Source organism: Equus quagga, chromosome 8 (assembly GCF_021613505.1).
Source record: "Equus quagga isolate Etosha38 chromosome 8, UCLA_HA_Equagga_1.0, whole genome shotgun sequence".
Taxonomy (NCBI): Eukaryota; Metazoa; Chordata; class Mammalia; order Perissodactyla; family Equidae; genus Equus; species Equus quagga.
In genome coordinates, this window is record NC_060274.1 from 60008316 (window position 1) to 60069263 (window position 60948).

Sequence of the window (60948 nt, forward strand, 5' to 3'; positions counted from 1 at the left end):
TCTGCTGAACACATGAATACTAAAGAATTGGTTTCCTTAGTAACAATAACCATGAAGCAGCTCTCAGAACTTCCTGCCTTTCTGTCTGTCTAGCTTTCTGTTTGTTTTCTGTTGGTCACATGGAAAAAGGCACCCAAACCAGGCTTGCCCATAAAAGATGCACATAAATTTCATGACCCATAAGCATAAGGGAGGCTTGTCTCTGCTGATATCACATTCTTTTTCTCAGCCTGCTTCCCTGTTCTGTGTGGTTCAGGCTAAGCCAGAGCACCTGCAAAGGTTCATGACCATATCAGAACTCTTCTTCTTTCTTCAAGTCAAAATCTGAAACCACAAAACCATAATGCAGGACACACAACCGAAATGTGATGACCACTTTTCGCTGTGGGTGACCAAGGTGGAACTTTCCAAAAAAGAAGACATCTTTTCCTTCCACAATATTTCTAATTATAAAAAGAAAATGTTAATCGAGTAGCGAAAGCTTTGCTGATTTTCAAGGACTTCTTTTTTCAGTGCCTGTTTGTTGTGACAACTTGCCCTGCTTCCTGCCCCTCTTCCCAACTCTAGTCACAGCAAGTCCACAAAGCCTCCCTCCCGAAAAGGAGCAGAGGGTGATGTGCCTTGGGAAGCCTTGGGCTCAACATCCCATCCCTGGGTCCTGAGCCTGCTCCAGACTCTTAATGCATTCTGCCATCTTATCTCCCGAGCACATACCAGGGTATCTGACCCACTGTGACTCCATCTCCTGGCCCAGATTCATGGCTGTGGCTATAGAAGCACCCTCTGTATGGCAAAGTCCTTGCCTGCTCCTTCTTGCCTCAGCTGTCTTCCCAGGGCTGTGTCCACTCAATGTACAAACACAAACAGAGCACCTCTTGGTATTAGGCATGATGCCAGACACTGTGGGTCTGAGTATGACCTTGAAGACACAGTCTCTGCCCTCATAAGGTTCACAGACTGAAACAATAGTTTGGATGCAAGACAATAACTATAGTACATTTCAATAGGAGCTATACTCAGGGTACTAAGGACCACTTAAGAGGAATGTCTAATACAGCCTTGAAATTGGAGGCAGAACATGGAAAAGTTCCTGGAGAAGGTTAAACCTAAGCTAAGTCTTACAAATTAAAAAACAATAAAAGACAGCAGGAATAGGTAAAATACGTTGAACACTTACTATAGTCTAGGAACTTGACATGTGTTATACATTCATTATTTAATTTAATTCCTGTAACAGTTTCCTATGAAGAAGATTCTGTCATCACTCCTACCTTGTAAACTGAGGCCCACGAGTCAAAATTCCTCACACACTGTCACAGAGCTGTGAAGTGGCTGAACCCACAGTCAATTCCAGAGCTGTGGGACAGCAAAGTCCAGGATCTTAAGCACAGGCTGAGTGGAAGGGGGATCCCAAGTGCTCCAGTGTGATAGGCACAAAGTGGTTGCTTTTACCAGAACATGAGTTTGCATGAAGCGTGGAAAGAGGCAGGCAGGGCCAGCTCATGGGGGCCTTGCTGATAAGCTTGGCCATGGTCTTCAAGGTGAAGGTGAGCCACTGAAGCGTTTTAAGTAATGTTGGGAAATGGCCTGGTTTACATTTTGGAAAGAGCATTCTGGCAATAGTGAGGAGGATTGATGTGAGGGAATAGAACTGAGGGTAACGAGATCAATTAGAAGCCCCTTGTAGTCAGTAGTCCTGGTAAGAAGTGATGTTGGCCCCAATTTGGGCATCAGCAACAGGGAAGGCAAGGAAGGGACTTCCTACTGCTTTCCCCACAAACCTTCATCTGCTGGATGCCTCCTTCCTATACCTACAACTGCACTGTACAGGGGCACCTACAGCTCCGGCCCCAGGGCTCCTTTTACTCTCATATCTTCAAATCTATCTGGGGTTACCTTACCTTCCACACCCTACACTGCGTCTCATTGTGTTTTCGACTCCCAGAGCCTAGTACAGTGGCAGACACTTAGCAAAGGAGTGTTGAATGGAAGAATGAATAAACTGGAATAGTTTCCAATTTCAACCCTCTTTAATAAAACCTTTGGTCTTGACCACTGCAGTCCTGTTGCTGTCCTCATTCAAACGTGATACAGAAGCTGGATGGATGTTTTGATCAAGCGTAAGATATGAGCAATCTGGTTATCACAATGCAGACTATCCTGATTGATATGTAGTATCATTTCCTTTGTCTTGGATTTTACACTAAGTGACAGATGTCAAACAGTATGTACCTCACACCTTTTAGCTAGGAAAAAAAGTGGAAATCAAGAGGTTAATTCTGTGCAATTTCCTGTTTACTTATATATAGAGGCAGAGATGGGCATGCTCTTCACAATTTTCCCAATTAAAAATTGAACCAAAGTCTCACGGAATGATGACAGGTTGAATTGGGCACATACACAAAGAGATAGTTGAGACATTCCAATCAGTGGAGGACCTGTGGTGCAGCAGTTTGAAAGCAACACAAGTCATAGCTTCCACCATCTGGTGGTCTTAATTTGTCCCTTTCCTAGAAAAAGTGAAAACTTAAAAAGGAAATACGACCTACACATGGATGTTCATAACAGCTTTATTCAAAAGTGCCAAAACTTGGAAGCAACCAAGATGCCCTTCAGTAGGTGAATGGATAAACTGTGGTACATCCAGACAGTGGAATATTTATTCCGTGCTAAAATGAATTGAGCTGTCAAGCGATGAAAAGACATGGAGGAACCTTAAATGCGTATTACTAAGTAAAAGAAGCCAATCTGAAAAGGCTACATACTGTATGGTTCCAACTATACAACATTCTGGAAAAGGCAAAACCATGGAGACAGGAAAAAGATCAGTGGTTGCCGGGGAAGGTGCCGGGGATGAACAGGCAGAGCCCAGAGGATTTTTCGGGCAGTGAAAATATTCCGTGTGATAGTATAATCATGGATACGTGTCATCCATTATACATTTGTCCAACCCCGTGAGTGAACTGTAATGTAAACTGTGCACTTTGGGTGATTAGAATGCATCAATGTAGGTTCGTCCTTGTTAAAAAATGTACCATTCTAGTGAGTGTTGTTGACGATGAGGGAGACTATGCATGTGTCGGGGAACGGGGTATGAGGGAAATCTCTTAACTTCCCTCACAATTTTTTTTGTAAACCTAAACTGCTCTAGAAAAATAAGATTTTAATTTAAAAAAAGAAGAAAAAACCCCAGAAAATCAAAACAAACAACTGTGGAGGTAACTTAATGACGTCAGCTGCTATGGAGTGAAGTGTACACAATATTCTATGGCCCAGCATTTTGACCAATAACTCAAGGCTTTCTACTTTTCGTATATGTTTCCCAAAAAAGAATTTTGACAAACTATGTACATCTCATGCACAGTTTTTGATAGCTTTAGAAGAGCAGAACTGAGATGGACAAAGGATTCAGGGACCCACCTCGTGTGGAACCCTGTACTCTTTTGTATGGCAAAAGATGTATTCCTGCTAAAGAAATGAAAATCTGCAAATATATGCAAAAGAGGGGAGTTAATATCATTTTCACATTCTGTGTAAAAGCCTGTGGCCTCTGACTTACTGACCAAAAGCAACAAATCAGCAACCACAACCCAGAGACACAGGAAAATACAACTAGTTCTTCAAAAACCCTACAATGGGAATTACCATATTTTAGCATATGGTTCCACACTGAATTATTTCACAGTTATAATTAGGTTGCTAATGCAGTGCAGAATTGGTCGATACACTTTATCTAATCTGATGGAAATGCAACATTTAGAGGGTTTGACTCTTTTCTTCACAAGCAATTAAAAAGAACTTCTTTAACTTTAATATCACTTTTTTTTATTGTGTTGGACTTTGTGGTGTGTGTGTGTGTATGTGTGTGTGTGTAGTGTGTGGGTGAGAGAGAGAGAGTGAGAGAGATTCCTTCCCAATTATAGGCACAAACCATACACTTTTGTCTCTGGTTTGTTTCTAACATTCATCATATAAGATTCTTTTCTTTGTTGCTTGCTTGCTCATTCTTTTCTTTTTCTTTTTTGTCTTTGGTGAATTAAAACTGAATTTTCTTTTCCAGGACAATGCTCTATTCCAGTTATAGTAAATACCAATTTAATTTCCATCTTATTATTTTTCTAATTAAACATTTGTCACGCAAAAGGAGATCTGAGGTGACGTGCTTCCCATTATGTAAAGTATTCGGTTATCATAATAGCTTTGGGATGGCATCTTGGAGGTGTTATGGAAAGAAATCAAGAAAGGAATAAAATGAAATCAATTACATTTTACCTTGGACTTTTGCCTGTTTATTTTCTCTCTGATTTGTCCCAATTGCTTTTCTTGAAAATGTCCCATCAATTGTGAAGGATGTACACATAATCAGCATTTTTTAATAAGAAGAATTCTATTAAATCTCTATCTAAATTTTTTAAAGGTTAAAAATATAACCTTGCATCTCGTTTTTTCTCTGCTATTCACACTTAGCAAAACCTATAACTTCTATACTTGACGAAATGTGTTTCTGAGCTCAAATTGTTTCAGAACAAAGTAGGATTGTGCCAGGACAACCCGATATTTCTTGGAAATTCTTTCTTCCTTCTTATGACAAATCCCAAGAGGCTAGGCTTTGTCAAAGGAGAATTTATTTTCTAAACCCTTTGAACACAAAGCTCTTCCGTTTTCTGTAGCCAGATGTTTTTCTCAGATAAACATTAATAATCACATCTTACATCTATATTTGTATCTATATATATACTACATATCCATATATATATTCTATAGATATATGTGTACATGCATATTTTTATCTACTAATTTATAAAATCTTAGACTTTAACTTTCAAAGTTTTCACAGAATAAGCTGTGAAACTGGATTCTATAAATGTGGGAGCATTTCTTCCCAGTTTCTCAAAATGTAGACTGAGAACTTTCTGGTTTTGGAAGGAACGCTGGTGTATTTTCTGAAATTGCCACCTCCTGAAACACACTGTGTATGGGGGTTGTGTGTGAGTGTGTATTAGTTGAATCTCACTGTGAATAACTGCATGTTCAGTATTTTTGAAGACACCGGTGTGTTGCCCCTTCCCAGATCCTGTTTACTGGGCTGGTACAGCTCTCCCAGGGCCTCTGAGTGTTGGCTGCTGAAGGCTCACAGATGCTCCCACTTCTGGGAAAGTTGTCCTGGGCTAATAGAGGAGCCACCTCACCCACAGTTGACAGGGGGAGGCCTCAGCCGATGACTGATTGATGAGGGGTGTAAAAGCCTGGCACCCTGGGCCCTGTGGTGTGGTTCATGCTCTAGGGCCCTCCCCCATGGTCCAGGCCGTGGTGATCTTTGAGGCTGTATCCCTCCCCTTCCCTCTCCTGCTCCCACTCCTTCCCTCACAGGATTTTCCTGAAAGCACTTGCACCCAATCCCTGTCTCAGGCTCTGTTTCTAGGAAACTTCTCTCAGTTTTAGGCATTCAATTTCCTGATCAATAAAAAGTGGATAATCATTCCTGCCTAGTCTATTTGTCAGAGTCATGGTGTGAAAGGCAAATTATGTGGAAGAATTTTGTAAACAGCCAAAGCAGTAAAAATATTCTGCAGGCAACAAGACACATTATTTATTCTGATATTTGACCTTAGGTTCTATGAAAATATGGTTGATTTCCCCCAACTTGTGTTTTTTACATGTTAGGCTACTGTCAGCCATGCTCGTTTTGTCACTGCCCAGTGAGAGCTGATTTATCAGAGTTGCTGACTTGTCCACATTGGTTCCTGTACCTGGGCTCTCCAAGGCAAATGAAAGAAAAGAGATGTGAGTCCAGCAAAGGACTGTGCCAGCCTGAAGAGTCCTCACCAAAGGCCACCTAAGCAGGAACCCAAGATCTGGTCTGGCCAGATCTTCACGTGGTTTTAAGCAAAGCCAGGCACCAGAATTTTATGTGAAATCTTCAGATTCTTAAATACTAACAGCACATTTGTTTTAAAGTTTAACACCCTACTACTCAAGCAAAATGTGACTGGAAGCCTAATTGGGCTCTCAGTGTGTTGCCTCTGTCCAGATTTAGGCCCCTGAAGTAACAGACCAGGTGACCCCCATTGAGGCCTCAGCTCCCAGGACAGCGCTCAGCAGGCACATGGTAGATGAAAGACCCTGGATAAACAGGACCACCATTAACAAGGCGGCTTTCCAAGCAGTTAAATGAATGACAGCTAGTTTTAGTAAATAGTTCTCTACTTTGTAAAAACCACTTAGCATGTGATTCTTTTCCCTGAACAGTATTACAACATATGCAGATTTTTATTCACTTGCCAGCTTGCTATTGCACAACTTTTCGAGAACACTTAGTCTGTTTCTTCATCTATTAAATAGGAATAATTATGCCTGATCTGAAAATAAGCATAAGCATCTAAAAGGGCTTCACAAACAGTGACGATCAATCCAGATATAAGAAATCACTGTTCTCTAAATTCTGCCCTGCGTTCTAAATCCCATACTCAGAAATTTGAAACCAAGGAACAGAGTTTCTTATCTTTCTTCTAAGATGGTGTTTCCTTAACCTAAGTCATGATTTTTGCTATGAAAACTGCATTATTATTTTCTATTACTCTTAATTACCTAATCTTTTTCTTTAAGTCAAATGCATTTTTTCCTTACTACCAGCTATATTTTCCAACTACCAACTTTATTTTTGTCCTAAGCAATAATACCCATGAATGCACAGGTTTCATGTCCTGATATTTAACTTTTATACTCACACACACAGATACATGTATATGTAAATGTGTGTGTGCATATATGTCTATACATGTGTTTGTGTGTATATATGTAATATTCATCTATGTACCACCTGAAATCACCTAGCTTATCACCAGTTATATGTGTCTCCCATTTGGGGATAATCTCCTCCCTAGGAATAGTAGAATTTCACAGGAAGATTTTCTGTTTCTCTCATTAATTTACTCATTGAACGATTGTCGCCCACTGTCTTTCTCATGTAAACCTGGCAGAGGCAGGAGAAGATTAACATCATTGGTTCCACAAAATTTTAAACCACTCTAAAAAGCTTTGTAAGCCCATGTGGCTAATGAATTTCAGGTAGGAAACTCTCGCTTCAAGTCTCCTGGCTCCAGATTCCTGTGGACTTAGTAACACTCACAAATCACAGAGGGCAAACCCGAGAGAGCCATATTTGCGAAGTTCTTAAGCTTTCCTCTTAGAGTTGGCCCCAGGAGACTCTGGGCAGTGCTACTAGTGAGTTTTACCGCAGCAAAGTCTGGTGGCGCCTTCTCAACAGCTTTGACGCAGAAGCTGTCTGATGCGATGCTCCTATCTAATCCCCCAACATTGTAATTTCTAAGATTGGTTTAGTCATTTAATAATATTATGGCATTCAAACCAGTCTCCATTAGGATATGAGATGATGTTAACAATTACAATCTGGGCTTAGGTGGTGCCTCTCCTAGCAAGCACTAAAAATTCTGCAAATGTTATCTCGTCTTCATCTTCATGACACTCTTGTGAAGTGAGTGTTTTTTTATTGCATCACTACAGAGAGCAGCTGAGGCATGAAGAGGTTAAATGCATTGCCCAATTTGAGAGCAGGTCTGAGACCACAGATCTCAAACCTGGTTGATGTTGTCTAAAGAAAGTATCTGTAATGTGTGTATATGGGTTTCACACTAGACACAGGGAAAGTCTCTGAAAATATTAACATTTAGGTCTGTAAACTCTTAGGCTCTTTAAACTTTGCATTCAGTGTGGAATCAATGGTATGTGCCTTCTCTAATTAGCAAGCAAACGTAGAAGTCTAAGGCTGGAGCGTGACATACTAAATACCATCTGCCAGATAACTTATTTAATAAATCTTTACGTAGTAGTTGGATGCACCAGGCACTGTTCCAAGTGCTTTGTAAATATTAACTCATTGAATTCTCATAATGAGCCTATGCAGGAGGTGCTATTATGTTCCTCATTGTAGGGAAGGAAACTAAAGAAGTTAGAAAACTTGCCTAAGATCTCACAGCTGGTAAGTGGCAGAGCTGGGATTCAAATCCACACAATCTGGTTCCTGAGTTCATGCTTTTAAACCAGAACATTCTGCATCCATCAAGCTTTTAATAATTATTTGTTTGAAAATGTACTATTTCTCTCTTTCTCATGCCAGTCAAAGGTTTTTTCCCTACATCAGTGGTTATCTTCTTAACCCTATTCCAGGCAGAATCTTCCCGTATCACTAACAATTCTGCCCCCACCCCAACTGAGTTTATATTCTAGATGGATGACTAACTGGTATTCTAGCAAAGTGACTGGAAAAGTGGGGTTCAGAAGCTCAGCAAATCATCAATCCAGTCCATTCAGAGCCCAATAAGGCACCTCCCCAAAGTATATACAAAAGGAAATCCTTTCTTCATTTGTGCTTTGGAAAGGGAAGAAGAGTGAAATTCTCCCACTAGCTTGCCCCAGGATTGGGATGAATTTTTACATTAAGCAAAGATATTGTTCACCTTACATACCTTACATTTGGAAAGTGTTTTCAAAGTGTTACGTATATTCATTATCTCATTTGATCCTTACACAACAGCCCAGTGAGATAATCCGGAAAGCTATTTTTATAACCACCATTTTACACATGAGAAAACTGAGGCTCAGCGTCATCAAATAAACTTGTCCAAAGTCACCCAGTTAATGAGCCAGAGGAGCAGAATATGTTCCGTGCCATATGTTAATAAGCCCTATAAATTATCTCATCTCATCTTAAGCTTAATAGTTTCTCATGATATCATTGCTAAAATCAGACTTTTAAACAAAGAGCAATTTCTCCTCAGGGTTGCAGACAGGACACTTGAGAACATTTACTGATTTCCACGTTCAGCTCCCTTCTCCTGTTTGAGAGAACATGAAATAGACTTTCCAGGGTCATCAAAAAGAGAAGACCTCCTGTGTGGTGACTGCTACCAAACTTGGGACTTTGCATTCTTGCCCAGACGCTGCCCGCTGCCTAAGTGAATGGAACCTCCAGGTCTGAAGAAGAGCCACATCCTTTGTTTCAGAAATATGTCCCTTTTCCTCTGGTTATAGACACTGTGTACTGGAGAATTAGTTCCACTAAAGAAGGAATGAAAAGGCAATTCACTAGGATGAACAATGTATGAGCTAGGCATTGGGAAGTCAAATCTGCCAACTTTTACTTTCTTTAACAAATGTTTTCTATAGAAAATTATTTTTCTCTTTGATTGCTGGAACAATTGCAGTGAATTACCACTTCTGGTTTAAGGCTTTTTATACTTAGTCTGCCTATTTATTATTATTATTATTTATGATTGATATTTCTCCAAACAGGTCATTATTGTAAGCATTGGCTTCTATCCTCCTCTGCCTAAGATCTTTACTTCCACTTGACTGGAGTCCAATTGTCTGATGTGAGCTGCTTCATTTTCCTTCTCTGCCACCTCAGAATTTTATGGATTTTCTTCCCCAGCCTCTCTTCCATTGGAAGAGGTGGCCTCCTCTCTTCCAGGTCTAAATCAACCTCTACTTCTGCTAGAAACCCCTCCCTTACCATCTTCCTGAGAACTTCACTCCATCCATTGCAAGCATCTCCTCCGAAACTTCCATCCCACTGTGTACCTCAGCCTTTCTCTCTTTACTGGAACATTTCCCTTTATCCACCAAGAGGCTTAAGTCTTTTCAATTCCTCAAAGCCTCTTCATTCTTCATGGCACACTCTCTTTGCTGGCTTTTACCACATTAAAGTCTGGTTTTCATCCATTTGCAGTCTCTGTTTCATTTACCCATGCTTTCTCCTACCCTGAAACATAGGTATTCTTCAAAATTTGGTCCTCAGAATTTTCACTATTCTCTAGAATTTCTCACTGGGTGGTTTATTCATCACATTATTATTACTCTTGCATCTCATGGAATATTTTCTTTGTCAAGTTTCATTTGAAACAACAGATCAGTTTCACTTATAAATAAAAATGCAATGCCCTAAATAAAAATTTCAGTAAATAGGAAGCGGCAAAATGTCAGAAGACTAATACACCATGATCAAGTGCATATGGCTTACTCTAAGAATGGAAGAATAGCTCAGCATTAGGAAATTTATTAATATAATTCACAATATTCATAGATTGAAGAAGACAAAACTCATATGATTACTGCACTGATGTTGAAATTTGATAAAATGTGACGTCCTTTCTAATAACAACTCTCGATATTGGAAACAGGGATACTGTTTCTTTAACATGATAAAATAAATATCTCTCTTCTTAAATGTCAACTTTATCCTTAATTGGAAAACAGTAGAAGTATTCTCATTAGATCAAGAATAGGACAATTATGCTTAGTATCACTAGTATTATTTAATACTATTCTACAAGTACTTGCCAACACAGACAAGAGAAAGAAATGAAACACAAAATAGCAAAGGGGAAGAGATAAAATTATGGTTCTTAGAAAATCTTAGAGAATCAACCATAAATCTATAACAAATAAGTAGAAGAATTTGGTCTAGACATGTGAGACAATGTGTAACGACACAGGCATTCTCACTTTTTCTGGTGATGTACGAAATGTTATAGATACAGGATATTTGCTGCAGCTTTAATTGTAATAAATGATTAAAAGCAAACACCTATGAATAGGGGACTGGTTAAATAAATTATGGTAAATGATGCAGGAGATTATGCAGTCATTAAAAAGAATGAGGCAGCTTTACGTGTGTTGGGTATTGAAGTACCTCCAAAATACATTGGTAAGTGATAAGAGGAAGGTATAAAACCGCATGTAAACCACCTGAGTGTAAAAAGAAAAGAAATGAGAAAAATACAATACGTGTGTTTGAGCTTACATTTAAATATCTAAGGAACTGCCAAAAATGGTTGCCTCTGGGAATGGAGCTAGGTGACTAAGAAAAAGGGGTAAGAGGAAGATTTTTTTTTTCTATATGATTTTTAGTATTAATAGTAAAAAAATAAAAAAGCATTCATAAAACAAAAGTGCTTAAAGAAAAAACAAAGCAAAACCATAAAAACAACAGTAACAAAAAATCCACTGCCTCCTAAAGAAAAAGAAAAGAAATCCACACAGAAGCTCTTCAGTGGCTCTTGTGTAACAAACCACCCCAAAGGTGAATGGCTTAAAACAACAAAAATTTACTAGGTTTTACAATTCTGTGGGTTGGCTGGGCTGGGCTGGGCAGTTCTTCTACTCACAGGGATAACTGGGCTCACTCAGGAGTTGTACTCAATTGGGAGCACGACTGGCACTGGAATGCACAAGATGGCACCTCAAACTCCAAGACTTTTCTGTGGTTCCTCTCATCATTTAGTAATCCTGGAACTTCTTTACAGAATGGCAGTGGGCTTTCAAGAGCACAAAAACAGAAACTGCCTGCCTTTTGAAGGCTTAGGCCTGCAACTAGCACAGTATCACTTCCTCTTCCTTGTACTGCCAGTCAAAGCAAGTCTCAAGGCCAACCCAGATTCAAGGGGAGGGGAAATAGACTCCATCTTTTAGTGGGAGGAATGGCAAGGATTTTGTGATTTATTCCACCACAAACTCCACATTTTCTCAGTTCAAGTCGCTGCAGTTATTGCAATAGCTATTCAAAATTATTCCTTCAAGAACTAATAAGTCTGGGTCAGATCATCTTATGTACCTCCTAATAGTTACTGTTTCTCCAAAAGAACAAAATAGCTCAATATCTGGCTTTGGGTTAATAGAAAAGTAATTTTATAGACTCTTAAAATTCAAGAGCTGCTTAAAAACTATTTCAAATTCAGCTTGAATTTATATAGGTCTTTTTCATAGATACACAGATCAGGTGGCTTATCTATAAAATCTAGAGAAAGTAGGTGAAGTGAATTTTAATCAATCTTTTCTTCAAAATGAAAAGCCAATATATTTCTGTAAATAAGATGAATATTTCTGGAAGGCAAAAATAACCATAAATCAGAGGTGTCAACTAGCTCTGTTACTAACAGTAGAAAAGAGCCTGCTCGGGTGCCCCACCCAAGAACTAGGCAGTGCCCTTACTGGACACCAGGAATCCCACTTGCTTCCTGGAGGGCTGATGAAAGGGATGTGAGGTTCGAGATAAGACCTCTAGTCCACCAGAGTTAAGATAGGCTGTTGGCTATAATCTAGCCTTCGCATGGGTCCTCAAATGTGTCTTACTCCTTCTTACCTCTGAGTTTTTGCAGACACCATTCCTGTTTATCAAGATGCCCTACTTTCTCTCCTTTCCACACTTTTCCTTTTAGCTTAACTAACTCATCTTCATCCTTTAGGTGATGAGCTTATATTTCTCATCCATAGTGAAACTTTCTTTGAGCCCACCCCCTTCCCAAAATTAGGTCAGATGCTCTTGGGTCAATTCCTACTTCTACTGTATAAACAATTTTACAGAGGTTGCCTCACCTCATCTCTGGAGTCTTAACCCATATTCAGATGTGCACCCCCAACAGCCATGCCTGTACGCTAAGATCAGCTTCCCTGGCTCTGATCAATTGGTCTAGGGCCAGACACTACACTCAAGATGGACCAAAGATATTCCCTTTTGAACTGAAAGACTTGGAGGTTTGATAACTAAGTCATGTTAATGAAGTACACCGTAAGGAAGATCCGTAAACTCCCCCCAAAGAGGTACAGCTAATTTGATTCCTGCACTTGTGTATCTCCTCCTTGTATCCTGTTAGATGCCTCTATGACTTTCCCATGCATTTTCTTCTTTGATGAAACTATCCAGAGTTGTTTATAACTCCAAACCAAAAGCTTAATACAATTTATAACGACTGGAATGAACTCATGCATGCATGTATAATGAATGGTATAAGTAGTCTTTCTGTGTCCTTTTCCAGTGCTAGAATGAAAACTCTGTGAAGACAGGGAAGATGTCTGCCTTGCTTGGTGTTATATCTTGAGCACCAAACAGAGTGCTTGGCACATTATACGTGCTCAATAAATATTTATTGAACAAATGAATGAATAAAGGGAACTACAAGACTCATGCAGCTCTTTGGGAAGTGCCTGGGAAAGAATGAGACTTTCACTATGGCTGGGCGGGAGGGCTAAGGGACAATTGCGGGTTTAGATTCCACGCTGGTGAAAAATATTTTGAATGGAAACTCTTGATTGAAGGTAGTCACAGAACTCAACCTTTGAAAAACATCCTATATTATCAGATGGCAGAAAGAGTATAGTACGAAGACCCTGTTTACTTTTGATACCAAGATTAGCTGAAGGAGCTTTCTTACCATAGACAGAAAAATCTCTCTAAACTTGGGCAGTGCAGGAGAGGAGGATGGTAGCTCTGTGAAGCAGTGGATCCTGAAAGCTGTGTGGCCCATCCTAGACTGACTGGTGAGCGGGGCAGCTGTACAGCAGGAACAATGGTGGAAGTCTCTGGTGGTCGGTGTGTGAGGACAGAGCAGCCATTTGCAGCAGGGAGAGTGGCTGGGGTGGATGGAAATGAGGGGTTAGAGGAAATCCCATTTCCGGTCTACTGCAATTCCCTGGAAACAGAGCTGGCAGAGTTGAAATTTCAGTATCCATATTTGTTCTGAAGCCAATGTTCTGGGGTTGCCCCCTACTCCCCAAGCTCTTAGCATTTCCAGGCTGGTGTCACAAGGGTTACACTATCTCCACTGCATGCTAAGGCATTCTAGTAAGAAGCAGGGTTCCTACAGGACACAGGCTTTTAGCTCATCACAGAAGTGTGTCTCTTTGTAATTTTATATTTTTGTAGGTCACGAACCTGCTAGATAACTTGGTCTGATGTGTGAAAATTGAGTTCCAAAAATGAGAGGTTTGTATTTCTGTGCTTTAGCTGTCTACTTTCTAATGGCCCTGAAAGATGAAACAACTTTGTATTAGAATATGTCTTGATAACAGTCAAATTCTGGATGCAAAACCACCTCTGAACTTTGGAATGATATCCAACTAAGAGTCAAAGATGAAAGCCTGATTTCCCAGCAGTCACAATACAGTAACCATCTAGACTCATGACTCACCTTGTTCTTCTTGGGGAAGATTACAGCTCTGCCAGTTCAAGCTTGTCCAATCCTGTCAGGAAAATACTCTGCCAATGTACAGGTATCTACGTAGAGGTGAGACATTTTGTTCAATTGCTATGGGTTTCAGACCACCAAATCTGTTTTAGTAACAATTTTATCCAAAACATTTTTTAATATTTGGTGAGGACCCACAGCTTTAAAATTTTTGTTTAACAGACTTCTTAAAAAGGTTTGCAGTAGTTGGCTAAGGATGAATTACATAGCCCAACGGTTAAGCTCCCATAGTCTATAGCCAGACAGTCTTGGTTCAAATGTCCATTCTCCTGTTTGTTAGCATGTGACCAGTTCTTTATCCTCTCTAAGCCTCATTCTCCTCTGTGAAATGAAGATAATAATAGGACATCCCCCACGGAATGAATGTGAGAACTAACTAGCACATAGTAAGCACTCAGTAAATGTTACTATTATAGCTATCTTTAATCCTGTAATATAAAATAAAATTACTTTATAAACTCAGACATCTTAATGTGGCAGTTTTAAAAAATTGCTACATATTCTTCGACACTGCTCCCATTGAAGTGATGTCTATGTCTCCTCCACTTGAATCAGGTCAGGCTTGTGACTGCTTTGACCTTAGAATATGTTAGAAGTGACACTGTATGACTTCCAAAGGTAGTTCATGAAAGAACATGCAGCTTCGGCCTTGCTTGCTGGAACACTGAGCTGCTGTGTACAACGTCTGACTACCCTCAGGCTTCCATGCTAGAGAGGCCACTTGTAAGCACTCTGGCTGACAGTCCCATCAGAGTCTAGCCATCCTCACCTGGGGACCAGACATTTTAGAAGTGGAGCCTCCAGCCCCAATTATTCTAGCCCTCAACTGCCTAAGTCACCCCTTAGCTTTAGAGTCCTCCCAGACTTCGTGGCGTATAGACAAGTCTTTCCTGCTGTCCAGGTCCAAATTCCTGATTTGATGAATTGTAAGCGTAATAGAATGGCTATTATTTTACACCACTAAATTTTAAGTGGTTTGTTACAGAGCAATAGATATATGGAACATTTAGAAAATAATGGATTTGGGGGTAATAATGGGGTAAAAGGGAAAATGAACCATGTAAAAATCATCAGATCTTATCTTGATTTGTGTGCATATTTTTCAAATATATGTCAGTTTTTAAGGATGGCAAAATTTACTTTCTTCTTTCTAAGCTAAAAGTCCTCTCTCAATCTGAAGGGGCTGCACAAACAGAATGCCACATAACCTCTACAGACTGTAAGGCCCCAAGGGGAAGCACACCAGTCGTGTACACAGAGACTTTTCTTACTACTGTTCTTGAGAGAACTAAGGGGAAATGAAAGCTGAAAAGAAAAGCCCTTGGTTTAAATGGACCCCAATTGCATTCCAACCAATCAGATCAATAACACAGAGATTCCTAAAACCACTGTGCTGAGGCAGTTTTATCGAATGCACTTGCCTATTGATTAATATTCTGACTTTGAAATGTAAACACTCAAACTTCTTTGTTGTGATCAGAATTACAGTAATGTTAAAGCTGGCAAGATACCCATTAGATTATCACTCTACCTTTATAAATGAGGAAACTGAGGCTCAGGAAAGCAAGAAGATGCACCATGATAAAAGAAACGGCCTTACCTTTCGCCCAGCACCAAACAATACTACAACCTCTAGGGTTTTCTTCTACTGCAGAATAAAGGTAAGAATGGAGAATACATCCTCTAAAGGTCTACTCCTGGAGCAGATCAGATCACAAGAAAGCTACATCTTGAGTCTATTTTTTTGCCTCCTTACAGAAACACCTTCCCCCATCTAAGATGCACCATTACCTCTTGGTTTGTACTATGGATGGTTATAAGCAACAGCCATCTGACATTGCCCTATGGTGTTTGATATCCTTTATACTAAAACATCCAAATAAGTGTCTTCGAGCTAGGTTCTTGGCAGAATTTTGTATTTCCTAATGAACTTTCCTTACCTGGGTTATAAAAACTATGGAATTTATCTGGTTTCCCTTGGCATGCTGCTGTGGTAATGCATGTGATAACTGCATTTCAATTCTGGTTCCCTGACTGACAGACTGTGTGAGCAGGTCAACTTCTTCAGCCTCCATTTCTGCATCTTAACTGAGGGTCATCATCTTGCCACCTGCATCAGCATTGTTGTGAACATTAAGTCAGGTACTATGATATGATGACAACTTCCATGGGGAAAAAAAAATGTTTCCTTTTTACTTTTCTTCAAGTAGTAGGTTCTCTTCAGCCTTAGATGTCTAATAAAGTACAAACAGCCCAGTGCTTTTATTTACCCCAGCCAAAGGAATGTTGCCAGATCTGAAATGAAAATGCCTGGTTGCGTGTTCCATTTGTTCTTAATCACAAATTGAAAGATGTTATTTTAAGGAGAATTTGTACTAATACTTTAAGAAACCATCGATTGAATTCCCTGTTACTTTCAGCCAGACAATTTCAGGTTACAGCAAGAAACAAATAAACAAAAAGAAAAGAATTTGACCAGACTATGATTTTAAAAGGTTCATAACATTATTTCCCCCATACACAAAAAATGTCAAGTCCTCCAGAATGGAGAGCAGAAATGCTTACTTACAGAGGCACACATTTTACTTGTTCTCTTAAAAACTTCCTTCTGTACCAAAACGATTCAAAACTCTGCTCCTCACATCTCAGCCAATCAGAGATGCCTCTTTAAGCTCATGAAACATAAGGTTTTAATTTACAAGGGATCATCTATATTTCTTTCTCAGGGCCTCATAGAAGGACTATATTTTAAATCCAATACAAATTCCTATACGTTTTTCAAAAGTTTACCCAAATAGTATATACTATTTCCAATTGCATAATGACATCAGAGCTAATTAAAGCAGAGTCATGAGATAGCTCCTTGCATCTAGTCTTCCTGAGAAACTGAGATTTAAGTAACATATTTAGCAAAATCTTCTTTTATAGTTTAATCTTAGAATTACAAGAAAATTTTGGGTAGTAACTACCCTACCTTATTGATGATATTTCAGAAATGGTGATTTCTTTTTCCTTTCATACTTCTATTTTTTAAAAAATGTTTTTTGTGAGATTCTGTGCAAATAATCCATGATTCATATTTATATCTACTGAACAAACCCACCTACATTAAATCTTTGCGTCTCATCATGTTTAAAGTGTAAGTTCTAACAAATTATGGCTGACTCTTAAAGGATAACTTAGTTTAGGATCTTAATATGAATCAGCTGTAAGTGCCCTATAAGATAAAGGTCAAAATAATCAAACTGACAATTTCTTTTGATAAGTGGTTTTAGGGAAAGCAATATATTTTTTTAAAAGATGGACCTTTCAAAGAGAGTCTATAAGTTGAGGTTCTGTGTGTAAATGAATCGAAGAACCATCCCACCAATGTCAAGAACAGATTTGTGTAAGAATGAAGAAAAATATGAAGAGAGAAAAGACATTTAGAGTCAGAATTGCTGCAAAAGAATACAGATGTTTTGGAAGATAAGAATCAGCTTTTGCAGAAATTCCTGGGTTGGAAATTCAAGAAGAAATGAGGTGGAGATCTATGGTGAAATCTTAGGCAGAGCTATACTTGAAGTGTCTCTACAAAGACAATCTAATAGACTTGTAGGCATTGACTCCAAAGAGGGAGTGAAGAGCATAGCCTGAGCTTCCTCCATCACTATCCGCTCCCTAACCATACAAAAGTGAAACAGGGGTGAGAGTCCAACCTTATAAAGCTTAGTTTCAAAATATGTTAGGTCTAATCCAATATTTCTCAAACTGTATTATACATAGATGAGTGTCAAGAATATTTATATAATATGTGTGTGTGTGTGTGTGTGTGTATTCCATGTGTGTATGTCTGTATGTATATCTCAAATGTGGAAATACCAGGTAAGACAAAGTTTACAAACAGTTCTTTACCTCAGGACTTCTCCGAGGATTTATTAGGCTAACATTAATCTCCAATAAGGACATAGAGTGCAGCCTTTTACCAAACTTATTCGAACAAATTTATTTCACAGAACACCTTTGGGGAAGATACTATATTTCACAGAACACAATTTGGAAAATGCTGGTCGAATTCATCAGTGAGTCCCAGTGTTGATACCCCCACTATCGATATCCTAGTGTAGAAAACTATGTTAAATACTGAGGAATCATCATGATCTGCACCCAGAAACCACACTTTCTTCTATGATTTTTCGGAGTGGACATGTTCACATAGTGTTACTCAATAGAAGTCCATGGGCTCAGTCAGACACAAGGTCTCCTCTGGCAATTACCGGCCATGGGAACTTGGACAAATAACTGCTTTCAGGCTTAGATTCTTCACCTATTAAAAGAAGAGAATAAATAGTACCTTCCTTAAAGGGTTATAAAGTTTAAGTGACACATTTATGCACACATGGTGTACATTAAGAAAAACAATGCCAAACACATATAGCAGTTGGTCAAAAATATAGTCTTAACCCACAGTATAATCTCTGGTACTCGACAAAGACAATACAAGCCCTCCACCTACAAGCCGGCAAAGAACAACTCACCTAGAAGCTCAAGGTCTGCCAAGTTGCACTTGGAGCATTCACCTAATTGCTGGCGGTCCACGGGCACTCAACTGTATGTAATTGGAAATGGATCTCTAGCCCTGGGGATTACCCACATTCAGCCTGACATAAGCAGTGTGGAGAAACTTCAGGAGATTTGGAAAGGCCTGATAAAACAAGATCTTTCGTATAAGAAAACTTTACTGAGTCTGATGCTTGAAGAACGAATATTAAGGAGGAATTGGGTTATGTTTTATAATTTTGACCTAATTGAAATATTTTTACTATGAAGTTCTTATAGTTCATACTTTTTTAGTAATTTTTTTCTGTGGATCTCAAACCTTTCCACACCCTGAGAAAATAATACTTTTTAGACTAAAGTAAAAATAAGCTGCTCATATTTCTCTTCTAATATTTTATTACCCACTGCATTCATCACCTCCCCAAAAGACTTCCCTAACCTTAACTGTTATTGGTTACAACTCTGACCTGTTTCTGATTTTCATAGCTTCCTCTGTATCACATTGATTTAATAAATAAAATACTGTATTGGTTTAAAAAATAAATAGAAAATCTAGGGTTTTATTTTTTTTAAACTTTGGAAGACAACTCTCAGAAAATGATTTTTTTTTTTTTAACAAGGTCTCTTTTACACAATCCACTAGGGAAGAAAACTGATTTTTTTAAAAAAAACTAAAAAGAATGATAGCTATTCAAAAGAACATAGAAATGGTTAAAACAAGTATTAATGAAATTCAAGCCAAACAAAGCCATTTAACCTGCAGTGCATCCTTTAACTTTCTGGGCCTAGAATTCGTAACTGTAAACTGGAGAAAACTAACTAGTTTCTAGATGATTGATTTGGTTCCTTCCAGTTCCATGATCTGGTAAGAACGACTTTTTTTTTAAACTCTGACTTCACTTCTGAGACTCCTCCTTGGTAAACTTCCCTGCAGAGTAGAAGAGAAAACAAGCTCAAGAATTTCAATAGAACAACTTGTGAAGTCGGGAAGTGTCACCTACTCTGAGGAACAGAGCTGAGCACTCTGCCATATTCCATGTGCCCTACCCCAGAAAGGGAAGGGTTTGGGTAATGGTGTGCTGGATGCTTAAAGCATGTGATGCTCCTTGGCAATTAATATATTAGAATAAATTCACTTTTCACCCTGCCCAGTCATCTAGAATGACCTTGAGAGAATGCAACACAGGACAGGTACGTCTTTATGAGAGAGGAGTGGTAGAAGGAAGTCAGCTTGGTGAAGTTTCTACACATGGGCTACTATCAGCAGAGGAATGAGCATCAGGGTGGAGGGTAAGATGAACAGTTACGGCTGTGAGTGCTCCAGCAACCTCAGAGAGCATCTGTGCTTCCCAACCTCCTTTTCAATATCGAGATCTTTCATAAATTACCGCCAACACAAACACACACACACTTGCACACTCACATTCACATATGATACCTGTTGTCCATTTAGTACTTGTAGCTTTTTCTTTTACTAAATACTAGGAATCCAGAAATACTTGAAAACAAATATATATTTTATTAAGTTTATGAATTTATGGATGTAGATCCATGAGTATTTGAAAAACAATAATATATGTATCTGAGACAAACAGATATTTCATTTTAAGAGGTAGAGATATGACTGCACATTCTTTAGAGACACCAACGTGCACAGTGATGATATTTGCAGTGCCCTGTTAGTATGTAGTACAAGTAACACCCATCTTAAGTAGTGAGCTTCATGTCTAGCCTAACATTCAAACTTCCCAGTGACAGTGCACCTCAGGTTCCCTCTTTCAGAGTCATCCTGAAGCCACCTTCTGCGTTTGTGGGAAAAAGTGACCCTCAATAGCTCCCTCTTGTCGGTATAATTCAGCCCAAACTTTTTAGCTTAGACTAAAACTTTCTCCTGCCTTCCCATAATATCTCAGCCACATTCACCCCACCCCTCCAGAAATTTAAGTCCTTCAAAGCTCCTGTTTTTGCACCTTCCATCCACTTCTCCATCAGAACCCTCCCGACCCCGTCCGTGTGACGGCCGCTTCCCTTGTGCTCCTTCAGCTTTGAGATGGGGGTTAGGCTAACTGATCTACATTTCCGTGTCCCACTGAACTACACTCTCCCATAAGGCTGGGCCATGTCTTGTGCATCTTTGTATTCTACTACCTAACAGCACTTACAGCATAGTGGGTATTTGGTAAGTATTTATTTTATACAAATGAATGGAGAAACAAAAGATCAAAAATAATTGTAGAAAAGTATCGCCAGATTGGACAAATATTACAATACAGTTGAAACATTTCATTTAGAAGACCCTAGGCTAAGTATGTATTGACAGATTTTTAAATTATATTACATTATTATTATCCTCATTTTTTTCTAGCTTTATTGAGGCATAATCGACAAAACTGCAAGATATTTAAAGTGAAAAAAAGAAAAGTATCCCAGGAGAGAGCCTAATCACAGGCCAACAAATCCTAGGTAGAATTAATAATACAAGGGCACTTTATTGACAAAACTGAGTCAAGTGGTTAAACCATTACTCCAAAATATCTTACAAGGAAAATGACAACAAGAATGTGAGTCTGCTGAGATGCATTGTGTGGTTTGGAATTAGGAAGGGAATATGCAGTTTGCTTTTTGCTTTCAGACTTCATTGTTTGTTTTTTAAACTGGCATCCCCCCCTCTGTGTATGGGGTGAAGACAGCGCTGCAGCCCAGCCTGTGACACCCAACCAGACCAGAAAGAACGCTCTGAGAAGGTCCCCAGAGCCATGGGCGGCCCCGGGCTGTGGAAGGGCCCAGGCTGCCCGCAAGCGGGGTCTCGGGCAGCGAGCACGCTCCGAAGAGACGTTGCGGTGTTCTCAAGTTTTTCTCCCTAAATATTTAATGGATAGTTTCCCTTGCTTCTGTTTCTGACTTGATTAAAGAGGAGAAAAAGGAGTTTGTCTACAAGAAGGATAATAGTAGAGGACGGCGCATCTGGCTTTACTTTTTAAATTACATCAAAGTTTGTGTTTGTGCTTTGTTGTTGTTTTTCTTCATTTGACAGCGATCCCGTGAACTTCTCCTTGGGGGAAATGGCGCGTCGGAAGCCCGCCAAGCCCAGCCTGAGAGCCCTAGGATTTAGTAGAGCAACATTTTAAAGAAAACCTCGACAGACATAAACTCAGAGGAAGCCGTGCGCTCCTTAAGTCAAAGGCATCTGTTCTATCGCAGCCCTCGATTTGCTGTTTGTAACCAGCGTTAAGAGTAGGATTTTTAAACACGAAAATGGATGAAAGAAAAGAAAAGCTAAGTCCCGCGGTCTGCCTACTCCTATTCATTATCTCCAGCAGCATATGGGACCATTCTCCTACTTGCCCTCGCCCTTTCTTCCGCAAAAGCAAAAGCAACCAAGCCTGTCCCGCTTCATAGCAAACCCACTCTTTGTGCCTGAGCGGTGCCTCTGCCACCACTACTACTTCCTCCACCTCCCGCCTCCTCCTCCTCCCGCCCGCCGCCGACTTTCGTTGGGGGAAGAAGGCGGCCGGCTCCCTTTGCGCCGGGAAGCCAGTGCCGCGATTGGGCGACGGTCCCTGAGCCTCCAGTTCCGCGTCGGTTTCAAGGCTCCTCCCTCCTGGTGAAAGACAGACTGCGGGGCGCCTGGAAACCGGTCCGAGGGCGCGCGAGGGAGAGGAGAGCTAGCGAGTTGAGGGATTGACACAAATGGTCAGGCGGCGGCGGCGGAGAAGGAGGCGGAGGCGCAAGGGGGAGCCGAGGCCGCTGGGCTGCGGAGAGTTGCGCGCACCACGGGGCCGCGGCCACTAGCGCGGCGCCGGCAGCCGGGAGCCACCGAGCCGAGGGCCAGGAAGGCAGGACGCGACCCCGGAGCGCCCGAGCAGCCGGGGCTGTCCCCGCCGCCCGCGCTTCATGAATCGCAAGTTTCCGCGGCGGCGGCGGCTGCGAGACGCGGAGCGGGAGCCGGGGCAGCGGGCCGAGCGCGGCTCGGGCTCGACGGAGGGCACCGGCGCTGAGGAGATTCCCCCGGCCGCGGGAGGAGTCGCCGCCGGCCGCGCCACCGCCAGCCCCAGCCGAGATGCGCCCAGAAAGGAGCCGAGAAAGTATGGCTGAGGAGGAGGCACCTAGAAAGTCCCGGGCCGGCGGCGGCGGCGCGAGCTGGGAACTTTGTGCCGGGGCGCTCCCGGCTGGGACGGTGGCGGAGGGGAGCGGCGACGCGGGCGGCCGCCGCCGCCCCCCGGCTGCCTCCGGGCGCTTGGCGCGCCGGCTGCTGCTGCTGCTTTGGCTTCTGGAGGCTCCGCTGCTGCTGGGGGTCCGGGCGCAGGCGGCGGGCCAGGGGCCCGGGCCGGGGCAGCAGCCCCCTCCGCCGCCTCAGCAGCAGCCCAGCGGGCAGCAGTACAACGGCGAGCGGGGCATCTCCATCCCGGACCACGGCTACTGCCAGCCCATCTCCATCCCGCTGTGCACGGACATCGCGTACAACCAGACCATCATGCCCAACCTGCTGGGCCACACGAACCAGGAGGATGCGGGCCTCGAGGTGCACCAGTTCTACCCGCTGGTGAAGGTGCAGTGCTCGGCCGAGCTCAAGTTCTTCCTGTGCTCCATGTACGCGCCCGTGTGCACCGTGCTGGAGCAGGCTCTGCCGCCCTGCCGCTCCCTGTGCGAGCGCGCGCGCCAGGGCTGCGAGGCGCTCATGAACAAGTTCGGCTTCCAGTGGCCTGACACGCTCAAGTGCGAGAAGTTCCCGGTGCACGGCGCCGGCGAGCTGTGCGTGGGCCAGAACACGTCGGACAAGGGCACCCCGACGCCCTCGCTGCTGCCCGAGTTCTGGACCAGCAACCCCCAGCACGGCGGCGGGGGGCACCGCGGCGGCGGCTTCCCGGGGGGCGCGGGCGGGTCGGAGCGAGGCAAGTTCTCGTGTCCGCGCGCCCTCAAGGTGCCCTCCTACCTCAACTACCACTTTCTGGGGGAGAAGGACTGCGGTGCGCCCTGTGAGCCGACCAAGGTGTACGGGCTCATGTACTTCGGCCCCGAGGAGCTGCGCTTCTCGCGCACCTGGATCGGCATCTGGTCCGTGCTGTGCTGCGCCTCCACGCTCTTCACGGTGCTTACGTACCTGGTGGACATGCGGCGCTTCAGCTACCCGGAGCGGCCCATCATCTTCTTGTCAGGATGCTACACGGCAGTGGCCGTGGCCTACATCGCCGGCTTCCTGCTGGAGGACCGGGTGGTGTGTAACGACAAGTTCGCCGAGGACGGGGCGCGCACCGTGGCGCAGGGCACCAAGAAGGAGGGCTGCACCATCCTCTTCATGATGCTCTACTTCTTCAGCATGGCCAGCTCCATCTGGTGGGTGATCCTGTCGCTCACCTGGTTCCTGGCAGCCGGCATGAAGTGGGGCCACGAAGCCATCGAGGCTAACTCGCAGTATTTTCACCTGGCCGCCTGGGCCGTGCCGGCCATCAAGACCATCACCATCCTGGCGCTGGGCCAGGTGGACGGCGACGTGCTGAGCGGGGTGTGCTTCGTGGGGCTGAACAACGTGGATGCACTGCGTGGCTTCGTGCTGGCGCCGCTCTTCGTGTACCTGTTCATCGGCACGTCCTTCCTGCTAGCCGGCTTCGTGTCGCTCTTCCGCATTCGCACCATCATGAAGCACGACGGCACCAAGACCGAGAAGCTGGAGAAGCTCATGGTGCGCATCGGCGTCTTCAGCGTGCTGTACACGGTGCCAGCTACCATCGTCATCGCCTGCTACTTCTACGAGCAGGCCTTCCGGGACCAGTGGGAGCGCAGCTGGGTGGCCCAGAGCTGCAAGAGCTACGCCATCCCCTGCCCCCATCTCCAGGCAGGGGGGGGCTCCCCCCCGCACCCGCCCATGAGCCCTGACTTCACAGTCTTCATGATCAAGTACCTTATGACGCTAATCGTGGGCATCACGTCAGGCTTCTGGATCTGGTCCGGCAAGACCCTCAACTCCTGGAGGAAGTTCTACACCAGGCTCACCAACAGCAAACAGGGAGAGACCACCGTCTGAGACTCGGGGGCTCAGCCCATTCCCAGCCCTCGGCCCCGTCCCAGCCACCCCCAAAAGCTGGCCCCATGGAATCCTTGCCAAGCCTGGCCACTCGAGGCTTCCTCACTAGACACTCACGTTCGCAGGCTTCTTTTAACAACTCAGCTCCTGCAAAAGCTTCCGTCCCTGGGGGCAAACGGACTCGAGGGCTCAGCTGCCAGAGGGGGAATGGACAGACTTCCCTCGCTTTCACACTCTGGTACCGGGACTGTACGCTTTTATGATTGTAAATAGCCTGTGTAAGATTTTTGTAAGTATATTTGTATTTAAATGACGGCCGATCACGCGCTTTTCTTTTACTTTCCTTTTTTGTTTAAATTCTAATTATTTAGGGCGGTTTAACTGTTTGAGGCTTTTCCTTGTTGCCCTTCTCGGAGTACTGCAGAGAGAAAGCCGGAGCAGAGCACCGTCGGTGCTCCTGCTGCTCCTCGCGCGCCCCTCCCAGCCGCGGGTGGGTGCATCTGGGGCTGTGCGGCCCGGGTCACTTCCTGCCTCCTCTCTCTGCTCCCGCCCTTCCCTTCCTTGCTTGGGGTCGGGGCATTTTAGGTACTGAACTCCACAAAGCTTCCAAATCCGGGGTGGGCCCCCCTGTCATCCCATGTCTACCCTTGTCGGGGCCAGATTGAGAAGGCTGGTCCCTCTGACTTCCCGAAGCTGAATTTTTTCACTGTCGAGAACCTTCCCCTAGCTTCAAGGAGGCCCACGGATGTGGGCGCTGGCAGTCCCGGCCTCCCTCGGCGCTGGCCTCCACCGCCCAGACGCTCCCTGCTTCCCTCTAAGTTGGTTAGAGGGTGAGCGGGATAACTAATGCCAAACTTTTTTAAGTCTAATTTTTGGTGGATGAGCTCATTTCATTCTCTGGTGACTAAAACCTGGTATGGGTTTGGCCAGCGTCATGGAAAGATGTGGTTACTGAGATTTGGGAAGCGGCATGAAGCTTTGTGTGGGTTGGGAGAGACTGAAGATGGGGGTTATAAAATGTTAATTCTAATTGCATACTGATGCCTGGCGACCTGCCTCTGGCTTGAGACAGCCGCGTTTAGATTTTACCGTTCTGTAAAATGGAAACGTTGAGATCCCCTGGAAAGCTTTGTTAAGGAGTTGATCTTTGCTTTCCTTAACAAGACAACAGAACTAAACTGAGTATGAAAACTTGAAGGAGATTTCAGTGTAATGGACTTCCTCAAAATGAAGTGCTACTTTCTTATTTTTAATCAAATAATAATTGGACATTTATCAGAAACTTTAAAATGTAAAAGTTGTACACTTTCAACATACGATTACGATTGTTATTCAGCAACATGTTCTGAGGGAGGAACAATCCACATCACTAATAATAACCTGGTAAGATTCCAGAGGGTAAAGGAGGTGGAATAATTGGTGGGATTAGCTCCTGAAATAAACAAAATATGGGCATGCATGCTAAAGGGAAAATGCGTGCAGGTCTGCTGCATTCAATCCTGTGTGCTCCTTTTTGGATTTACAGAAATGTATCAAATGTAAATCTTTCAAAGCCATTTAAAAATATTCACTTTAGTTCTCTGTGAAAAAGACGAGAAAAGCAATCCTCCTGATTGTATTGTTTTAAACTTAAAGAGTTTATCAAAATGCCGGTACTTAGGACCTAAATTTATCTATGTCTGTCATACCCTAAAATGACAATGGTCTTTGAATTTGGTATGCATTTATTCTGTTCACTATCACAAAGTCATCTATATTTATAGAGGAATAGAAGTTTATATATATATAATACCATATTTTTAATTTCGCAAATAAAAAAATCAAAGTTTTGTACAAAATTATATGGTTTTTGTGCCTGAAAATAACAGAGGTGGAACTGTCTGAACTGTGAACTATCTTTACATTTTACAGTGTCCCATAGCCAGTCCCACAGTATATAAATTCAGGAATTCACTGAAAAAGTCTGTCTTTAAACCTTTAGACCAGTCCTTCAAAGAACGGTCCTACTTGCATTGTTGTGATTGACATTGTGAAGTCCCTAGAAAAGATCTGCTTTAATGAGAGTAATAATATAAAATAGAAGTTTGCAAATTATTTCTTTATTCAAAGAGGATTATTAAAAAGAGAACTCCAATTTTAATATTAAAGCTTTTTTTCTTTCAAGGGATAAATTTACATGACTTTTTATAGTATGGAGGTTTATTTTTAGATCATCAGCCATCACTTTTGTCACAATCTTTATCAGGTATTGTCTTATGTTTCCTATAATCTTGGATATTCCAAAACCGTAAATAGGCAATCAATAAATGGTTAACTGACTGTGTGTTTATAAGCATTTTAAACAGCAGTGGGGTGTATAAGGCTGTTTTGTTGTTTGCTTCTGAAGATCACGTTTTTATATTGTTCTAGGAACCTTCTCCAGAGGATTTATCTAGTCGGTCTGCTCTTAGTCAGAATTTATGTATATGTGGAGTGTATATATACATATATCTCTATATTATGTTTATATATACACATATGTGTACACACACACTAATTTTTATAAAATAGAGATGCGAAGTTTATTTATACATTTCACAATATGGAAATAACGTTATGAGAAATGGAAAATGCCAGATAGAAAACCTCAAATATCTTTGGAAAACAAGTCTCTTATTCCTTTACAAACTAAATATATCTTTATTAAATTTTCTCATGAAAACATTCTGTGACAAAATGCCAAGAGGCTAAAATGAAGAGCGTTGATACAATAGAACTACTTTCGTGGTTGTAAGGCAATTGTGTTATAAGTCATCATTATTATTTAGTTTAAGGCAAATTAAAAAATTAAATCTAATTGAAAATATAGCATTCAATTTTAATTAGCAAGATGTAATTTTATCTTCTTTTTGCCTTTGTTAGATTAATCTAATATAGTAGATACCTGAGGTTTTATCATATAGACACAAAAATGGCAATAGCAATTCTTAGGCCAAATTAAAACACGTCTCCTCACTGCCTAATTCAATCAGATAATTTCTGAAAGAAAATTTGTAAAGGTTGTTAAGCTCTGTCCAGGTCTCTATCCGCGGAATAAATATAGAGTGTTCGTATTCTGGGCATCCTGAAAATGATGTGACTGAATTTGATGCAGAAAGGTTTTATAATGCTGGAATTAAATAGCTTTAGAAGACAATTTTAAGTCACCACCAGGCCTTGTTTTTAGGAAACAATTTATTTTAAATTGTGTAGCATATAGAAAGCCCGTGTATTCTTTTGTGTCTTTCAATACTGATGGCAAAATAAGACTTGCCTGAAAAACCATAGAGCTACTGGGAATATAGTCCCATTAACATGCTGTTTCCATGACAAACTATTTTCAGATGGTTTTTTCAGATGGATTTTATTTTTTTAAACTAGCTATCAATTGAAGTCAATTTTTCCCCTCACAGTGTGCTTGATTCAGCTTTTGTAGTAAATGTATACATGGTATGAAAGCTTTCTTATGCTCGTTTAAAAAAAAATGCCACTTTTCACTTAAACTTTGTGAAAGCAGAAAGTCATATATTTAATCTCAAAGCCAGCCACTGTCAAACATATGCAAAACAGCTGGACCAGATTTTTCAGTTTGTCTGAGGTAGTCACTTGTCAGCCTGAGTTTACTGTCCCAGTCCTTTTGTTTCCACCAGGCGCTGAAGCCTTTCTTCCGCTGTAGTCCATCATTCCTAAAGTCCAGCATGTGACTAGGAAAGGAGACCACAGTGAAGAGTAGGTGGCCAATTAAGAAAAAAATTGCCTAAACCACAAACCATTTCAGGACTTGGGTGACTTCTGATCACTTTCCCTGGTATCATATTTCAATCTTGGCTCACATTTGTTTTTTAAAGATGCCACGTTTTCAGTTGTGTGTGTTTGTGTTCAACTTCACTACTCCTGCTTTTATTGCTTTCTAATCCATTTATTGATTCCTAGGCTACGTTTTATGTAATGTACATGCAATTAATTGAAACCAGTGGTATGACCCTGAGAATCTCTGAGACATTTCTGATTATAGTATTCCGTGTAACTGGGGCCAGAGAGATAATCAAAATGTGGTCTTTACATATGTGTTGAGGTGGACACCAGTGATATTGTCATTGAATACTTAACAGAATATACTAATATCAAAATCTTGCAGGATTAACTTGTAAGGACCAAAATAACATGTGGGCTATGTATAAGAATTCTCCAGTTAGATTACTGAAAAGGAATTGCAATACTACCTTAAATTCAAGGCTTTTATTTTAACGCCCTTACATTTGCATTGGGGTCCTACAAGAGAAGTACCAAACAAGGTAAAGTTTATTTTGGTGATTCCTAAGATTTATATCTATATTTTGATATATATTGGCATCTGCCAATAGCCCTTAGAATTTGAAAAACAGTACTTGAGTTTCAATCATGACTCAAAATTCCCTTAAACTTTTGGGCTTAAATATTTCTATCCACTTTGGTCATACACTTTACCAATGAATGTATTAAACCATAACAATTATAGTGACAGAATAGCTTGGAACCAGGTAATTAACAGACAGATAGTCTCTAGCCTAATTTCCCTGAGTTTTATCATCATCTGTGGTGACATGTGTCTCTACTCCAATACAGAATCAAGTTCCTATTTAAATATAATGACGCTTCCCTTGGGAATATTTGTTTGTGAGTGGGTTTGGGACCCTAATAACAGGTCAAATAAAAGGATTTGTCACAGAAATCTTTCCGATGTACTAGATAGGCTCAAGTACAATCTATAAGTACATGCTACAATGAACATATAATAAATATTCTGAGAGTCATCATCAGTTTTATAAGTCAAGCAGATTCTTAAATTGCTTAAAAAATACGATATCATTTTCCAATAGAGATTTCTCTAAATAAATCCTTTTATTTTAAGATCATGAAATTCTAAAGAGGTATATTTGTGAATGATAAAATAAAAATGATACTACGTTTTCTAACAGAATCATTAATACATTAGTTGAATGACATATTTTTATAACTAATAATTCTAAAAGCAAATTATTCACATAGTATTGACTTGCACATTTTACTCATGCATGCTTTTTAAAATAAAACTGTCTTGCTTGAAGACAATAATTTTTGTTTTAAAATTTATAATATGCATATTTTATATAAAGAAGATCTCAAGAAGTTTCATTCACAGTATAGACTTTCAAAACATGTTCATAGCAATACAGTGATTAACATGAAAAGGAACCACTATTGCTGCTTTGAGATAGTTCTATGTGGCCTGGATTTCTTTTCTTTCCTTTTTAAAACCAAGTATCCTCTAATTTGTGGATATCTCCATGTTTCAGATCTCAATACCTGTTTGAATTAAATTTGCAGGGGAATAACTGCATGATCCCCCCATAGACAAAGTGTGGCCTTTATTTCCTTTCAAGTTGGCAGTGTGTCCTTGCTTAAATGAAGCTCTCTGAGACAGATTGTTTTCTTGCCCTTGGAAATGCTCGTCTTCACAAACGCAGCAGCAAATACCTGGAAGTCATACAGGCTAGTTAGATGTATATTCCAAATGCCGAGTGCTACTTGATTGTTATAAGGATTTTTTTTTCCTTAAAAGGTAAATTTGGAGACTATTCTTGATCTTATCTTTCCAAATCTTGGAAAACATTCTTCAAGAGTTTACTTCAATAAACACTCTGTCAAAAGCTCAGAACTCGGATAGGGTGACCCACCGTCCGGATTTGCCCAGTACTGAGGGGTTTCTTGGGATGTGTGACTTTTAGTGGTAAAACCAGGAAGTCCCGGGCAAACTGGGTTGGTGGGTCACTCTATTGCATGAATTAAATTGTGCTGCCAAGATAGAGTAAAAGTTTTTGTGTAGGTCACTGGATCCAGCATTAAAAGTATTCCACTGTAGCTTTAGCTTTTTTCATGAGCAGATGAAAGGCCAATGAACACAGCCCTTTGTAACTGACTTCACAGTGAGTACCAATCAACAGAAGCTGAGTGGAAGATGAAGGTATGGTGGAACAAACCTCACTGAGATCTTGGCCATTTTGCCTTCAGCCTTCTGCCTCCTGAAGAAACTGGGCATAGATACAGGAACCTAACTGGCCACTGAGCCCTGTTCTTGCTACTCATGAAATCAGGTTAAGTAGCTATTTTTATAAAAGACTCTCAAAAGTATTCCCTTGGAATGAATAGAGTTGGGTTTTTTTAAATCGATGTTAAAGTTTATCAGATTGTGAGGAACTGTTAGGTTTTTTATATGTCTATTTTATTCTATTTTATTTTCCTGTGCAGTAATTCAGTCCGCTGAAATGAGATTACAAACTCAAGCAGGGATTACCCCAAACGGCTATATATCATCACTTGACTTGATGACACTTGATTACTTGTCATACTTTTTCTCAGAGGTAAGTAGGTTTAGCACCCATACTTCTCCCAAAACGAGAAGTTATATCTACAGGAGGGAAAAAAGAAGGAGATAAACTTAAAATTCTACTGTGATTATTGGAATTGTAGAATGCTATGTGTGGGTCATGCAACCCAAGGCCTTCACATTTCTGTTCACATGAAACTCTTCAATCAGAATTGGTGTACCCCTTTTTGTATTGAGTTTATGCTTCTTGTCATCCTTCTTATCCATTCGTTCCTGTCATCCTTATAAATGCACATAAAATTTCACTGCCTTTGTTGTTGAAATCAAAACATTATTTTTTTCAATCTTTTAACTAAACTCAGGATAAACAAATAAAAAAAAGACTTGCAGATAATTTAATTATTTCAGGAGGTCCCTATACAATAGGCTCTAGGGCTGTGATTCTCAATAGGGAGCAGTTTTGCTCCTCAGGAGACATTTTTTTGATTTTTGCTTGTCATGGCTGGGGTTTGGGGTTCCTACAGGCATTTAGTGAACAGAGGCCGGGGAGGCTGCTGAACATTTCAGAAGGCACAGGGTAGCCCCTGACAACAAAGAATTATCTGATCCAAAGTGCCAAAGTTGAGAAACTCTGCTCTAGAGGAAAACTTTAAAAGTGAAATATACATTCTGAAATAGTGAAATATACTAAATTTATAAAATATAATTGAGAAAAACATAGGTTTACTGTTCTTCCAGCATGGGCTTTACTTTTGACCTGCGTATTTTATTTTAAGTTGATGACTAGCCTTATGATATTGCATAGTTGTCAGTGTCTTAGTCTGCTCAGGCTGCTGTAACACAATACCATGGATGGGGCGGCTTAAACAACAGACAGTTATTTCTCACAGTTCTGGGGTCTGGGAAGTCCAAGATCAAGGTGCCAGCAGCTTTGGTTTCTGGTGAGTACCTGCTTCCTGGCTTGCAGACAGCGCCTTCTTGCTGTGAGCTCCCATGGCCTTTCTTTGGTGTGTGAGGGTGGAAAGGGAAATCTCTCTGTCTTCCTCTTCTCGTAAGGGCACTAATCCCATCATGAGGGTCCCAAACTCAGGACCTAATGTAAACCTCATTGTTTCCCCAAGGCTCTATCTCCAAATACTATCACATGGGCCTAAGGGCTTCAACATATGAATTTTTGGGGAAGCAAACATTCAGCCCATAACAGTAAATAAAATAAATCTGCTTTTATTATTTAAATCTAGACAAGAATATACAGTATCACAATTTCAGTCAGAAAAAATCTGTAAATAACATTAACCAGCAAGTTTACTGGAAAATCTCTTAAAGGTGTCTGCTGGTATTATGCTATTATACTTCATATTGCACATTTCCATTTTCTCTTACATACTTCCCTGCATCATTGAAGGTGTTATGGTACAGCAGGAGGACACTGGCCTGGGAGCCACAAAACCTGGATTCCAGTGTTGACTGGGCTTATCAATTAAGGGACCTTGGGTAAGTCTGATCTGTCGGATCTCGTAGTCAAATGGAGATGCTAGAAAATAATGGATGTGAAAGTCCTTTCATAAATAGTAAAGTTCTGTACAAATGTGAGGGGTTTTCATTACCATTCACATTCAGCTAATTAAGGAGGAGATTGAGACGTCTGAAGCCTTCTTCTCAGTTTTGACTGTGCCCCCCTACCCCTTTTAGAAAAGGATGTTCCAGTCACCGAAGGGACCCAGGTGACTGGGGGCCTTTCTGCAATCTTCCTGGCCACCAGTCTTCTAACTTTATCTCTATACTGTGTTCACCTGGACACACATAGTATTTTTCCCAGTTTTTATGAGACTCTGGTTAAATTTAATATGAATCAATCTGCCATGCAGCTATTGCGCCATTTGAGTAGGGTTAGGTCCTAGCTAGGAGAAAGAAGGCCCTTATTTGAAAGGGCTGGTTTGGGGCGAGAATTAATGCTACAGGAGTATTTTAACGTCGGGGACGGGGGCGAGCTAAGAATATGTTCTAGGTCCAAATGTGGCAAATTCACAGGCAGACATTCTGGTTTGAGAGGCCTCACAGAATGGCACAGGTGCCCAGGAGCTGTGTTTGTTCATTGTTCTTTGATGAGTTGGGGCAGATGGAGAATCAGCTCGGCGGGGAGAAGGGGTGGCAGGGGAAATACTCTGTGTCCCAAATACGGACAGCTTGGGGTCATTTGGCATTGGAAGGGGTTAAAAAGAAAGGAGTATAATGAAAACCAAAATCAACTACTCTTTCCTGGGGCTAGCTTTCATGGGAATGAATAGAGGAGTTGAATGGAAACATCTCTAGAATAGAGCTGTAACCCTGGATTGGAAATATGACCTTCTTTCCTATTCCTCCTTTTCAAAAAAAAAAAAAAAAAAATCAATTCCGAGATAATAGGGAACTGGACACAGAGAATTTGAGTGTCATCTTGGAAAGAATGTTGGATTTGCAAGAACTGGCTTGAATCCCAACTAGCTCTTAGCCTCAGATCCATTTACCTAAAACGGTAATAATAACAATTTTTAAAATTCATATGGCTGTTGGGAGGATCCAAGATATAAAGTATATAATGACATTTTTAGCACTAGATAGTCATGAACAAATCGTAGTCTTCCTCTCCCCCCTCTATATTTCTTTTCTCTCTTCCTCTTCTACCTATTCTTCTCCACCACTCCTCTTCCTCTCCTCTCTCTTCCCCCATAATCCCTCTCCTTTCTCATCCTCCTTCTACAGCTCAGTATTATTGCTGATGGAAATTGGAAAGGTGTAATGCAAACTAATGCCATATTTTTCCAGCATCCTCTTTTCAGGCTAAGCATGTTTTACAAGAATTATTCAGATAAAAGATTAAGTTAATGGGAAACCTTAAAGTTTAAATCACACAAATAATGTATTGTATATTAATCAACTTGTGATATCTTAAAGCTTAAGTGCATTTCTATGCATTCATGCCTGCTTTGGGATACACCATTTCAAATTCAATTTCTTCACAGCTGCTAACAATTCTGACCCAACTGGTAGATTGTACACTTGGGTAACATGGCAACAGCCCTTCGAGGCCATCTAAATCATTACCAGGAAGAGAACCATTCTTTCCTTTTAGAAATATGCTCCTCTACCAGATTGATAACTAACTGAAGAATTGCAGGAGTCCACTGTGTGTCCTCATTGACTATATTGCCAAAGAGAGCTTATTCAATAGCAGTTATGAAAATGTTCCTTTGGTGTTACTGAAGCATACTGAATATACTTTGATGCATGAAGTTGAGCAGGGTTGAGGGCTTATATCAAAGCAGTTGATTGGCCATTTCATTATTTCAGCATATAGAAAGAGCAGCTTGAGCCAGGCCTGATGGCCTAGCAGTTAAAGTTCGGCATGCTCTGCTTTGGCTGCTGGGTTCTTTTTCCTGGTGGGAAACCACACCACTCACTTGTCAGTAGCCATGCTGTGGGGGTGGCTCATATAGAACAACTAGAAGAATTTACAACTATACACAACTATGTACTAGGGCTCTGAGGGGGGAAAAGGAAGAAGAAGGAGCAAGATTGGCAACGGATGTTAGCTTAGGGTGAATCCTCCCCTGCAAAAAAAAATTAAGAACACCCTTTAAAAAAAAAAAGAGCAGCCAACCATTTAGCCATTTTGGTGCCTTGGTCACCCCCATGGTCCAGTGTATTGGTTTTCCATTGCTCCTGTAACAAATTATCACAAACTTGAAAAACACGTATTTATTACCTTACAGTTCTGTAGGTCTGAGGTCTAACATTTGTCTCATTGGGCTAAAATCAAGATGTTGCAAGGCTGTGTTTCTTTCTGGAGGCTCTAGGAGAGAATCTGTTTCCTTGCCTTTTCTAGCTTTTAGAGGCCACCCCTGTGGCTCATGGCACCCTTCCCCCATGTTCAAAGCCAGCAACACTGGGTCAAGCCTTTTTTCTCACTGTCTGATTCTCTCCAGCTGGGAATGGTCCCCTCCTTTTAAGGATTCACATGATTAGATCAACACAGGATAAAGTTCCTAGTGTAGACTTTATTCTTCAGGAGACCATTATTCTACTTGCCACGTCTATGTTTAGCTAGCTGTTGGAAATAGCTAGAGGCTCTTTCTTTTAGAAGTACTCCTACCACATTCTTATTCTTTACAATTCCATTTTTTAAAAAATGGCTTCCTGAATTTCTTCTGTTATCCATTTCTTTCTCTTAAGGTATGTTTCGATCGATGATCAATTCCTCATTGATTTCCCCTCTCTCTTTACCCCATTTTCTGTTAAGCAGTCTACAGATCAGTCCTAATCCTCTAAGTCCACAGATTTATTTATATTCCAGATGTCATCTTTCTTCTTCTTCCTTGCTACATATCCTCTCTTTTGCTACTCTTTTTGTTACCCTATATGTCGTTTCAGTACATATTCCTCTAGATTCATGTTTTATGTCTGTCCCAGAAATAGGTCAGAAAAAAGATGGTGATTGACTGAAGTCAACCATCTTCTCTCAAGTGAAGACGTATAATCCCTCTGTCTTTTTACTACAGTGATATAACTGCATGGTTTTCATCAGAAACACATCTGTCAAATGATTGATTGCATTTTGCCCTTTGGTGAAGGGCTGGATGTGAGAGATACTGGACATAGTTATCTCATCTCTGATTAATCCGATCTGTATTTCTAGCTGTGATTATAGATTTTAATTCTTTATGAATTTATGTCATGTTCCAGAGGAAATTTTTTTTCATGATCTTTAATTTAAATGTTTTGTCAAACAAGAAAAGAAATCTCAATTGCCTAGGTTGCATTTTACACAAATTCAGGTAACGAATATGCCTGCCCTAGTTTAAAATGTTATGTTGACGTTTTTTGAGAAGAAATTTTTCTAGCATTGCAAATGCATCCTTGAAAATATTCTCTAAAATGTAATTTTCAATCTACACTAGAAACCAACTGCAAGTTTTTTTTCTGTCTAGTACTGTTATGGCTAACAGTACATATTTTCCTCCCATATACATATAAATCTGTTTTAAAAATATGTATTTTTCAGCAAGTATTTAAGAAGGATTTCAAATGCTCATAGCTATACGCAAATATGCATTATTTGCAAGCATCTGAATTTGCACGACTTATATAGAGATATAATAGAATTTACTGAGTTAACATACGCAAAGTTATTGTCTATTGCAGCTATCATGTATCTTCTTTTAAAATTTTACACCATTTATCTTCTCTATAGCTTTTTTCCCAAGTAGAGATAATTCACTAACAGACCAGAGGTCACTTGAATGCGGTAATGGCTCTATAAATAACGAAGATGTGTTTTAATAATATAGCTTTATGAGAGCCAAGTTAAATTAATGTGGGAGGTGTAGAGTGTGTTTGAAGATCTCAGATAAAGCAAGTTTAAATGAAACCTCATCCAATGCTAACTAAAGTAAAATCAGATGATCTCAAAATATACAATATTTGTCAGAGGTGGCAATGGGTTACTAAGAATTCTTAAAGTCGTGCTTAAGAATCACTCAAGGAGCTTATTAAATGTGAGGATTTCTGGCCTCATTTTCAGAGACTGATTTTGTTGGCCAGGGGAAGAGTTTAGGAACTTTCATTCTAGTGATTCTGACACTGGAGGTTCTTGAGGTGTTTTTTGAAACACTGGGTTAGGTAAAGTTCAGGAAATGGGAAAAGGATCAATAGTGTGCAGTCGAGGAAGAGAGATGGCTTAGAGAAGGAACACACTAGCAGACCCAAGTAGAGACAGGGTGATCTTGAATGAAACTGGTGACAAGTACACAGGAGTGGCAGTGCCAGTAGGACCCTCTGCTCCACCATCCTCTCCTCCAGATTTTGATAGGGACAACTGATGTTTCTTCAGCTACAACTGAAAGACAAGCCCCTAGCCATGTTTGCCATCGCAAACCTCCTCTTATAAAGACATTGTCGAAACTTCACTCAGGGCCTGAAAACTGTGAGAACTAGCTTTTTATTTTTATTTTTTAAACTTATTTATTTTATTGAGGTCATATTGGTTTACAACGTTATATAAATTTCAGGAGTACATCATTATATTTCAACTTCTGTATAGACTGCATCGTGTTTACCACCATGGTGCCCCTTTACCATCTTGCCATCCCCCCTTCCCCTCTGGTAACCACCAATCTGTTCTCTGTATCCATGTGTGTGTTTATTTGTTCATTTCCTACATATGAGTGAAGTCATAGGGTAATTGTCTTTCTCCATCTGACTTATTTCACTTAGCATGATACCCTCAAGGTCAATCGTGTTGTTGCAAATAGCACAATTTTGTCTTTTTTACAGCTGAGAGGTATTCCATTATATATATCTATATCTATATCTATATCTATCTATCTATCTATCTATCTATCTATCTATCTATCTATCTATATGTACCACAACCTCTATATCCATTCTTCCATTGATGGGCACTTAGGGTGCTTCCAAGTCTTGGCTATTGTGAATAATGCTGCAATGAACATAGGGGTCCATATATCTTTTCGAATTAGTTTTTCTGTTCTTTGGATAAATACTCAGAAGAGGAATAGCTGGATCATATGGTGTTTCTATTTTTAATTTTTTGAGAAATCTCCATACTATTTTCCATAGTGGCTGCACCAATTTACATTCCCACCAGGAGTGTATGAGGGTTCCTTTTTCTCCACATCCTGTCCAACACTTATTTCTTGTCTTTTTAGTAAGCTATTTTGACAGGTATGAGATAATATTTCATTGTAATTTTGAATTGCATTTCCCTAATAATTAGTGATGCTGAACATCTTTCCATGTGCTTCTTGGCCATCTGTATATCTTCTTTGGAAAAACGTTCAGATCCTCTGGCCATTTTTTGATGAGGTTGTTCATTTTTTTGTTATTGAGTTGTATGACTTCTTTATATTTTGGATATTAACCCCTTATTGGATATATAATTTGCAAATATTTTCTCCTAGTTGGTGGGTTGTTTTTTCATTTTGTTGATGGTTTCTTTTGCAGTGCAGAAGCTTTTTAATTTGACGAAGTCCAATTTGTTTATTTTTTCTTTTGTTTCACTTGCCTGAGGAGACAAGATGTTCAAAAAGATAATCCTAAGGCCAATGTCAAATAATGTACTGTCTATATTTTCTTCTAGGATTTTTATGGTTTCAGGTCTTACATTGAAGTCTTCAATCTATTTTCAGTTAATTTTTGTGTATGATGTAAGACAACGGTCCACTTTCATTCTTTTGCATGTAGCTCTCTGGTTTTTCCAACACCGTTTATTGAAGACACTTTCCTTTCTCTGTTGTATGTTCTTAGCTCCTTTGTTGAAAATTAGCTGTTCATACATGTGGGAGTTTATTTCTGGGCTCTCAATTCTGTTCCATTGATCTGTGTGTCTGTTTTTGTACCAGTACCATGCTGTTTTGATTACTATAGTTTTGTAGTATATTTTGAAATCAGGGAATGTGATGCCTCCAGCTTCGTTCTTTTTTCTCATGATTGCTTTGGCTTTTCGGGGTCTTTTGTTGTTCCATATCAATTTTAGGATTCTTTGTTCTATTTCTGTGAAAAATGTCATTGGGATTCTGATTGAGATTGTGTTGAATCCGTAGATTTCTTTAGGTAACATGGACATTTTAACTATGTTAATTCTTCCAATCCATGAGCATGGAATATCTTTCTATTTCTTTATGTCTTCTTCAGTTTCTTTCAATAATGTCTTATAGTTTTCAGTGTTTAGGTCTTTCACCTCTTTGGTTAAATTTATTCCTAGGTACTTTACTCTTTTTCTTGTGGTTTTAAATGGCATTATATTCTTGAGTTCTCTTTCTGCTAAGAGAACTAGCTTTTTAGAACTCTCAATAAGTACCAGCCCTGTCCTGCTTGCACTGTCTTTGTACCGAAATAACAAAATTGAGAACAGCCGGGTACCAACCTGGTGTGCCCAATAGGGCCCTCTCCAAGATCACTGTGGTTTGCCCAGGTCTGAAATTCTTCTTCTTCTTCTTTTTTTTTTTGGTGAGGAAGATTGTCACTGAGCTAACATCTGTTGCCAATCTTTCTCTATTTTATGTGGGATGCTGCCACAGCGTGGCTTGATGAGGGGTGCTAGGTCCATGCTGGGAGCAAACCTGCCACCCTGGGCCACCAAACTGGAGCGGTCCAACTTAACCACTACGCCACAGGGCCAGCCCCCACAGGTCTAAAACTCTTTAAGTTTAATTTTTTTAAAAAAGGAGAGGGTTTTAATTGCATAACTAGAGATTAACTTAGAGTTATCCCTTTAGTTGGAAGACTTTCAGTGTATTGGTACCTATCACTAGGTAGGGAAGGAGAAGGATATAGATTCGCTCTTGCTTAGACATATCTGATAGCAACACAGAGAGGGAGACAATGCAGCAGGTGGCGGCTTGATGGGCAGGCAGAGGAGGGACTTCCAAAGGCTCCTGGTTTTGCCCAGGTCAGGCCTGTTGGTTTCAGTGGGGCAGCCACTGGCGGAGGCTGTGCCTGGAGGCTTCTCAGGCGGCTCAGCTTCCCCTCTTTTCTGATTTTGTTTGTTTAGGTTTTTAATACAACTGTCTTCTTTTTTTTTTTTTTTGAGGAAGATTACCACTGAGCTAACTACTGCCAGTCCTCCTCTTTTTGCTGAGGAAGCCTGGCCCTGAGCTAACATCGTGCCCATCTTCCTCTACTTTACACATGGGACGCCTGCCACAGCGTGGCGTGCCAAGCAGTGCCGTGTCCGCACCCGGGATCCGAACCGGCGAACCCCGGGCCTCCGAGAAGTGGAACGTGCGAACTTAACCGCTGCGCCACCGGGCCGGCCCCTGCAACTGACTTTTTAGAAGGCCCTACCTTCCCAGGGAATTCACTAATTAAGGTAATACACTATTTATTTCCATAAACAAAGCCTATGAAGGAGTATTCATTCATTAACTAAGAAATGTGATCATTTCCACTGTTGTACCCGAGTGCTTCAAAGCACAATTGTTATTGTTCACGTCAATTAATCCAGGTGACTGAGGAATGTGAGTAAGAAAGGACTGAAATATATCCCAAGTGATTTTTCAAGATGAAAAAAATAAAAAACCCAAACCTAAGGTATCTAAACTCATGTTGTCTTAAGCATGTTAAGAACTTGCTTCACAGCAAAGAATAGTCTCAGTGCAGAGGAGAGGATGGTCACATCTTTTTAGAATGAGGTAATTTTATTCCATAGAACTTACTGGAGCTTGGAAAGTTTTAAGCAGCCTCTTCTTTGTGCTGAGAATATATTAGGAAGAACTATCTCCTTCAGGTTTGATGAATGCCATGGAAGCATCTAGCTAGGGAATGTGGGAAACAATTCTTGATATTTTTTTTTTCCTAGTAGGAGCCCTTCTTTGTTTGTTTTTTGCTTCTTTTGTTCTTAAGGTGTGCTTTTTGGTGAGGAAGATTGGCCCTGAGCTAACATCTGTGGCCAGTTTTCCCTTTTTGTTCTGCTCCCCAAAGCTCCAGTACCCTAGTTGTGGGTCCTTCTAGTTCTTCTATGTGGGATCCCCCACAGCATGGCTTGATGAGTGGTGTGTAGGTCTGAGCCTGGGATCCGAACCTGTGAACCCCAGGCTGCTGTAGCAGAGCGCACGAAGTTAACCACTACACCATTGGGCTGGCCCAGATAATTTTTTTATTATTAAAATGTTTTTATGATTTAAGTAAAGATGGCTATTGAATTTTAAAAATAAATATTTATTAGATATCATTAATTACCTATACATAGTCTTAATACTTAATTTAAAGAATAGTTCATGACTGATAAAGAAAAAAAAAAGAGTCATTTAGCAGCCATTCCTTCCAAATAACAAACTGTATAAATTTCAAGGCTAAGGAAAACAAAAATTTTTATGAAGTTTTTAAAGAAAGTACCTGAATTAAGTAGCAATGGTTGAAGTGATAATCAAATAAAGTCTTTTGCAGGAAAATAAAAATGATCTATCTTCCACACATTCCACCTGCCCCAACTAATTCTTTCAGTATTTTCTCATTAAGATATAATTCACATGCTATAAAATTCACATTTTTAAAAAGTGTAAAGTTCAATGGTTTTTGATATTTCACAAAGTTATGCAACCTCACAGCTACCTAATTCCAGAATATCTTCTCACACCAAAAAGAACCTCTGACTCAGTAGCACACACACCTCATCCCCCACCCACTCCCCTGGCAACTACTAATCTACTTTCCGTCGGTGTGGATTTGCTTATTCTGGATATTTCATATAAACAGAGTCATACATGTGGCTTTTGTATCTGGCTTCTCTCACATAGCACATGATTTCTAGGTTTATCCCTGTTTCAGTGTGTATCAGTACTTCACTCCTTATGGCTGAATAATATTCCACTGTATGGATATACCACATTTTCTTATTTACTCACAGGTTAATGGACACTTTGGTTGTTTGCACTTTAAGTTATTATGAGTAATGATGCTATGGACATTTGTGTACAAATTTTTGTATGAACGTATATTTTCGGTTCTCTTGAGTATACACTTAGAAGTGGTGCTGGGTCACACGGTAACTCTATGTTTAAGGAGCTACTAAACTATTTTCCAAACTGGCTTTGCCATTTTACTTCCCCACCAACAATGTATGAGGGTTCCAATTTCTCCATATCCTCACCAACACTTGCTGCTGTCTTTTTTGTTATAGCCATTTTAATGAGCGTGAAACCGTATCTTGCTGTGCTTTTGATTTGCATTTCGCTTCTTTCCATAGTTTGAAATTGATTCAGTAGTGAAAAAGGAGGAAGCTCATGATTGTTTTTATACCTCTGAGTAAACTGAAAAAAGAAAGTGACTCTAGAGTTAGTTCAGAGCTTAGCTATTTATTTATATATATTACTCTTTTAATAAAAAGGATGCATATGGCTTATCAAAATGTGTAGTATAACATAAATGTTGAAAAATATAAAATATTCCAATACAGTAATAGAATTTACTGTACTTGGCAAGTAGAACACAGGTGGGGTGACTTGTACCATGCAATGGATGTATTATAAGGTTTGTACACTCACCAGAGATGGGGTAAACTTTGTATCTGAGCTTCCTATGAGCCGAAGTAAAGTGACAAACTGTAAAATCAATAATGCTCATAAGGTGAGAAACAAGTTAGAATGCTTTACTGACTGTCATAGAGTCATTATCTATGCTCTGTGATCCCTCCTACATCAAGGAGATCCTGAATCCTGATGCAGTCCTTCCCATTGCTGACTATTCCAGATGATAGAAGAGCTGAAATCGGCCTCTAACTTCTTTCTGCCCGGCAAATCCTTATCTACATGCTTTCTCTATGCCCTGCCTTCCTTTACCACTGAGGAAATTCGAACTCCAGCCAAGGCCAAACTCATATGCTATTTTTTTCTTGGTAGGTCCTTAACACTCCCCAACAGAATTAACTTTCCTTTCTCTGTCTTCCCATAGCAGTTTTTAAGCAGCCGTTGTATCGAATTTATCATCGTAATTCGTTTATGTGTCAGTCTTCCCGGTGGACAATGATGGGTTCCACAGGAGGGAAGTATCTTCATTTTCACATCCTCAGTGCCTGGGACAAAGTGGCACTCAACAAAAGGTGGCTGTGTCAAACTGATCCTGTCCATTAGTCCTGACTCCTCACCCTCTCATGGGTGCACATTGGTTTGCTACTGTCTCTCTTTAAAAGTGACCCCCAAAATGAAAACCCATCTTTCAGATTTTAGCTCGTCAGTGTGCAAAGTGCTCTTCTGGTCTGGAAACCAGGTTTTCTTCAGCTTCCGCTTCCTAATCTAAATGTAAGCCTTTATTTGTATCCCTGATAAATGTAATCTTGTTTTCTGCAGGAAAAAATAATTTCATCTTGCCAGACTAAGACAATAAATTTCAGTTTTAGTTCTGTCATCCATCATGACCACTCTATCAAGGAGTTTGATGTCATCTGCCTATGGGAGGATAAGGTGAAATATGTGCATTTGCCTTTTTAATGTAATTACGTGTTTAGTGCCAAAGGGAAAAAATCCAGTACGTCTAATTATTTATTTGGAAATTTTTGTTCTTCAAAATTCTAAAATATCACATTCCTCTTTGGAAAAATATGGCATCATTTAATATATGTGTCTTCTACCTGACATGTCTACCTGATGCCCACAGACCTGATGTATGTCCCCACTATGTGCTCCTGCAGCATCCTTTACCTGCGTTATCATAGAGCTCCCACATGGTATGTAATAGTCTGAATAATTGTCTCTCTCCCTTACCAGTCTACAATCTCTCTTTTACTCAATATCTCAGTAGGTTAGCACATTGCCTGGCTAAAATTTGGAGTCAAAGCTACTTCAGATCAATTATGTAAGATGTATAAATGCTACATTTTTTGTGTGGTTCCACCACTGGATCAGTAACTAAAAAGAGGGAGTATGCTATCTCAAAGTAGCAAGAGACTTTATTTCAGGGAAGGTTAAGGCAGTCAGCAGATCGAATTATTTCTCTGATGGCACATTTCAAGTTTACCATAAACTAATCAATAATCACTTACATTCAGAAAATTTAAAACCTCAAAATATGAAATATAATAATTTATTAATAAACAAAATGTTAATGTGGAAATTAATTATTCCAAGGTTTGTTTTTATTTGCTGCCCTGAAACTTCTACATAACTCTGGACTGCAGTGCTGAATCACTTGGGGCAACCAAGGCACTATTTATCTGTCTGTCAGTTGTCACCCTGTAGGGGCTGCGTGCTGCTGTAATGTTGAAAGCTATGCCACTGGTATTTCAAATACCAGCAGGGTCACCCATGGTGGGCAAGTTTCAGTGGAGCTTCCAGACTAAGACAGACTAGGATGAAGGACCTGGCCACCCACTCCTGGATAATTGGGCATGAAAACCCTATGAATAGCAGTGGAGCATTGTCTCATACAGCACCGGAAGGTGAGAGGATGGTGCAAAAAGACCAGGCAGAGTTCCACTCTGCTGTACACAGGGTCGCTAGGAGTCAGAATTGACTCACTGGAACAAACAACAAGAAGGCACTATTCAGGGGGTCTTATTCCTGAAGCATTAAAAGGATCTCATTAGAAGCCATCCCACCCCAAAGGAGGTCCCACAGCAGGAAGGTTAAGGACAGTGTTATGGTGAGAACCCAGTATAATTTGGTTTTTAAAAACTCTACTCTGCAAGACATCCCCATGATATAAGTATTCTTAATTAGCACAGAATTTCACTTCCTTCATATAAAATGCTACGGTGCTATTTAAGACTCCTTAAAATTCTCTTAACTTGTCCCATTTGGCAAACTAAGCCAGGGTCTTAGGAAATGTGGCGCTGTAGTGTATAGGAATGTGGGCAGGCTGTGCGAGCTCCCTCCAGATCTGAGAGAGCCATTTGTTGACCTTACATTGAATTCTTATGTTTGAATATATCATCAGGATGCAACAGCCAGCTGATGGCTAACTGACAAGAGAAACTCCTGGAACTCTAAGGCAGAAAAATGTAACAAGTGGAAAACTACCAAAACTGAAGTTTTTCAGATATGATTTGCTTCTTAATATACATTCACAAAAGCAGCCCTAATGAAAAGTAGGTTTTCTGTTAGCAGATGCCAAAGAGACAAAAATACTGTTCCTGTCGGCTTTCTTTCTCTTTGGTAGCTATTGGATGCCATGAAAAAGAAAATACAGCTATATTTCCTGAACCCATCCAATATTTTTAATATCTTGACATCTATATTTATGTTCTGTCAAAATGTTTGTAATATAAAGCATTTATTATAAATCCTGAACTTTATTTTTTGAATCAGAACAGAAATTATTAAGGATTCACATGCAGTTGGCCTTGAGTCTCTGCTATGACCTGGTCCTGTTCTCTAGAAATTTACAGTTAAAAAGAGATGTCATTTGACAAGAAAGCTTTTTTCCCCTGCTTTCTTCCACTACCATAAAAAATAATAAAATAAAGTACAAGAATTAACTAAATGAACAAATGTTACCCTAATAAAACAAGCACAGGGCTTGGAAAACTGTCAAGAGTATGTGGAAGAGGGAGGAAAGCCAATGAGGCAAAAGGTGAAGAAAAAGGGGACCAAGGATATAAATAGATTAAAAAATGATTGCATGTGGCAAGTAAGATCACCATATGATTCAAACACGCCTGCACAGCCAGAGCACCGTCAGAATCGTGTTTTAATGATGACCAAGGCACCTCCTGGGCACAACTCCCCTTAGGCTGAAAGTCAGCTTGGTGGAAGATTAGTGCCAAAGTATTGGGAATGGGATGTGCAAGTATACTGCCTTTAGGTGGATCCTCATGGAATGGTACCTAAAGCCTACCAAGAAGACAGCCCAAGTGTGAACACTAAATGCGCTGTTTTCGTTAAAATCTGTAAAAGACACTAGTAGCAGACTTTCCCACCGCATTGACAAAGTGCACCATGAAGGGGGTACCCTACTTCATTGGAGAGTTCATTGTGACTTTGTGGAGCTGAAAGAGTTGGCTCATGGGCAGCTTTGGCAATTTGGGGGTATTTGGTTCACTTAGAGCTGTCATGTTATGGCATCATCAAAACTGGTGGAACTGACTGGCTTTGACACTAAATGGAAGTGGCGCAGTGCCAACGGGGGCAGCAGAAGGGTTGCAGGAGGCCTTTCATAGAAGCTCCATAGATGCCGCAAGCTAGAGAAGCACGTTTCAGGAAGAGGAAAAGGGTAGGCATCACACAGTATCTGTGAGGAATATGTTCTTAAGGTGAAACACCTTTCAGAACTCTTGAAATTAGTGAGTGAGGGTGAATTTTGAAAACGGACTGAAAAAATTAACTATAATTAAGTGTAGAGTGTGGGTTAGTAGGATAATGTAATTTGTCATCCAAACAAGGATAACTTTGAGAATGAAGGATGTCTTCCTAATAATTATGCCAAGACAACAGATGTGAAACAAGACAGTCCTGGACAAATTGGAATGTATAGTCACACTATAAGGATCTGTCACTTTCAACTCTGTTAGTTTTGTAATGTTTGCAGTTTTTGCTAAGCATGTATTTTTTTTCAAATCGGAAAAATACGTAAAATTATATAAGTTACGCATCTAAATGAAGTAAAGGGAATAGAGTCGCATAAGAGTGACAGGACAAAAATAGGAGCATAAGGTTTGCATTGTTGTGTTGACCCTAGTACCCCCCTTCCTGACCCCACGTTATAGTCTGGAAAATATGTCTGAAAATTATGTCTGTAAAAGTGTTATGTCTGTCAGTTGTTCATCACCCACTGGAAATCCCCGAAGCAGCTTACCTTGCTTAGCATGGTCACACTCTCCCAGCAGTTGTGGTACACCCCACTTTAGTTATTTGATTTTACTCTCTGCCTTGTCTTCTCTCTGAGAGAGTAGAAAGAAGGTCCAAAGGGATATTTTATGTTAAAAACCTGGGGATCAAGTTTAGAAGCACAATGCTTCTCATCAAAGCTGGACACAGCAGTCCTGTCCAGATACTAATGGTAGTTAATTTCTTTATAAATAGAGTACCCAGGAGATCAAGATCCTAATTTACTTTGTTCCTAATTCACAAAGACAAGTTAACTTCTTTTTTTAATCTAAGTTGAGATTTTGTCTTCAGTGAATTCTAACATGTAGCTAGAAGTTTCCATTGCAAAATATACTTGTTTTGTTTTAAGTTCTTTTCAAGTGACTTTATAACCTTTGAAAAGCTTCAGTGTGTGTCCATAGGGCAGGTACAGATAAAATTATGCGGTCTTCTGCCATTGTCCCTGCCCATTCCCTTGAACAAATGCCTTCATGAAAGAGAGGAAATTTGAGGACTTCGCTCCCCAGTGCCCACAGAGGTGCAAGTAAAGCTGGAGTTGATGCCGGATATAAGAGCAGATGGGCTGTCAGTCCACTGATTGTAATCTGATAGCTCTACAAAAGGTGAGAAGCGCTATCAGCTGCTAAAGGCAAGGCTGGCAGGGGAGGGAGCTGACTACTTGGTCTGATTTAAGATCTCTGCCCAAAGTCTTTCTAAAAATTCTCTTTATTAACCTTCCCAGTAATGTAAGATCTAAGAGGCCACAGATTTTTGTGCTTTATTCACAGGAGTATCCCTGGGTCCTATAACAGTGCCTGGCATAGAGTAGAAGCTCAAAAATAGTTGTTTAATAAAAGAATATTTCTTCACCTTTAAGACAGGGATATTAATAGTACCTGTATCCAGGATAGATATTCAACTGGCTTGCATTCTGATGTATAATTTCAACGTCACAGGGTTGTCGTGACGATTGCATGAATTAAAACAAGTACACTACTTACAATAGTAGCTGGCACATAGCAAGTGGTCAATAGATGTTAGCTGCCATCAGTTGGAAGACAGGGAGGTTGACATTCAGGAAGATTGGGGAACAATGCAGGAGCCCGCTGGTGGGAACCTGTGAGTCTGAGAAGCAGTAACAGTGGTTCATGCTTAGTCCCACCTGATTGTGAGGAAGGACTGTTGTCCAGGATGCTGTAGTCCTCACCTCATGGGCCCAGGCTTGAACTTGACCGTCAGGATAAGGGATTGGGAGCAGGGAGTTGGGGTGAGTTGTGAGCAAACTGGTGACAATAGAGAAAAGGGCAATGAGAGCTAAAGTCAAATGCACACCCCCCCTTCCCCACATGCCAGGAGCTTGTTTACTATTCAACCATTAGTTCATTTTTCTTTGGACTTAATACATTGTATATTCAGGGATCTATTCTCTGTTAAAATGCAAATATCCTTGCCATAGGAAGTTATACATTAACCTACCATCAGTAAATGGCATTTATACCATCTACCCAGGGCTACTGTTCTCTTGATGAGGAGATGGCAAAGTTCTAAGAGAATGGACCACACAGCAGGAAGTTTGATAATGGGGCACAGAGTTCATCAGAGCATGGGACAGTGCCCAAGAAGAGGTAGCCCCATCCTGCCATAGAGGAGCACTGTATGTGGATAGCTGCTAGGTAGCTAAGGTTGAGGGATGGAGGGAGCAAGATGTGAACAGAAGAGGTAGGAGGACCCTATCACCAAAATATCTATTGTCTACCTGGGAATAAATTGTGTTACAAAGATGAGAAGTTCAACAATATTGTCAGAAGTTTTTCAGCTTAATTACTCTGTTCTTTTTCCTAATAGAAGCTTCATCAACTTAGGAGATAGTACATGGTACTCTTTGGTTAGGTTACATGTATGTAAGAATCAGGTCAGTTGTAGAAGGTTAAGTTGGGTTGAAATTTATACTATTTGTAGTTTGGTAATAATAATTCTTATACTTCACTCTAGAATGCAATGTATATAGTCTATATATTATATATAATCTATTTGGTCTCAATGACTCTGTGAGGTATTTAGGGCCTGTAATATTAACTCTATTTAATACATGAAGAAACGAAAGCACAAAGAATTAAGACACAAGGATAGTGGTAGAAGCCCCTGGGGGTGGGAATTGAAACCATGCTTTTCTGACTTCAGATTCAAGGATTTTTTTTAAACCATACTTGGCTGCCTCTCAACCACAAATTAATTGGTAGCATCTGGCAAACTGAAAAACAAAATTGTTTTGCTTTTGTTTTGGTTTTTTTTGCCATTAAATAGGAAAACCTTCTGGGTTCTACCAGTTTGCTCTCTATTGAATATACTAATTGAAGAGTAAACTAGTTCTGTTCTCTAAACCAGAAGTTCTAGAGGATGTACAAGATGATCCATCAGGATATAGGAAGAAAATATTAGGATTTTAGTTTTATATTTTTGGATATGTTTAAATGAACATAGTATATCACTGCAGACTACAGTATACCTTAATATATATATACAGATACGTGCACACATGTATATAGCAATAAAAGTGTTTGTAAGTAAGCGTATTTACAAATATTGAGATGCCTGCTTTTTTTTTTTTTTTACACACAGAATTACAGGCTCAAAAAAGCTTGAAAACCATTGTTTTAACTGATACCACTTTCCCTAAAATGCCTGCACTGTTTTTAGCTAAGTACACGTCTTTCGTTTCACCTTATGCTTACTGCAACAGAGTATGACAATGGGCTGCTGTCCCCAGAATAAGAGAAGCTTTGAGTGAGAAGGACCTGGAGGGATAAATTCCCCTAACCCCTCCATTCGACAGAGGAAGAAACTGAGGCTTACCGGGGTTAAGGGATTTGCCCAAGCTACAAGTGAAGGTTGAGACCAACAATATGAGAAATGGATGGAAAATCCAGTTAATGCTTAGCTAGCCACGGTAATGTGTTATGGGGCTGGCTTGCAGAAATTAAACCCGTTAATAATCCCCAAACCTTATTTTAGCCAGAAGTTTTAAATGCCTCACCTATCAAACTTTTTGCTGAAGATGATAATGTAATGGCTTTGTTTCTCTGGATGCCCAAGAAAGTCTGCATTAAGCAAAAATGTCACACATTTACTGCTCACTGGGTAACTGGTTATCCACAAATACAAATGTGGAGAATACGTATAGCTATTTAATTATATACGCCAACTGGCAGAAACAATTGTTTTTAAACAAATATGCCCCTCATCCCTGATTGTTGTGAAGAATGAAACCAGATTATAATATTCTCCAACAGGTAAATAATTACTCACTCAAATTCCACTGAACTTTGAAATATCCTAAGTCTGTTTCTGAAGGAACCATCATCTCCTTGGAATTTAAACCAGACCAGTGCTGGACTATCATCACATGCTAAATTCCAGTGTGTGTTTGGTTCTATTTCTGGACTCTCAATTCTCTTCTGTTGACCTGACTGTGTATTTAATTACCAGTGCATAAGGCTTTTATTTACTGAAATATTATGGCAGATAAGACTAGTCCCCCTTCATTACTTTTTAATTTTATAAAAATGTCCAGGCTGTTATTGAATGACTTCCCCCTTCCCATGAGCTTTAGAATCATTTTGACTATTCAAAAGCAGAACAAAACAAAATAGCCAAAAACCACCATCACCAGCAAAAAATCTGCTAGTATCTTTACTGGGAAACACATGAAATTTATAGACGGTTTAGTGAGAATTGACTTTCTTATACTATTGAATCATTTTTTCCCCAAATAGACTATCTAAGTTTTTTTCAGTTAAGATGTATCTTTTCATTTATTCAATCATTTTATGTTCCCTTGGCAAATGAGCTTTTTTTAATTCTATATTTTCTAACTGCACATTATATGTAAGACAGCTGTGAATATATTTTTACAAATCTTATCTGTCATTTTACTGAATTTTCTTATGATTTATAGTTGTTTCTTAGTTGACTCTCTTGGGGTTTTCCACGTAGCTATCCATCTCATTTGTGAATAATGACTATTTTGTCTCCTCTTTTCCATTTTTTATGCTTCTTATTTTGCTCTCTTATGTAACTCTGTCAACTACTACTTCTATAGAAATTATTTAATGAAGCCTCAATTATTGATCATTTATAATTTTTTCCCATTATAATGATGCTGCAGGGAACATATGCATAGAGTTTGAGTAGTTTGGGTCATTTCCTTAGGAGAGATTCCTAAAAGTATAACTTGTTGGGTCAAAAGGTATGATAATTTAGAAGAATTTCAATATATCCGTCATATTACTTTCCCCAAAGGCTCTGTCAGTGACTCTGATCACCTTTGCCGCTCTCTGTGCAATCCGGAGGCTCCCAGCACAGAAACCCTCTTCCTACCCCTTCCACTGTGAGCCTTTCCTTTGCTGCCCACTGAGGGGGCACCTGGGAAATTCCATGTCAAGCCTCCCAAAATCAAATACAAATCAAACACAGGAACATTAAATTGCCACTAAGTAACTCAATAATCAATTTGGAGATGAAATTTAAGTAATTTGGAGATTATTTGCTCACTCTACCTGCAAATCATCGTAGACTCCTCATTTCCTTCATTCCTCACGTTTTAAAAGCCACTAAGTCCGGTAGATTCCACCACCTTAACTTTTCTCCTATCCATTCTTTATTCTCCATCCACACTGTTACTGCCCTACTTCAGGAACTCACCCTCTCTCATCTGGACCACTGTAATACCATCTAACTGATCTTATAACCTCTGAATAAGCCTTTCTCCGCCCCTACTCAAAACACTTCAATGGCAGGAAATCTCCATAGGATGGCCACCATCTATCTGTCCAGTTTCTTATTTTAACCTCCCACTTACATACTACCTTCTAGCCATACCAGACTATTTGCAGTTCCCTGGCAACTTGCAATCCCAAGTCTCTGTGGTTTTGCATGTGCCATTCCAACTGCAGGAATGCCCTCCTTAGCACCCCACACCCTCAACCCCATTCCCCCAGAAAAATCCTTTTTATCCTTAAGATTCAATTCAAGGAGCTCCTCTCTGGTGAAACGTTTCCAGTCTCATCCCTTGTCTCCCACTCTAGAATTATTACAGAAAGGGCTATCCATTGATGGACTATGGCAATATTTCTTGAGGTTACTTTTGTGCCCAGATACCAGGATTCTTATATAAGTGGAACAAAGATTGATGAAAATTGTTAGGGACTGGCTTTTCCCCTCTTTTTGGTGAATTATATTTGTTTAACGTGACTTCAAGGTTATTTAATACAAATCTGTTTCCACCATCAGCATAAACACAAGAATTGGCATTGCAGAAGGGGCCTCCATCGTGAGCTAGGTGAAGGATGCTTAAAAAGTTCAGAGTCGACTCTGCATCTCCCCGGTTCCTTGTGCCTCAGGGCACGTGCCTTGCTGACTGTTAATGATCACCTTAGGCCCTGAAGCACAATGATGAGAGACCCCCAGTGACTGTTGCAACTTCACACAAAGCTTTTGGTTTTCTCCATTTTTTTTTGATATGGGAGAGATTCAGAAATCCTGTGAGCTAGTTTGATAGAAAGGTAAAATCTTAGATGTGGAAAGGGGGGTGGTCAGCACGTTATATCATTCAACTTTTTGCTTCCAGAAAGACCTGAGGAACTCACCAATACCTCCTGTTTCTAAAAGTCTATGGGAATCAAAAGTCCTTTGTTCATCCAAGCCAGTAGTTGTCAGCCCTCAGCAGCAGGGAATTCCTAGGTCTCACTTCCTGTCCTGCCTGCCAATGTCCTTATCTCCTCTAACTCCATTTTCCACCTCTAGGGTGACTCCTCTACTGGGACTGCTAGGGAGCAAGAGTCTTCCCTGAATAATGCCAATAACATGCTTCCAACTTATACCAGAAGAGCATCCCTCTGATTCTGCAACAGTGGGTGAGTTGGGCAGTGGGGGGAGCCCACATGTGAACACAGCACTCAGAGTTCACTGAGGAAACTGAAGAGGTGTCCCCATTACACACCTGGGGGATGTATTGCGCTTTGCGCAGCACAGCTGCCCTTCTGCAAACTGTTCCAAAGCAGGCCCATTTATTCCACATTCCACCGCAAGTGTCTGTTAATATCCAGTGAGATGTTCAAAGCAAGTTAACCATCTACAAGTTACGGGGATGCTCTTTTTTGTGGATTCATGGGGAAACACAGAGAAAACTGTTAACATATGTTTCTGTTGTGGCCCTTTGTCTTATCACAGTTTGAAATTGTATAAAATCAATTACGTGCTTTGAATTACTCCCTTCCCTGGCACAAAAACATTTCTTCATTCTTTCGGGATAGTGAACACTTTGCAACATCCACCACTAACAGCCTGTTAGGATTCTCTGCTAAATTAATGTAGTACAAATAAACCAAACAGAAGGCTGGTGGAATGCTAAACATCCCTCACTCTCCTCTGTTGTGGCCTCCTTGCAGCTTGGGACCTCTCTGCCTTGCTGCTGCAACATCTGGACAGCATTCGGGGTTGTTTCTCAAGGACGCAAGTGTGCACCTCCGGTGAATTTCAACTTTCAACATTTCTCTGGCTCTAATCTATATTTAATGTTTCATGACTGGTAGTCAAAGAAGCTTCAGCTAAATATCAGGCTGGAATGAAAATGATCCTTGGGAGAACATTTGCTTCCAGCGTGCGCCAGCAAAGTGTCTGTGACAGAGGCTTTCCCCAGAGATTTGTTGCCCATTCTCTTGCAGTAATAATAATTATGCCTTATGATTGCTGTGCCCACATAATCAAAGATCACTTCATCAAATGTGATCCCGAGGGGAAGCTGCCTCTGCTCCTAACTGGATGTCAGTCACAGAGAGCAGCACCCCTAGGGATCCCCAATCTTTCGATTGCCCTTTTCAGTACTGTGCTGTTAGCATTGTGTTTCTTCATATTCTTCTCAATGCAAATGATGTGTAAATCATGCCCTCCAGAAGGCACATGTGGTGAGGGGGAGAGGCTGGGGAGGGAGGTGGAGCTGGTGTATTCTTCTCTCCCCAGGCCCCCTCCCCAACCTACCACAGGGATTTCTCACATGGAACATAATTACATCTGTGCCATATGGGCTCATTTATATTCTATTACAGGTTAAGCTAATACGACTCAGAAATACGCTATAAATACCTCAAAGTATTCTAGAGCTGTCAGAACACTTGTCATTTCTTGCTCACCCGTTTGATTGCTAGTGTTTTTGTTTTTGTTGGGAGATTCAGAGAGCTAAGAAAGCCTGCTGGCGTGCTGGTGTCCAGTCTATAAATATAGTTTAATTTCCTGTATTATTGCAATCTTTGGGCTTGCAAAGAAAAGATCTTTCTTTATAAACCTGGAATGGCCCCAAGACATGGGCACTGAAGTCCCTATACTTGTAGATTTTAATTTCCCAAGAGGTAGAAAATACAGATTTCAGATGTGTGGTTTTGTCAGCTTTAGAGTATTTCTCGTCTTTGTTTGATGTAATTATTCATTGTGATAGAGAAACACCTGCAGCGGCTGACACACCAGAGAAACGTGCTGCTCGAGTTCTGAGTTGGTTTGGATGTCAGGCAAACCTCGTCGAGATTTTACACGTGGCATGATAATGAGAAGTACAATCTGTAATGAGTAATGAGCTCGACAATGATTTACAAGGACATGTTGGGTTGTTTTTATGCAATGGTTAAAGTCCGTCAACCCATTAATTTCTTCCATCAGTTTGGAAAATTGGTGGGTCATGCTTGTGTAGGCTGTTAACCTAATGATTTGATTGTGTAATTAATTTTTTCATTATTACTATCTTAACATGTTAGTGGAATTTTAAAAAATTAGTCTTGGAAACAGAAGAGCAAGCACAAAGATTTTACTTTTTTCATGCATGACAAGCAGCATTTCCAAAGTGTATATGGTGCTAATCACAGTATCAGCCATCATCAGTTAAATACACAGACCATTTAACTGAGAACTGAATTCACACAAAGGTATACTTTTCTAATTTACTAATAACTGTTCTATGCTATCTGGTTGAAGGAGTGGTGAAGACTGCCTGGTTCCAATCTCAACTCTGTTATTCGCACTAGCTTGTTATCTTGGCAAATTCCATAACTTTTCCAGGTCCCCATCTGTAAAATGAGCATAAGGACAGGAGATCTCCCCCATGTAAGTAGTAAATGAGATAATGTATGTAAAATACTAGGCACAGTGTCTGGTTCATAATAATCACTTAGTAAATATTTGTTATTATTGTTGTTGATTTCAGTTTTATTATAAACAGTGTCTTTATATATAATCATATGGCTCTTTTAATTTAAAAATTAGGTTTTTGCCAAAATCATGTTAGTTACAAAAACTTCAATCTATCTTGGATCATGCAGGCCGGAGGTTCTTGGCACTTTTGGATTGCACAGTCAAGTCTTACTCCATTTAGAATCAATAGAAATGTCAGGAACTAGCATGGGAAGAAATAGAAAAATTCAATGTTAATATACAAAACACAAGTTTTTCTACTTAACATAATTTTGAAATATTTGTACGTTTAAGATTGTTTAGAATAAAAAGTGTCTGAACTTGTGCAATTGAAATGTTGTATTTAATACATTTAATATATTTTTAAATAAAAAAATAAGAAGGAATTCCAGTTTATAGGGGAAATGGTTGAGCTGGTAACTATAACCAAGTATTTGGTTCCTGCTTCTTTAAATCCTTAATACAGAGCTATTTGAAGGCTTTGAAGGGGTGTGTGTATGGTGTGTGTGAAGAAGAGAATCTATACTGCAGATACACGTGCATGAGAGAACCTAATTTGGGGTCTTCATTTAAGTGTTCCATTCAGCCTCACGACCTTGGGTAAGTCATGTAGTATGCAAGATAGGGTCTAGACTGTCTCTCAGGTCTTTTCTCTTTCTTTCAGGCTATTTATACTACCATAAAAGTGGAATGAACAAAAACTGGAATTATTATGAGAAGGGCTGTAAGTTGCCTGGACACTTCAAACATATTTTTGAATGGAAGTTCTAATATAAATTTGATGTGGAAATAGGAGTTTTCCACTTGTCTTGGCTTTATGGTTAGGGATAGAGGCAATGGCAAAATGAGATAGGGGTAACGTTTTACAGGTAAGCATGCCCATCTCCCTCCCTGGGCAGGCTGTAAGCACTAGGTTTTTGGACAAGGGTGCCAAAGATTTAAAGGTTTCGGTAGCCAGGGAAATAGCAATGCAACTCTAGACCCTCATGACTTATGAAATTTTATGTTTAAAAGTGCTACCTTTCAGCTTTCACAAAATGTTTTTTTCCTCCCCAAATTACCCCCAGAGACTTTTCTGCAGAGAAGATTAGATGCGCAGACTTTTGATGGTTAAAGTTCAATCATCTTTTCTTTTTAGTTTTCTCTTGTCAACTGTAAATTGCTTTAAAGTAAAAATAAAAGTTTTTCTCTTCAACTTTACATTTTAGAAAATAAATAAATCTTTAAAATGGTAAACGAGCTTTGTTTCTCAGGCTGAGTCACTGTGAAGTTAATATTTCTCTAAACGTCATATGGTTCGACCCTAAATCTTTTCTTATAAATCTTCCTTAACCTATTCCTCTATTGTCAACATGAGACGACAGAGGGTGTTAGAGATAAGGACGGGGAGAAATCTATCCGACTGAGAGTCGGAAGGAGGTCTTTTTCTTTTCCCCTGTAGTTTCCCTTAATAGGTCAGGAAAAAAAATCCTCTGGGAAAAGCTGGAAGTAAAAGTGAAACAACATTAGACAAACACCAGGTTCATAAACACTCTTGTTTGTTCCTGGGGGGAGAGAAGTGTGTGAATATTGGCTTTTACTTTAAACCAGACTTAATTACAGATTTAAAATTAACTGCATTCTCTTTAAGAACACGGAGCCACATTGTGCCTTACTAAGGGACAAAGACCCCCCATTAGAAGCCTTGTTCTCCCGACACTGCTTGAATGGCAGCCGCTCTACAGAAGTAACTAAGTTATAACCATCCTGGCTCTCCATGCCAGGTCTGGATGCTTAAAGCTTTAGAAATATAGCTACTTGTGTTCCCATATCGTCTGTAAAAGACGTTTGTTCTGTTTAGAAGGAAAGATCATTTCAAATTTACACATCCATTTATAGAGCTTTTGGACAGAAAAGCAAATTCTTAGAGTCCCAATTGACTGAAAAAAAATCTATTGTACAAAAAAAATCTTCTGAAGATGAAAGAAAATTTAAACTTTGCTCACAAAATTGTCTCATATTTCACATAACCTATGTAAACTATCATCTAGAACACAGTGGGAAATCGGGAGCCATGACTAAATTTTTTTTTAAGTTTGAAAAATGCTCTTAGGAAATTTAATGGACAAGTATTATAATGTTTACTCTCTTTTGTTGGTTTTTGTTAATGTAATTTTTTTGTAGGAAATTTAGAAAATCACAAAAGATACAAAGAAAAAACTAAATTTCACATAGAGATAAACCCCACTGACATTTTATCTCCTTTTAGTCTTTTCTCTATGCATAAAGATATAATTTGAAGTAATGAGATTGTACTGTATATAAAATTATATGTCTTGGATTCACCACCTTAGGATTCTTTCGTGTCTTTAAATGTTTTTCCAAAATTCTATTTTTAATGACTGCATAGTATTTGATCACACAGTTGTACCATAATTTGGTTTACCTTAATTTGCCATTTGGGATTTTTACCTTCTTGGTGATTTCAATATGCAGTGAATGATCCCTCCAATGCCCTGAGTTCTCAGATCCTTGACCTCTTTTTCCCTGTGGTGTTGTCCTCCCCTTCTTCAGTCACCCATGTCATTCCTGCTTTCTCAGTGTCATGTATCCCACTCTGACCAACATCTCCTAACTTTCTAGATCACCCCTCTAGTATTCTGACTATAGTTCTTTGACCCCACTGGGACCTCTAATTCTATGACCTTTTTACTACCTCTTACTCTCTTTGTATCCTAGCTCCCCTCTACCCCACTGAATTCCATCCACAACAATCACTCTCAAATATACACACCTTCAATTTCCTTGCCCCTCCTTTGGTCATGTTCATGGGTGAAACCACAATGCTGCTTAAATCCATCTCTTTGCCTACTCTGTATCTGCACCTGGGTAACTTGTCATGGCTGGAGAAGAACTCAAGCATGCTGATGGTCTCACTAAATTCATTAGCACAAACTCAATGAACCCTTAGTGCTCACAGTAACCATTCTTTACCTCTTGAGTCCATTCGCTGGCCCATTTACCGACTATTTGATACCTTCTTCTCTCTCTTCAAATTTCCAGTATCTCCTTACCCCCGTCTTTATCATCTTAGCTGATGATATCGCATCCTACTTTACTAAGAAAACTGAAGTAACTAGAAGAAAACTTTCACTGACTCTTACAATCACATCTCCACACTCACATCTGCCCCCCTCATATGCTACTGTCCCAGCCCCTGTTAAAATGAGGTCTCCATGCTCCTAACTGAAGCCAGTGCCTCCACCTCTGCACTAGGTCCCATCCCTCCTCACCTACCAGCTTTGGCAATTATCCTTCTCTCTCCTGTATTATTAAGATGCTTATTCTCTACTGGATCATTTTCAGTAGCTACAAACCTGTTGTTATCCTCTTATCTTTCCCTACAAGCTATCACCCCTCTTCTTTGGGTTCTTTGCAGCAAAATTTGTTGAAAGGGGTGTCTCTACTTGCCATTTCTGATTCTTCCCCTTCCTTCTCTATTGAATCCTCTCTAACCAGATTTTTGCTTCCTTCCACTACTTCACTGAAATAGCTCTTGTCAAGATCATGAATGACCTCCCTGTTGCTGAACCCTATGGTCAAGTCTCACTTCTCATTTTGCTTTACTTTTCTTCATTTGGCTTCAGGATCACATTCTCTTGGATTTCCTCCTACCTTACTAGTTGCTTCTTCTTAGTCTCTTACCGGTTTTTCCTTTCCTGCCTGATTTCTTAGTGTTGAAGATCCGCAGTGTCTCAGTTCTTGGTCCTTTCTTCTCTACCTTTACTTACTTCTTCAGTCATTTCATCTAAACTCATGACTTTAAATACCACTTAAATGCCTAAGATTCCTAAATTTATCTCTTTATCCCAGACCTCTTTCCTGATCTCCAGGCATACATATCATTACCTCCCATATCTTCATTTGTTTGACTCAAATTGAACATGTCAAAAACTGAACTCCTATATGACCCTTGTACTTGTACCTCCTACAGTTGTTCCCATCTCAGTGGTTGGCAACACCATCTTCCTGGGGCTCAGGCCACAACTTTGGCATTATCCTTGACTTCTATCTTTTTATCACACCCTATATCCAATTCATCAGGAAATTCCTTACTCTGCCTTCTCCATATATCCAGAACTTGACCATTTCTCAATATCACCTCTGCTATCACCTTGGTCTACATCACCAATAACAGCTTCCTAACCTGTTTCCTTATTTCCATCCTTGTCCCTCCCACCATTTATTCTCAGCACAGCAGCCAGAGTCACCCTTTTAAGTCTAAATTTGATCAAATTACGTCCTTGCTCAGCATCTTGTAATGGCTTCCCAGTTCACTCAGAGTGAAAGCCAAAATCCTTACAATGGTTTCCCAGGCCCTCTATGTTCTGACCCGAGTCCACCTCCTGCTCCTCTCCACCAAATTCACCCCACTCCAGCCACATTGGTCTCCTTGGGGTTCCTCAAACATGCCAGGCAAACTCCCACCCCAGGGCTTTTCACTGACTGTTACTTTAGCCTGAAAATCTCTTCTACGTTTTATGTGTATGTTACCTTCTCAATAAAGCTTGCCTTGGTCACCCTATTTTATATTGCACCCCAATACCTTCTGGTCTCCTGATCCTCCTTACCAGGTTTTCTCATTCTTCTTTTTATCCCAAGTCATATGGGAAAGCTTCCTGTACTACATGGGAAGCTTCTAAAAAGCTATGTAATTGGCTTATTTATTATGTTGGTGTTTGTTATCAGCATTCCTATCTGAAATGTAAACTCTCATAGTATCAAGGTCTTCATTTTGTTCACCGAGACATCCTAAGTGCTAAGAAAAATGTCTGGCACATAGCAGGTGTTCAGTAAATGTCTATTCAGAAACTTTAATAAATAAGCCTATTCGTAGAGAAAAGGCAAACATTTTAAAGGCATGTTAATCTCTTTTACTTCAGTCAATATTTGTTTCGAAAGCCTTGCCTTCTGAATTCAGGTATAATTTGTAACTTTGGTTTTAGAAGACTTTCCTTGAAGCTTCACCTTTCCATTCTTTGGAGAGGGTGGAGTTCGAAAATGTTTTGATGATGGATAAAATGAGAAATAATAGCCAGGCACGCTGAAAAGTAAAGTGAAGAATTATGACAACCATCTGGATATTTCAGCTACATGGACTCCAGCAGTGAACCCCTGTCATCCAGTGGAATATATAACTCCCAGCAGAAACACTTTAATTTGTGAATTGGAGCATGGAGGTTGGTGGGTTAGAATGGGCTTGGTGGGGGGTTGGCTATGAAGAGGAAGTGGAAAGCAAAATGGAAGGAAAATAGATGTGCTAGAAAAAGCATCAAGGACCTAATCCTTGTGAATGTCCATGCTTATAGTTACATGTTGGACATGCCCATATTTTTCTGAGAAAACTGTGATATGCACTTGCTGCACAACATGGAAAGGATGACATTTTTCTTTTCCTCAGATCTGAAAAATTTTGTTTGTTTTTAACTTATACTGAGAACTGAACTGTAAGAAGTTTGCTTAAACTTCTCCCCTACCCCACGTTCCTGAGCTCATGCTATTTCTAATCTGTTGGGAAAAAACAGATTGAAAAGGATTTGAAGAGATCCTTTTCAAGTATGAAAGCATTCTAATCCAGTCAGGGAGACAGGAGGGGCAACCACTAAACAAACACCTGTGTTAGTCAAGGAGCTCTCCGAAATACGGCTCGACCCACCTGGGGAGGATTTTGCTGAGAAAAGCTGGTTCCCACAGAAGAGGGAAGCAAACTCCTTGCAGGAAACCAGCTATGTGTGCACACCGTTCTGCAGCCATTTAAAATCATTTTCTCCTGATCTGCTTTAATCAGAGTTTCCTAGTAGTTTTTTTCCCAGTTAATTTCCAAGGTTGAGAAAAATTACTTTATCATTAAGTGGTGAGGGTGGGGGTAGGATGGAGTAGGAGTCGGGGTGAGGGAACTGAGCAGAGTAACCACTCTCATTCCTTAACACTGCTATGTTTACTTGTTTGGGAGAAATAAAGGAAAGTAAAAGTGGTGTTGTACCTAGGCCACAACAGGGCTGCTCAGCCCTCAGAGGAGCAGTAGGCAGCCAGGGGAGCAGAGTACAGGTTTTCAGAACAAAGAACACTGGCAGGGAGAGAGGGAGGCAGAGAATGTTAAGATGTGTGTATGTTGAGGTAACATTGCAATTTTCAACAGAATGGTCAGACAATGCTTTATTGAGAAGGTAACATGTAAGCCAAGACTTAAAGGGAGTGAGGCCTCAAGTCCTAGGAAGGAAGAGCTTTCCAAGCAGAGGGAACAGCAAAGACCCTGGAACAGAAACATGCAAAGCAGGTTTGAAGAACATCATGGATGTCATGTGGCTGGATCTGAGTGACCTTGCTTTATTTCCCCCTATAACACTCCTCACTCTCTGACATGGGATATATTTTCTTATTGATTTGCTTATTGTTCATATTCCCAGCATC

General features: G+C 40.3%; 1 protein-coding gene and 1 long non-coding RNA gene across 2 annotated transcripts; both read left to right on the plus strand.

Annotated features, from left to right (window-relative positions):
* Nucleotides 1-22497: 22497 nt before the first annotated feature.
* FZD1 (frizzled class receptor 1) lies at nt 22498-26436 on the plus strand. The gene has a single exon (XM_046669669.1). The coding sequence runs from the start codon at nt 22642-22644 to the stop codon at nt 24601-24603; it is 1962 nt and encodes a 653-aa protein (XP_046525625.1). The 5' UTR covers nt 22498-22641; the 3' UTR covers nt 24604-26436.
* Nucleotides 26437-39727: 13291 nt separating this feature from the next.
* On the plus strand, nt 39728-54748 carry LOC124244101 (uncharacterized). The gene is made up of 3 exons (XR_006889887.1): nt 39728-39836; nt 52066-52175; nt 52710-54748. It is a non-coding gene; the product is annotated as an uncharacterized LOC124244101 (long non-coding RNA).
* Nucleotides 54749-60948: the final 6200 nt, after the last annotated feature.

Excerpts from the sequence above, each read along its gene's own strand:
- FZD1 (XM_046669669.1), top strand. The coding sequence starts at position 22,642 with ATGCGCCCAGAAAGGAGCCGAGAAAGTATGGCTGAGGAGGAGGCACCT.